This window comes from Panthera uncia, chromosome A2 (genome assembly GCF_023721935.1).
Source record: "Panthera uncia isolate 11264 chromosome A2, Puncia_PCG_1.0, whole genome shotgun sequence".
NCBI classification, from domain to species: domain Eukaryota; kingdom Metazoa; phylum Chordata; class Mammalia; order Carnivora; family Felidae; genus Panthera; species Panthera uncia.
The window spans coordinates 90,115,897-90,178,322 of record NC_064816.1 but is presented as its reverse complement, the minus strand read 5'-3'; the positions used below and the strand labels follow the sequence as shown (position 1 = coordinate 90,178,322).

Here is a 62,426-nt window from a genome sequence, read left to right as displayed (position 1 = left end):
CACACACACACACACACACACACACACACACACACACACACACACACACAATGCCATGTAGATGATGGCAGAAATTGGGTTGTTGCTTCTATAAGCCAAGGAACACGGAAGTTGACTAGCAAACCACTAGAAGCTAGGCAGGTAACACAAAAGAGATTCTCTCCCAACAGATCTCAGAAAGAACCACCTTGATCTCCAATTTTTAGTTTCCAGAATTGTGGCACAATATATTTCTGTTAAGTCCTTCAGTTTATGGTACTTTGTTACAGTATCCTTAGCAAACGAATACAGGAAATAAGGGAAGAACGTTCTGGATAATCAAGCAGTGAGCTGTCATTTTAAAAATGGTTAGAACTTTGTAATCTACTATAAAAGAGGTAGGATGAACGCCCATGTTTTTAGTCTTAATAAAGTTACTGGTGAATAGGGGAGGGAAGGAAATTGAACAAAAGAATTGGTTTAAAGTGGCATAACTGAAGGCGTCTTTGTGTAATTGAATTCAGGTGCTAAGTCTTTGTCATTTACCATGCCCAGAACCCCCTCCTTTCATCACCACTGTTTTTAACCCAGTTTTTACAGATAAACCTGTATAAACTTTTGATGAACGTGTTACAAATTTGGCAGTATGACATTAGTGGTTCTTTAAAGCAGGTGACTTTTTCTGGTTTCTATTTTTATAGGAAAGGCCATGTGTACACATTACATTGTTCTTATAATTTCTGTTGACCTCGAAGTAGTACCAGTCATGGAAAGATTTGTTTTTGAAACTGGGGCTTATTACAGAGTACTCTTCTTTTGCCTCATTAGGATTTGGTTGACCAGAGACTTTTATTTACTGTCATCTAATGATGTTCCAAATCCATTCAAAGCCATAAGCTTTTACTCAGCACCTGCTCTTGAAGTACCATTTTCAACCTCCCTCAATTTGTAGCAAACCATATACAATAAAACTGAAGGAATATTTTAGCTTTATAATTATATCCTTTTTCTTATTATAAGAGAATTACACCATGGTCTTCTTAAAGCCTTTTATATTGGAATAATAACAGTAATAATGTTTGATAACAAATAAGAAAATGAAGCCACTGGTGAGAAGATATTGGCAATTTCAGAAAAATATATTGAAATATGTGCCATGAACAAAGGAAGCTTTTGTCCTTCATTTTCGACTTTCAATGCATTTGGAGTTTATAAAATAAATAGAAAAGAAAAACCAACTTTGCCATATATTGCTCCAAAATTAGTTATAATATAAACCATATAGGCTGATCTTCAAATTTTAAGTATTTCAGAGGACAAGGACATGATTCAAATAATAGCTACGCTTCACATAGCCTAGTATCTGGGCAACCCAATGAATTTAATTTCTATTACAAATACATTAACTACTAACTAAGCAACAGTCATATAATGAGAAACAGAATAAGTACAAAATTTAGAACTGCCTAAAATTAATGATTAGTGATGGCTAGAAATGGTAGTGGATATTGTCCCTGACTTTTTCATTCTTTTGATAGCCAAGTAAGGTAATAACCCCACCTGTTACTCCTGAATACTCACAGGGAAATACTACAACTTTCCAACATATATGCTTTTCTCTCTCCTATTCTCATTTCTTTTACCTACCTGACTTTGCTTTTCCTTCAGCTGGCTTGTGACACCCAACTTAAGGCTAGAGAGACTCCTGATACTTTCCCTCTATTTGCCAAGCTCCAATCACAGAACAAAACAAAATGCTACCCTTAAGTAGCTGTTTAAAAAAATAAAATTTTCATTATTGTTTAACTTTGCAGTAAATATTACAGCATGTTGTCTGCCAACATTTATTAACTATGTTTATTTAAATGACTTAATTACAAGGTATAAACTCTTGTAAGGCAAAGACTTGTTTTAAATTATAAAATACATTAGTCTCTCAAAAAGGTTAAAAACCCCCCAAACTCTCATGTACCCACCACCAAACTTAATAAATGACCCAAAGGCAATATAGTGTAGTGTTTAAAAGAGACAATATATGTGAAAATCTCAGCACAGTGTCCAGCATATGGAAACATTACTGTGTTAGATATTATGAATACCAGCACAGATCATGTACTCAAACACAATTTCTGGATTTGTTTCACTTGTCTATTCCATAAGGAGACAGATTTAAACTGAATCTGATACTCAAGGGTTTAAAAATATACATTAAATTCATTTCACAATTTGGTCTTCAAACAAAATGTTACCATGTTTTTGAAATAAGATGTCCTCTGTGCAAGGTTTACAATTTAGACTACTGCTTTCACTGCTGCTTTGAAACATTTTTTTTTAAATAGTATTCTGTATGCTTCATTTTTTAATAGCTGTTATCTATAGATTTAAAGTAATCTCAATGCCCAATGTGAGGCTTGAACTCACGACCCTGAGATCAAGAGTTGCATGCTCCACTGACAGAACAGCCAGACACCTGAAACATTATTTTAAATGTAACTAAATGATATTACAAATTTCTAGAGAGAATCTACCTTTATTAAGTTTTTTTTTTTTTATCTGAACTTTGCAAACCCTGTGAAACTACTTGGAAAATACTCCATGTATTTATGTACATTTTTGGAAAGAAAAAAAAATCTTTAGCTTTCATTAACTTTCTCAAAGAAATCTCTGTACTCCCTCCTCCCAAAGCAAATGAATACTGAGCAAAGATATGTAACTTTACAATAAAACTAACTAGATAAAAGCTTAAATAACTTTGACCTGAATTTTCCCATTATGACTTTTTTCACAATTATATACATGTTTACCACTTAAAAGAAAACATTAATTTTCCATAAAGTTCATGTTGGTATGATAATAATATGGATATATATTGCAAAAATAATGTTATAGGTTTCTGGAATATTCTTGTTCACAGGTGACATCTTCAAAGCACAGATCCAACTTCACAGTATGATCTGCTTAATACTTGACAGTGCTGATGCTACAAACTTGTAATTCATGACGGTAAATGAATCTGACACAAGCTCTTCAAGAACTACTGGGACGTGGTAAAAATTTACTATACATAGCACATTGATAGTCTGGCTATTCAGTAATATAAAAATTAAGTCTTCCAGGGGCGCCTGGGTAGCTTATTTGGTTAAATGTCTGACTTAAGCTCAGGTCATGTTTTTACAGTTTGTGAGTTCGAGCCCCTGGTTGGGCCCTATGTGGACAGCTCAGAGCCTGGAGCCTGCTTCAGATTCTGTGTCTCCCTCGCTCTTTCTGCCCCTCCCCCACTCATGCTCTGTCTCTGTCTTCTCTCTCTAAAACTAAAAAAATAAATAAATAAATCTTCCAAAAAGTATATATATTTTGAAAGGTAAAAATGACAAAAAATCTTAAGGACAAAATAAATGGCATCTGAGATGTTAGTGTATTTATTTCAAGATAAATCTTTACTTTTTAAAATGTATGTTTGATAAAATAAAAAGGGATCCAGATTTTCTCCTTCTGTTTAGAATAAAAATTAACCATCAACTTTTCAGTAACTAGAAGATATAAATAATGGAACATTATAGTGAGTTACATAACACAGTGCTTCAGTTAGTTGTGGAGTAGTAACCTTGGCATTGCTGACAGAGCAAATAAGAGATAGTTCCTCTTAATCCTCAGCACACATCTACTATCCTTTGCCACAGCAGAAAATAAGATTATGGTGTCAGAACTTCAGAAATTTACCTGATGAAACTGTCCTCACATTACTACTTGTTTATATTTAGGAAATAATAAGAGTAAAATAGAAAAATGACACTAAAGTTATAAATGTAAAACATGCCCATATGAAAGAAACATGGTCCTAACGATCAGTACAGATGTTCAACTTCTGCATGTTCTCCTCACTCTTAATTCTTTGTTGTAAAGTGGAACCAGACTATTCTAATTTCCCAGTTTCTGCTACTGAATGTAAGTAAGATCCATAGGGAAGCAGATCCGGTCTGCTTTCTTCAACCCTATACACGCTGTGCCTTGCATAGTGCCTAACATAGCAGAAACAATAAATACCTGTGCCATGAAGAAAAAAGAAATAAAAAAGAAAGCCAGTGATCTGGGGCTTAGAATGAGAGGTGGGAGTGGGGAACAAAAAGTAGAACAAATAAAAGTGAATAATGCTTGTAAAAACTCACAGTGTCATATCAGAAGAAATTTAAGTAGAATATTGACATATTTATTTAATACTTATTGCTATATGTAAAGGCTTCACTAAGCCTTAAATTCCAAAATAATTTGTAATAATTTAAAAGCGGCTTTGAAGAATTTTTTTTTTTGCACTTTGGGTTATAATATTTATGTATGTATGTATGTATGTATGTATTTAATTTTAAATTTATTCTTTTTAATTTACATCCAAGTTAGTTAGCATATAGTGCAACAATGATTTCAGGAGTAGATTCCCTTAATGCCCCTTACCCATTTGGCCCATCTCCCTTCCCTCCACCCCTCCAGTAACCCTATGTTTGTTCTCTATATTTAAGAGTCTTTTATGTTTTGTCTCCCTCCCTGTTTTCATATTATTTTTGCTTCCCTTCCCTTATGTTCATCTGTTTTGTATCTTGAAGTCCTCATATGAGGGAAGTCATATTTGTCTTTTTCTAATTTCACTTAGCATAATACCCTCTAGTTCCATCCACATAGTTGCAAATGGCAAGATTTCATTCTTTTTGATTGCCGAGTAATACCACATCTTCTTTATCCATTTATCCATCAATGGACATTTGGGCTCTTTCTATACTTTGGCTATTGTTGATAGTACTGCTATAAACAATGGGGTGAATGTGCCCTTTGAAACAGCATACCTGTATCCCTTGGATAAATGCCTAGTAGTGTAATTGCTGGGTCGTAGGGTAGTTCTATTTTTAATTTTTTGAGGAATCTCCATCCTTTTTTCCAGAGTGGCTGCACCAGTTTGCATTCCCACCAGCCGTGCAAAAGAGATCCTCTTTCTCCACATCTTTGCCAACATCTGTTGCTGCCTGAGTTGTTAATGTTAGCCATTGCGACGGGTGTGAAGTGGTATCTCATTGTGGTTCTGATTTGTATTTCCCTGATGATTAGTGACGTGGAGCATTTTTTCATGTCATTTGGCCATGTGTGTATCTTCCTTGGAGAAGTGTCCATTCATGTCTTTTGCCCATTTCTTCACTGGATTATTTGTTTTTTGGGTGTTGAGTTGGTAAGTTCTTTATAGATTTTGGATACTAACCCTTTATCTGATGTGTCATTTGCAAATATCTTCTCCCATTCTGTCGGTTGCCTTTTAGTTTTGCTGATTGTTTCCTTTGCTGTATAGCTTTTTATTTTGATGAAGTCCCAATAGTTCATTTTGCTTTTGTTCCCCTTGCCTCCAGAGACATGCTAAGAAGTTGCTGCAGGGGTGCCTGGGTGGCTCAGTTGGTTAAGCGTCCAATTTCGGCTCAGGTCATGATCTATTGGTTTGTGAGTTCGAGCGCCACATCGGGCTCTGTGCTGACAGTTCAGAGCCTGGAACCTGCTTCAGATTCTATGTCTCCCTCTCTCTCTGCCCCTCCCCTGCTCATGCTCTGTCAATAAATAAACGTTAAAAAAAAAAATTAAAAAGAAATGGGGCACCTGGGTGGCTCAGTTGGTTAAGTATCCGACTTTGGCTCAGTTCATGATCTTGCAGTTCATGAGTTCAAGCCCCACGTCGGGCTCTGTGCTGGCGGCTGGGAGCCTGGAGCCTGCTTCGGATTCTGTGTGTCCCTTTCTCTCTGCCCCTCCCCTGCTCATGCTCTGTCTCTCAAAAATAAATGATGAAAAAAAAATTTAAGAAGCTGCTGCGGCCAAAGTCAAAGAGGTTTTGCCTGCTTTCTCTTCAAGCATTTTAATGGCTCCCTGTTTTACATTTAGGTATTCCATCCATTTTGAGTTTATTTTTGTGTATGGTGCAAGAAATTGGTCCCAGTTCATTTTTCTGCATGTCGCTGTCCAGTTTTCCCAGCACTACCTGCTGAAGAGACTGTCTTTATTCCATTGGATATTCTTTCCTGCTTTGTCAAAGATGAGTTGGCCATACGTTTGTGGGTCTATTTCTGGGTTCTCTATTCTGTTCCATTGATCTGAGTGTTTGTTTTATGTTAGTACCATACTGTCTTGATGATTACAGCTTAGTAAATACAGCTTGAAGTCCATGAAGAATAATTTTTGAAAGCTAATTAACTTGCCACTGTATACACTGTATGTTAGCCAATTTGACAATAAGTTATGTTTTAAAAAAAGCTAATTAACTTGCTACTATTTAAAAAAAAACCTTAGGTTTACATAATTAACTCATTTGGGTAAAAAGATAAATGAATAAAAAATTCTGCCAGAATATAAGAAACTATTAACAGTGGTTTTCTCTGGGAAGGACCGGATGGCCGTACACAGAAAGATGGGAACTTTTCTTTTTCCCTTTATATGCTTTGCACTGTTTAAATTTTGTTTTTTTTTTACAATGAATATATATATATATATATATATATATATATATATATAATAAAACTAATTAAGATATATATGCTTTGCACTGTTCAAATTTTTTTTACAATGAACATATATATTATAATGAAACTAATTAAGAAAAAATATCCAATTTGAATTTTTGAAACTACAACAGAAATTTAGAAATTTTAATCTCTTTAGAATATATTGATGATTGATAATACTGTTTAAAGTTTACACTTCTTATTACTTCTCTTTACTAAAATATGAGAATAGACAACAAAACAGATATGGGCACAACAAAATGAGATACACCAGTCTGATCCAAAGCAGGAAAAAATACTTACACTTAAGAAACAAAAGTGTCTAAAGGGTGAAATTACAAACATCTACCTGCTAGTTTCTGTTAAACATTATCAGTGATCTTCACTACAACTGAACATAAGTTGAAATTTAGGGTTCTGAGGTATTCCAATTAAACGAACTATCACATATTTAGTAGAATCAGGTACAAGACAGACTCAAAAACAAAACCTAGTTGCTCATTCTAATAATATCCTAGGATAAAACAATTTCTCTCTCTCTCTCTCTCTCTCTCTCTCTCTCTCTCTCTCTCTATATATATATATATATATATATATATATAAATGACCTCACTAGAGACATCATAATACAGGAATATCAGGATTTTGTTTTAGGTGAATTGGCCATAAAATTACAAATTGTCATTTTTAGCTTTAAGTTACTTTTTTTACTATCAATGCACTTAACTACAAAACAAGAAAGTATGGTTCTTGAATGATGGCATATATATCAGAAGGTTAATAATAACTAACTTAAAAAAACAGGTCTTTGAAATGAACACAATTTCTATATCTTATTTATTTATTTTACTTATTTATTTTTTTGAGAGAGTGTGTGTGCGTGTGCATGCGTGCGTGTGAGCAAGGGAGGAACAGAGAGAATGAGAGAGAGAATCCCAAGTAGGCTCCATGCTGTCAGTGCAGAACCTGACACAGAGCTCAATCTCACGAACCGCGAGATCATGATCTGAGCCTAAACCAAGAGTCAGACACTTAACCGAATGAGCCACACAGGGGCCCCTTGATATCATTTTTAATAGATTTAAATTACATCTATCTGGGACTAGTAACACCATTCTTTGGTGGTGGCTCATTATAAGATATTGTATTAGAAGTCTGTAAATTAAGCAACTGTTTCTTATGATATGCACCATTTTCCTGGTTGGCATGTTCATCCAGAGATTTTCTTATATAGTTCTTTAATTCTTCAATTCCTTCTCCCGTAATTGCAGAGATGGGGATGATGTGTTGGAACTCCACAGTCCTCTCTGGAATCATGTTTTTCTTAAATAAATGCAAAAAATCTGAAACAGAGAAACTCAAAACTAAGCTGATTTTCATGGTCTTTGAAAAGAAGTTAAAATTATGTTAGAGGTTTGATTTATGAACCAAAAACTTGGCATTTTTAATTCTTTTTTTCCTTCCCTCATTAATAAGCTCTCAGAATCTTTTGTTTTTACAAATGACAATGATAAGATTCTTTGCACATGATAGGTGCTTAGCAAATATTTGTTGGATGAATATGTTTTAAACCAAATTAAGAATAAATTAAAGATAAATCATATATGATTTACTTACAGAAGCAATAAATTTGGTTTTCTTGGAGAGTTCAATGAAGTCAGACAACATATGTCTGAAAGACATTATGTATAAAAATAACATCATTCACGAGTGGGACATTCTAGCTTGCCTCAGTATATTAGTGGCCTTTAGCTTCCCTAAAATACAGACTTATCACTAGTGGTAGGAGCCATACTAAAATTGAAAAGGGTGTGGGGACAGTTCAATGGTAGATGATTTCATATGAGTCTGGTTTATCACCCCAAAGGGACTGACATATTACTTTTTGTCCACTTCCCTGCCTCCAAGACAATGGGCGGGGGAATGGCACCCTGATGGGATGGGTTAACATGGGTTAACAGAAAGGCTAGACTGGGAGAGACTGGACAAGCTAACCTGGAGCTTGGTTTCTGAGATTCATATGCCCCCAAAGAAATCTAAAGAAGCTAACTCAGGAATTATCACTGAGGGGACTATGTTTTGTTTTATGACAGTCCAAAATAGGCACAAACCCTTGAGTTACCCTCCCTTCTGATACCGCCTCTAAAAATTCCCTTTTCTGCAAGAACAATTAGCAAACAGATCTAATGACTTCATAAAGCAAGTGACATTAAGGAATGAAGATTATTGAGTAGTTCCAAGGGTATTTATATCCTAAGAGTAATTTATTAACTTAAGGTCATCTCCAATACATAAATGACACAGTGGAAAGATTTTTGAGAGGAGAGAAAGGATCTTCTGGTGCTTTCTGCTAGTCCTAGTACACTAGAGTTTATTTTCCCCAATTTTTGTGCCAAGGATAAAAACAGAAAAGTTAGTACCATTTACAAACATATTAGCCACCTTCCGTCCACCCTACTTTTCCTTATTTGTGAAGAGGTCCTCTACTAGCTTCAGAAAAGTGAAAGCATCATCACTGTAGGATACGAGGTGTTCTGCAAAGGTCAATATTCAAAACTGTAGAGAGTCTCTTTAAGTTCCTTTACACAAAGTGGTCCATTTAGGAACAAATTTTCAAACAAATAAATCCTTTTGCAGTAACAGCTTCTATTATTCTATGTAACACATACACAGGTATTCAAGTTCTTTTTAGAAGATTAGTACCCTTCAGAGACCTATAGAGCTAGCATTGCAAAGATACATACCTCTTTAAAACTATCTGCTCTGGTTTTAAATTTGTGGTGTATTAGGGTAATGAAGTTCTAGAACTTGTTAAGTACATTAAAGTAAAAGAATTTACAGGTAAGATGTTGACTTTTTCCTCTTCTGATCCAAATCCCATTAATTCTTTAAGGGCCCAATTTAAGTTTTACTTCTTCATGAAGCCTGACCTTTTCTTTCGTCTCTTCTAATTTACTGTCCACATCACAAGTCTGAAACTTGATTATATTACAGTGTTAAAGTTTCATATGGTATGCATTCTTTCTTCAGACATACTTTTTTTAAGAGTAGAAGTGGCAGTTTTCTTATCCATTGATTATACCATTTAGCAATCTCTGCACACAGGAGGTAATCATTAAATTGACATTAAATGAACAAATGTATTTACCTTTAGGATTCTGGAGTTGATTCATCAGTACATGGAACATATCTTGGGCACCTGGCAAGTCCATTTTATTAACTGCCAGGAGTACAGGTTTTGTCTGAAGTTCCTCTTTGTACAACTCCAACTCCTTTAAATAAAAAAAGAAAAACCAAACAATTGTATTAAAATATCTGTATAGATCACCTATTTGGTAATATCTTTACTATGCAGGCCTGGGTAATCAATCTACAGCCCACTCACATTCCTGAAATGCAATAAACCCCAACAGCCACAAAACTAAATGACAAAGTTCATAAAATGCTTACTGGTTAGGTCATGTGTTAATATATTTTAATTCAAATAATTCAATATATTTAAATTCAAATTGAATTTAATTTAATTCCAATATTTTAATTCAAAATCACAGTTGTGATTTTGTGCCAAGGTCCAAATACAGATATCCAGACATCTATTAAGCACACTGATAAAATTCAGAAGTAAATAATGACAACTTAATGTTACACTTGTATTATTCTTGGAAAAAGTAAGTGTACTTAGGAGTAAATCTTCATAACCATGGAGTAGGCAAAGGTTTCTTAGCTATGACACCAATACACAAGCAAAAGAAAAAACAGACAAACGGAACTTCATTAAAATGTAAAATTCTGTGCTTCAAAAAAATATAAAGAAAATGAAGACAACTGATGGAGTAATGGGTTGGGGTGCCTGGGTGGCTTAGTCGGTTAAGTGTCTGACTCTTGGTTTTGGCTCAGGTCACGATTTCACAGTTTTTGAGTTCAAGCCCGCATCAGGCTCTGTGCTGACGTGCAGAGCCTGCTGGGGATTCTCTCTGTCTCCTTCTTTCCCTGCCCCTCCCCTGCATGTGCTTGCTCTCACACGCTTTCTCTCTCAAAATAAATAAATAAAAACTTAAAAAAAAAAAAAAAGTGGAGAAAACTGACAGAATGGGAGAAAATATTTGTGAATCATATATCTGGTAGGGATTTATTTCCAAAATATAAAGAACTGTTACAACTCAGCATAAAAAGACAAGTAACCCAATTAAAAATTGGGCAAAGTATTCTGAATAGACATTACTCCAAAGACATACAAATGGCTAATAAGCACATGAAAAGATGTTCAACATCATTAATCATTAGAGAAATGCAGATCAAAACCATAATGAAATACCACTTCGCACCCACTAAGATAACTAAAATAAAAAAGACAGACAATAACAAATGTTGGCATTCACGTGGAAAAAATGGAATGCCTCACATAACATTGCTAGTCCGATTATAAAATAGTACGATGATACAGCCACTCTGTTAAAGACTGGCAGTTCCTCAAAGTGTTAAACATTGATTTCCCATATTATCTAGCGACTCTAGTCCTAGGTATATACCCAAGAGAAATGAAAACATGTCTGTACAATAACCTGTATTCAAATGCTCACAGAAGCATTATTCATAATAGACAAAAATTAACAAGGATATAAGATATAAAAAGTCCTGGAAGTAAGAGACATCATGCTGTGGTAAAGAGAAATCATACGGCTGATAATAGAAAGTAAGGCAGGAAGGGCACAGATGAACTGCTAGGTAGGAACCAACTCTTGCCAGACCTCAAAAACCATGTTCAGGGTAAGATGTTAACCTAACAGCAGTGGGGGACCATTGAAGCATTTTAAACAAGGAAAAAACATCAGCTTGATTCTTTCACAAAGATCACTCCAGTTGCCAAATAAAAAATGGACTAGAGAATGGTATAATAATAGCCATTATATGGTGACAGATGGAGGCTACACTTGTGGTGAGCACAGCATATTATATAGAGTTGTTCAATCACTATGTTGTACACCTGAAAATAATATAACTTTGTGTGTCAACTAAATTTCAATTAAAAAAAAATGGACTGGAGAGAGGTGAGACTGGAAACAAGGAGATTACATTCTAGTGAAGGGGGGATTGATTGTAACAGTGTGGATGAAGATAAGTAGATGAATTTCAGAGAGATTTAAGATATAGAACTGACAGGGCTTAATGCAGGTGGTGAGAAAGATAGAATCAAGACCAACACGCAGGTTTCTGGTTTATATACCCAGTAAAGTTCTTGGGGAGGATGAAGAGTTAAAAAAAAAAAAAAAAAGTTAGTTCTATACTAACTAAAATAACTAAGTTATTTTATAAGTCTGATAACTTAATGGGGCATCCAATCAAAGATATCTATTAGGCAGCTGATCGAAAGCACAACCGAAAGATCTAAGCATCAGAAACAGATTTGGCAGTCATCAGTATATTAACTGTAACCAAATGCTACTTAAACAATGAACAGGAAAGAGCACAAAAAATAGACGAAGAAACAATCTAAAAAGTAGGAATAAAAGTTCAAGCAAAATAAAGTCTGAGAAATATGTAACAAGGATTTGGAACCAAACAAGATTTTATTGGTTGTAACAGTTTGAAGAGTGGGTTAATACAGAAGAACTGGAGAAAGTAGGTTTAGATAATTCTTTGACATCAAAGCTTCAAGAAGTAGAGGTGGAACATATATTTATTCTAATTATCTGTTATTTAATACAGTCCTATATGCCTACATATTAGACCAAATGCAGAACACAGTAAAACAGAAAACCTACTTTTGTAAGAAGTATTATGGTTTCAAAGGCAGTTCTGTATTGAGTTTGGGAAGAAAGCTGAAATCCAGAAATATCGACCTAAAAAAAGATGGAAAGAGACAGTCTCTAACATAAAAACAACATAAAAATAGTTATAAATTTGTTTTGAAATGTTTTACTCTCTCAAGTTAAAAACAATTTCTCAACCTATACACTGTTGGTAATTTAGTAATTCAAAATAAGTAAGAGAAACTGTGGTGTTAGGATAGCTATAATTATTCTGATAAAATTACAATCATTAATGAAATGAGAAAATAGTATAGATAAGGCAATTTGTATGTACTTATACAGATAATCTAATGTATGGCTTTAGCACCACAAATGAAGTAGGAGAGAGATACTATACAACATAGCAGAATGTTGACAATCTTAAGGAATTAAACCTTGAAAAGTAGAGCTAAATTTACATCTGATACAGTAATGTCATTTCCACCCCTACAATATAATTGAATTATTTACTGTATTTGACCCCCATTTAAACACTTAGTGGAATAACATATGATACTACCTTATCTTTACAACTTATTGCCATAAACAATTTCTAGGAAAACAAAACTCATTGATTTTCACATTCATTTGTATATTACATTGGTATGCATATGACTTACAACAAAAAGTAGTTGTCTAGTTCTTTCTATATGCTTGAGGAATTTGTGGCCCATTCCTTTGTTCATATGTGCTCCTTCTATTAAACCAGGAAGATCAGCTACTGATATCTAATACAAAGTTAAATAGTTTGATGAAAAAGAAAACACTTATATCCATAGATTTTCATATTTCAAATATAAATAGTTTCTAATTTGTGATTACCACTGACTCTTTATAAAGCCAAGATACCTTTATAACAAAATAAATGTTCTAAGAATCAAAATACTTTGTTATCAAAAATTAGAGTCCCAGTTTTACTTGTTAATCTAATAATCTAAGAATCCTAGGGATTAGTTTAACATTAATAACATAAATCCTTTTTAGAATTACATTAATTATATTGTTCAATATGAACCTGTCATAGAATTTCAACTTTGTAAATTCTTAAAAGTACAGAAGGATATTAATTCAGCATTTACTTAGTATAGCTCTGTCATTTCAAGTTTTAAATTCTATATGTAATTGATTATTTGGCACCATTGTTCCTTTTTTGTTCATGTTCTACCAGGAGGACTACTGAAGATTCTTGATAAGTAAAGGACATAATGTTCCTATAACTCCTTTTTGAAATGTTAACCATTAATTTACATTTGTGGTTTTCAAAACTCACTGCACATTATAAACACCCAGGGATCTTTGACAAAGTAGAGATGCCCAAGCCCTACCACTAAGGAATTTGGTTTCAAATCTCTGGAGCTCAGGCTTCATTTATCATTGTTCTCCTGAAGCCATCCAGTTAATTCTGATATGCAGTAATTGATGAGAAGCACTGCTCTACACAAACTGCCCATGTGGATAGGATTTCAGAATTTTAAAGGCAATTGTGGCTAAGTGACAAAGTAGTTACCTAGACAAAATACAACAGAGGTCTCATGTCCTAAATTTTTTTTTCATGTCCTAAAATTTTGTTTGGAGGTTCTCCACTGAGAATTTTGTTATTGAGAATTAAGTTTCCCTTAAAATTTACAATGTACTTTTTTCCTCTAAATATTGCTCTCCATATTCATATTATCCTGTATTTGTAACTTTATTATTTAATATTCTGTATAATTGTTGGAAGCATTTCATTTTTTACTGTTATATCACCATTAAAAATGAATATAAATCTTAATGTCTTTTAATTAGGTCAGTGGATTATATAAAACTACACTGATACATCATCACCTTAAGTCCATACTTTACATTAGAGTTCACTTTTGGTGTTGTACACTGTATGGGCTTTGACAAACATATAACATGCATCCACCAGCACAGTATCATACACAATAGTCTCACTGCCCTATAAATCGTCTGTGCTCTTCTATTCATTCTTTCTTTCCCCTTAATTCTTGGTAACCAGTGATTTTTTTGTTATGTCCATAGTTTTGCCTTTTACCAGAATGTCACATAGTTAGAACCATACTGTATGCAGTCTTTTCAGATTGGCTTTTTTCAGTTAGTAATATGCATTTAAGGTTCTTCCATGTCTTTTCATGGCTTGATAGCTCAATTCTTTTTAATGTTAAATAATATTCCATTATTACCACAATTTATTTATCCATTCATCTGCTGAAGCATATCATGACTACTTCCAAGTTTTGGCACTTATGAATATGACTGGTACAAACATCCATGTGCAGGTTTTTGTGTGTATGTTAAGTTTTCAATTCACTTGGGTAAATACTAAGGAGCACAATTACTGATCATACATTATATATTTTAAAAGTTTTGTTACTTCCATTTTTTATTTATTTACTCTAATTATTCAAACTATCTACAGTTCTTCCTTATCAAGGAAAAATAACTTAATAGCTAGACCAGAATCCTCTTCAATTAAAACATTTTTTTTTTTTTAGAAAGAGAAAGTTGGAATAAAATCAATTCCATGAACTTTAGAAAATGCTTTTAGGAAACAAAAATCAATAACCAAATATGGCAGTAAAATATGGAATTGCAATGAGAACAAACAGAGATCAAAGAGATAAAGAAGATAGGATGCTGTAATGATAAACTGGACCTAAAATTTGGAAGGAGAAGGAAGTTATATTCTTATACAATATTTTACTATCATTGCAGTCAATAGAATTGATTTGTTAATGGTTCCATTTACCAAAAACAAAATCCTGGTAATTTTTCTCCCCCTAACACCACAGAAACAATAAAATATTACAAAGTCCAAGTGTCGAAAGCAAGTACTTTCCCTTCTAACCAACTGTGTTACTTTAAAAATACTCACCTGTCTGAAATCATTATACACGATCTTTCCAAGTTCAGGCTGTAATGTTGTAACTGAAAGAAAAAACAATAAATTAAGGCTAGAATAAAGGCTGGTACTCTCAAACTTGTCTTAGCCTTATGTATAAAATAAATAATATTTCTTTTTTGTGAACAATTTAATTCAGATTATGTTCTCATTTGTTGTTATGGAAAATATAATTATAATCTGCATAGCCATAGATCTAATATAATTAGAGGGCTTCGAAGTTCTTTTATTGTACTTTAAAGATGTGGTAAAGGTGTTGGTGGGTAGAGGAGAATTTAGGTTTCTATCACTGGGTCTATGGATGAAACTTATCTAGTCCTTTTCTCATTCAGTTATCCTCAAGCCTCATCAGTTTAGAAACTAGCCTCCTTCCTACAACTCTGAGCTTTTCTTCCTCTTTCCTTCTCAAGAGTCCTTGTATCATAACAATAAATATTGGTTATGTAATTTATAGCAATTAGTCCAAAATTAATTCTACTCCCTCAGAGTCTAATTTTAGAATGGCTTTTATTTTCCAGGTTAATGTATGTTTTGTATCTTTTTGTTTAATTATGGCAAAGATTCTATCACATTCATTCATTAGTCTAAACCTTCATTATATTTCATCTAACTACTGCAATAGCATATTTTTCCCAGACCAATTTTCTGACCCATGCCATTCCATTCTCTATATATTATATTCAGAGAGATGTTTTTGAAAAGCAAATCTAATCATTTTATCCTTTGATTAAAAGGCTATAGATGTAAAGATCAAATACAGCCTACTCCGTCTATGTGATATGGTCTCTACCTACATCTCCAGCCTTATCCTGATTCCTTCTTTCCCTTACTACATGCTCTCTAGACACACAAATCTCCCTGCTACTACAGAGCTTTTCTGTACATGCTATTTCCTCTAGCTGAAACACCTTTCACATCCACTGTGTGTCACTGATTCACTCATGTATTCTTTACACCTCAGCCCTAGCATCACACTTTCCCAAAGGAGTTTTAAGCAGCCACCTACACTCTTTCATAGAATATTATATTCCCTCATAGTCATGTGTGATATATGTGCCTTCCCCTACTAGTCTGTAAGCTCAGTAAGTCAGAACGGTATCTGTTTCTGCTTACCAATCTTTGTAACTCCAGTACCTACTGTAGTTCACAGAAATAAATACTTGCTAAATGAAAGTACAGTGCTTAATAAAGGGTAGATGCTCATAAAATCATAATTAAATTAAATAAATGATTATGCAACAGAGAAATAAATGCAACAAAGCAAGTGCCTAACAAGTGCTAGGAACTTTGCTGAGGGCTACAGAGGTTTCAAGGATTAATGGGAAATGCATGTATTGTATCAGCCAAGAGTTTTCAAACTAAAGCGACGTCAGAGTTGTCATTTTATTCATACTCAAAGGAAGTGCAGTCTTTAAAAGTTAACCTACACACATTAAAATATACAACAAATTATACTTACATGCATAATCTGCGATTGCAGGTTTTGCATGAGAAACCTGACTTAGCAAAGAGGATTTTCCTGCATTTGGGAATCTGAAATGGAAAAATAAAATAATGTATTAAAACAAGTATTATTAATACTTGCTTATCTCTGAATTTTTAACACCTCAGGAAGTAGATTTCTTGGATATTTTCTGAGAATAAAAGTAGAATATAAATTAAAAATAATCTTGAAAAACTTGAGCAACAAAATATACATATGAAAAAAGTAAAAACAAATTCATGCTGGACACTAGAGATGTTTTAGTATCTCTGAGAGTAAATAATTCAATTATCTTTAAAAAACCTGCAAATCATAGGAAAACAAAAAGAAACTAATAAAAATATCTGTAATCCACTAATTGTAGCCAAATAATGACAAAATATTGCTTATACTGCTTTGTAGATTTTTTAAACATTTTATATGAACATTTCCAAATACATACAAAAGTGGAGAGAAGTAATGTATCCCATTTAGCCATCACCTAGCTTCAACAAATAACACATTCCCAAAACTTTTTTAAAGTTGGCTTGTTTGAACAGGGACCCACACAAGGTCGGTGCATTACAACTGGTTGATATATCTGTTAAATTTCTTATGGTAAAGGTCCTCCATCTTGTTTCCCCTCTGCAATTTTATTTTTAAGGAAACTGGGTCATTTGTCCTATAGCAGCATTTCTTTCCCATAGTCTGGATTTTTTTTGTTGTTGTTGGCACCCCCATGATGTCCTTTAGCATGCTCCTTGTGCCCCAGATTTTCTATAAATTGTTAGTTTGATATAAAGCCTTGTTCAGGTTTAGTTTTGATTTTTTTTTCGTGAGACTACTTTCATAGTTAGTTGGCCTGCTTTTTAAACTGAATAATACATGATGAACACCTTTCAAGGCCCACTGTAATTTCCTATTGTTAAGCATTTAGGTTATCTCCAATTTTTTATTAGGAATAACACACAAAAAAATATGTATAGCTAGAAAGACATATATCAACAGTACAGTCACCTGCATGTGCTAGAATTAATAAACAACTATTTTTGGCAAATTTTCTTTCAGCATTTACTTATCTATTCATTATCTAGCTTTTTTCTTAAAACTTTAAATACTACAGTTATTTTTGTTGAACTTTTACACACAGTTTAACCTCCTTCTTGAGATACATTTCTTGATGAGAAAATGCTGAATTAAAATAGCTGTTTATTGTAGGGGCACCTGGGTGCTCAGTCAGTTAACTGTCCAACTCTTGATCTTGGCTCAGGTCATGATCTCATGGTTGGTGAGATCACACCTCGCATTGGGCTCTGTGTTAACAGTAAAGAGCCTGCTTGGGATTCTCTCTCTCCCTTGCTCTCTGCCCCTTCCCTGCTCATGTGTACTCTAAGTAAATGAATAAACTTTACAAAATAAATAAATAAAATAAAATAAAAAATAGATGTTTGTTTTAAAGGCTTTTATTTTATTGCTAAATTTACCTTAAGAAAGGCCCACCATATAAGGAAGAAAGTACTAGGAACAGGCATCACTTAAGAGAGGATTCCTCAGTTCCATTCAGATATTTTCATTATATTTATCCAAAAAATATTTATTAAGCATTAACTTATATCAAGCAATATACTAGGCATCAAAAATAAAGCAATCAAGGAGATAAATGTGATCCCTGCTTTTATGCTTTTCACTGAAATTGGAAAAAGTTCTTCTTTCAAAACCTGCCAAACTTGCACTTGGAATAATGGTGTAATACTTTGGAAATATTAATATGAAATCCTACATAAATTCTATAAAAAATTATTCTATAAGAATTCAATAAAAATTCTACCTCTTAGTAGAACTCTTTTAACTTTAAAAATAAATCTAATTAAAATATCTTATTAAATAGATCTTCCTACAATGAATTTAGAATAAAATGTGAGATTTTTTAATGACTCATTTTCCTGTGGAAATACAGTCATCTTTTATCTTATTATACTCACTCAGACTCTTATAAATTTTTTAAAAAGTTTATTTATTTATTTAAAATAATCTCTACACCCAACGTGGGGCTCAAATGCATGACCCTAAGATCAAGAGTTGCATGCTCTTCCAAATGAGCCAGCCAGGTGCCCCTCGTGTAACTTTTTGAAAAGCAAATTGAAAAAAAAAAAAGGAAAGCAAATTGCAATCATTTTTATCCATGATTATCACTAACTGAACTTATTTCTTTCCATTATCTTCATATTTTCATAATAGTATTAAACATAGAAAAATGCCAGCAACTATTTCCAAAGAGATCAAAATAAGAGAAGAGAAAGAACGCTAATGATTGAAGAACTGATACTTGAGAGTTCCTGGGAAGTACTTAACAAAACCTTTAGAAGCTGAAATCTAACCTATGCAAAGATCAGATTTGACAACAGCCATACAAGTATGTTAGTTATGACACCTTTCTTCTAAGGTTCAGTTCATTCCTGAAACCAGCAAACAGGTATCTGTTTATGCTGGTATTCACAGCAATAACTTTTTAATAATAGGTGCCTAATTTAAAAGTACTAAAATACATTTGTTAAGTATTGTATGTAAGAAACATGATGCTTTAAAAAAAAAAAAAGATGATTGCCTGGGTGGCTTAGTTAAGCATCCGACTTTGGCTCAGGTCATGATCTCACAGTTTGTGACTTCGAGCCCCATATGGAGTTCTGTGCTGACAGCTCAGAACCTGGAATCTGCTTCAGAGTCTGTGTCTCCCTCTCTCTCTTTGCCCCTCTCCTGCTCTCTCTCGCTCTCGCTCTCTCTCAAAACACTAAAAAAAAATTTAAAAAAAGAAACTTGATGCTTTGTATTGACTAATACATCTCTGAAAAGCTTAATATTTCACTATATGTACTCCCAATAAGTTGACAATATAATGATGATAATGATAGCAACTACCAATTGTTCATTCAGCATTCATAAATCTAAGGCATATATTATGTCGCAAATGTGTTATCTTACTCACCAGCAATATTTTACCAACATCTAAATCCACTATTAAAAATGAGAAAGGCTTAGAGATGTTCTACAATCTATCCGACACCATCCAGGTGGCCTCCAAAGAATATGAGATTCTAACCCAAACAGTCTCTCACTTGAGTCTCCCATCCTCATTCCAACTTTACTACTCAGCCTTGTGAGGCTATTCTTAGTTTGTAGAGGTGTCTCTATGGAACTTGAAACACATTTTTGTGTCAAATGAGACTGTAAATGGCTATATTCTCAGTCCACAAAACCCTACTAAACCCACAACATTGTGAAATATATACAGTAATATAAAACCTATGGCTCATAACTAAGGTTTATGGAAAAGACTAAATGTGAACACCAGGATCACATCTTTCCCTGTTACAATGTGAACAGGAATGGGGCCTTTATGAACTTTCAGCCATTGCTGTTAAGACCTAGTAGCTAGACAGGCATGGCAAGGGGTAAGGGATTCAGACTGAGGAGTCTGGTAAAGAAGCAGTGAAATCGCTGGAGTGGAAAATAAAAAGAGCTTAGAAAGAAGCTATGCAAGGTGAGGAATGGAATTGGCAGTTTCAAGTAAAGCCAGCAATAAGGCAGTCTTCCCTACCATTTTCTTAGGTATTCTATCTGTCTACTGTGTAATGCTAAAGTGGGGCCAGGGAGAAAGGGACAGGAGAAATGTAATGTTAAAATTTTCCCTTCATTTTTTTCCTTTCTATCTTGCTATCCATCCCCCTCTGGTCAGGTGTCAGCACTGCAAACCCTACAGCTAAACAGCACTGCTTGATGAAAGAATGGAAGCTGGTGAAGGAGGACAACATTGTGGGGGCTGCAGTACTGAGAATGGACAGATCCTAAGTAGAACAAGAAGGACAGGGAAACAGTCATAGCAAGATCCAACTTGGTGCACAATAGGATCTAAATCTGATGGTTGAGATGGTCTGGATTGGCCTTTAGCCACCTGATTAATAAAATATCAGTACCTCTATTAAGATTTGTAAGAGTATCTCAATCATTTTATTCTTTTCTTTTTACTTTCTCCTATACATTTCTTAAAATGTGGTTTGGATTTGTAATTTTATTCCTTAATATCTGGTAACATTTTTTACCTTCTTATACTATTGCATTTGATTTTTTTCTGTGTTGATTCATCCTCTAAGATTCCCACTAGCCTACTTAATTGCTATGATCTTCCTTTCTTTTTAAAAATAAATATTAACTATGAAACTCTATTTTTGCAATATAAAAGTGACTATATTTAGCAGCATTTCTCAAGTATACATACAATGCACAAAGTCCATAAATATATTCCATAAGTAACACTGGTCCCAAATTACCATTTATATTTAATTCCTACTCATGAACTCTCGCTCTCAAATTATAAAAATAAAAATATAAATGATACTTACCCTACTAGGCCTATATCAGCTATAAGTTTTAGATCAAGGTGAATGACTCGTTTCTGGCCTTTCAATGGTAAGAAATTTGTAAGTAATTTACCACCAAGACCTCCTTCAGCTACCAAAATTCTGTCCTTCTCTTTATTGAGTTCTCCTTAAAAACACAGAGAAAGATACTTAGAGAAAAGATTACTAAGTGGAGCTAATCAGTAATGACATTTTTTTGTTTATAAACAGATGCCAGAAAATTCCAGTTTATAAATCTACAGGACTAAACCACTGGGTTAAGATTCTATTAAAAGTTTGATCCCAGAAAACATTTTGTAAGCAGTTGATTAGAGACTAGTTATATATTTTAAAACTGAGTAAATACTCTTCTATATTTATAATAATTTTAAATTTAGCAGTTAATTTTGATAATGTTTATATTAAGTTTTAAAAATCTTTTATAAATTAGCAGTTGAAATAGTTTTGTTTTGTTTTTTTTAAATGTTTATTTATTTTTGAAAGAGCACAAACAGGGGAGGAGGAGAGAGAGGGGGACAAAGGATCCGAAGCAGGCTTGGGGCTGACACCAGCAAACTCAATGTGGGGCTTGAATTCATGAACTGGAAGATCATGACCTTAGCCAAAGTTGGACACTCAACTGACAGACTCTTGATTTTGGCGGCTCAGGTCATGATCACATAGTTGTGATACTGAGCCTCACTCAACGCTGAGTATGCAGCCTGAGTGGGATTCTCTCTCTCCCTCTCCCTAGCTCATGGGCTATAAATAAATAAATAAATAAATAAATAAATAAGCAAGTAAGCTGAAAAAAAATTCTGAAATTCAAGAGAAGCTATGCCCCACAGCTCCCAAACAATTTTAGAAAATATGCATTTTTCTCAACCTTAGAATCTATAATACACTTACCTATAATTTTACCATTTTCATCAGTTACTGAAATACCCACAGGTACAGGAATTTCATAGTCTTTTCCTCTGGAGCCTTTCAGTGCATTAACACTACAAAAAAATAAAGCTAAATCAAAACAGAGAAAACCCACTATATCAAATGGTCTATGCCCAACCAAATATAATGGTTTACAAAGACTAGCAACAAAGTTTTCTTGTTAATGCAGATGTTAAGTGGCCAAATACCTGTGGAAGAGAAAACTGTCCCTAATTGTTTACTTGCATTTTAGACTATCACATAAATTTAACAAAAATAAAATAATAAAAACAAATAATACATAATACATAATGATTTAAGTTACCAAGCTAATCACCAAAAGTCATTTTAACCCATAATGAACTAAAATACTGTATATCTGAAGAGATCATTGCTACAACACAAATAAGCTAGAAATAAAAGGAAAACCCATTGAATAAGAAAGCTTTTAACTCTGATCTCAAATAAAGAGTACACTAATTATAGGAGGCTCATCTGACTAGTCTCATACTGTTCATGAAAAAATTAATTGGTATAAACTTTTAACTAGCAATTCTATTTCTGGAAATTTATCCTAAAAAAAAAAATGAACCATATAAAATACTATATACACAAGGATATATATTACATTGTGACTATAACAGTAAAAATATCTATAATTACCTCAATAAGTGAATGACAAATGTTATGTTATTTCCAGTACTATATTAGTATGCAGCTATTTTGAACAATTGTCCGGTGCGGAAAAAAAACGTTAAGTGAAAAGAAAAGGTCGGAAAATACTGTGCTTTCACTTTTGTACCCCAAAATTTCAAATACATCCATATAATTACAAGCTGTCACAAGTCAATTTGCATAAATGTACATAAAAGTCTTAGAAAAGTCAAGAAATGATTAATAGTGGTTACCTATGGGTGGAAGAATTATAGGTGACTGACTTCTTTTTTCACATCTTTTTACTTTATCTGATATTTTTACAATGAGCTTGAATTATACAGAGACAAAATGAACAAAAATATACAAAGAGATTAGACTATACAGTTACATAATAACTATACTAAGGCTATTACATAATCATCTACTACTTTTTCAGCCAATAATATGTCCCAGGCACTATTAACAGCTTTATTTTTTTAATGTTTATTTGGAGAGAGAGCGTGAGCAAAAGCACATACAAACGAGCACAAACTGAGGAAGGGCAGAGAGAGTCCCAGGAGATATTGTAATGGAATCACGAGTAACTTGTATCACCTGCAGGAAATTACTTTCCATCTGGCACCAATGAATAAATTCCACCTACACCCCTCCCCCCACTTTGCTTACACACACGTTAATGATTACTATCTGATTTGTTTTCTTCACGTTCACCACATGTGTAAGATCTTGTTTTCTCCACGTTCATGTGTGTAAGCTCTTGTTTTCCTCATGTTCACCGGGTGAGTAATATCTTATGAGCTCAATAAAAACAGAGATAAAACTCCTGTTCCAGGCCCTTGTCTTCTCCTGGACATTAACTTCTCTCATATTCAATTCTGCATCCGTTCGCTTACTGGACAAGAGAGAACTCCAGACTCATAGTCTGCAGCACAGAAATTTTAACATTTGTTCTTCCAATCTATGAGTACGGAATGTTTTTCCATTTCTTTGTGTCATCTTCAATTTCTTTCATCAGTGTTCTATAGTTCTCAGAATATAGATATTTTACCTCTTTAGCTAAATTTATTACTAGATATCTTATGGGTTTTGGTGCAATTTTAAGTGGGATTGGTTCCTTGATTTCTTTTCCTGCTGCTTAATTACTAATGTATACAAATGCAACAGATTTCTGTAGGTTGATTTTGTTTCCTACAACTTTCTGAATTCGTGTATCCATTCTAGAAATTTTTTGGTGGTCTTTTTGGTTTTATATGTACAGTATCATGTCATCTGCAAACAGTGAAAGGTTGACTTCTTCCTTGCCTATCTGAATGCCTTTTCTTTTTGTTTTCTGATTGCTGTGGCTAGGACTTCCAGTGCTATGTTAAATAAGTGGAAGTGGACATTCCTGTCTTTTGCCTGATTGTAGAGGAAAATCTCTCAGTTGTTCCCCACTGAGGATAATAGCTGTGAGTTTTTTGTATATGGCCTTTATTATGTTGAGGTATGTTCCCTCTAACTCTACTTTGTTGAGAGTTTTTACTATGAATGGATGTTGTACTTTGTCAAATACTTTTACTGCATCTATTGAAAGGATAATATGCTTATCTTTTTTTATTGTTATTATTGTGGTCCATCACATTTGAGTGATTTGTGAATATTGAACCACCTGTGCAGCCCAGGAATAAATCCCACTTGTGATGAATGATTCTTTTAATAGAATGTTGGACTGGATTTGCTAGTATTTTCTTGAGAATTTTTGCATCCATGTTCATCAGGGATATTGGCCTATAGCTCTCTTTTTTAGTGGGGTCTTTGATTTTGTTATTCAGGTTACGCTGGCCCATAGAATGAATTTGGAAGTTTCCCTTCCATTACTATTTTTTGGAATAGTTTGAGAAGAATACGTATTAACTCTTCTTTAAGGGTTTGGCAGGATTCACTTGTGAAGCCATCTGGCCCTGGACTTTAGTTTGTTGGGAGATTTTTTATTGCTGATTCAATTTCTTTGCTGGTTATGGGTCTGTTTTCTACTTCTTCCTATTTCAGTTTTGGTAGGAATGTTTCTAGGAATTTATTTATTTCATCCAGGTTGCCCAACTTGTTAGTATATAGTTTTTCATAATATTTTAAAAGATTCCATGCTCCTGGATAGGAAGAACAAATATTGCCAAAATGTCAATACTACCCAAAGCAATCAATGCAATCAATTCAATGCAATCCCTATCAAAATAACACCAGCATTCTTCACAGAGCGAGAACAAACAATCCTAAAATTTGTATGGAACCAGAAAAAACCCCGAATAGCCAAAGCAATTTTGAAAAAGAAAACCAAAGCAAGAGGCATCACAATCCTGGACTTTAAGCTATACTACAAAGCTGTAATCATCAAGACAGTACGGTACTGGCCCAAGAACAGACACTCATATCAATGGAACAGAATAGAGAAGCCAGAAATGGCCCCACAAACGTATGGCCAACTAATCTTTGACAAAGCAGGAAAAGATATCCAATGGAATAAAGGCAGTCTCTTCAGCAAGTGGTGCTAGGAAAACTGGACAATAACATGCAGAAGAATGAACCTGGACCACTTTCTTACATCATACACAAAAATAAACTCAAAATGGAGGAAAGATTTCAATGTAAGACAGGAAGCCATCAAAATCCTCGAGGAGAGGGGCGCCTGGGTGGCTCAGTCGGTTAAGCGTCCAACTTCAGCTCAGGTCACGATCTCGCGGTCCGCGAGTTCGAGCCCCGCGTCGGGCTCTGGGCTGATGGCTCAGAGCCTGGAGCTTGCTTCCGATTCTGTGTTTCCCTCTCTCTCTGTCCCTCCCCCGTTCATGCTGCGTCTCTGTTTCAAAAATAAATAAATGTTAAAAAAAAAAAAATTAAAAAAAAAAATCCTCAAGGAGAAAGCAGGCAAAAACCTCTTTGACCTTGGCTGCAGCGACTTCTTAACATGCCTCCGGAGGCAAGGGAAACAAAAGCAAAAATGAACTACTGGGACCCCATCAAAACAAAAAGCTTCTGCACAGCGCAGGAAATAATCAGCAAAACTAATAGGCAACAGATGGAATGGGAGAAGATATTTGCAAATGACATATCAGATAAAGGGTTAGTATCCAAAATCTATAAAGAACTTAACACCCCAAAACCAAATAATCCAGTGAAGAGATGGGCAAAAGACATGAATAGACAGTTCTCCAAAGACATCCAGATGGCTGACACATGAAAAAATGCTCAACATCACTCATCATCAGAGAAATACAAATCAAAACCATAATGAGATACCACCTGTCAGAATGGCTAACACTAACAACTCAGGCAATGATAGATGTTGGCGAGGATGCAAAGAAAGAGGATCTCTTTTGCATCGTTGGTGGGAATGCAAGCTGGTGCAGCCACTCTGGAAAACAGTATGGAGGTTCCTCAAAAAATTAAAAATAGAACTACCCTATGACCCAACAATTGCACTACTAGGTATTTATCCAAGTAGCTGTCAATTTTCAATTGCAACTCAATAAGAAATAATATAGATACTCACACACAAATTCACAGTCATGTGTGTGTGTGTGTGTGTGTGTGTGTGTGTGTGACTTTAAAGTTTTGTGAAACTGTATTTAATAGGTGATACATGATACTGTTTCCTATTCTTTTTATTTGAAATCTAATGAATTGATTTTAAAATCCTAATGCAATGTTTTTCAAACATTCACAGAATGTGTGACATCCATACAGTCACAACCAGCATTTAAAACAAGATATGTGATCACTTCAACAATATGAATGTAGAACAATGCCACAGAACTGTACATTCAAAAATGGTTAAGGGGCGCTTGGATGGCTCAGTTAAGCATCCAACTTTGGCTCAAGTCATGATCTCATGGTCCGTGAGTTCGAGCCCTGCATCGGGCTCTGTGCTGACAGCTCAGAGCCTGGAGCCTGCTTTGGATTCTGTGTCTCCCCCTTTCTCTGCTCACCCTCACTCACTCTGTCTTCTCTCTCTCTCAAAACATAAACATTGAAAAAAAATTTTTTTAATGGTTAAAACAAATTTCATGTTATAATGTATATTTTCCCACAAGAAAACAACAATGTACAATATGCCACAGAATAGAACAGAAAATAGACATAACATACATGGTCAGGTAAAGTCTAAAATGTTTCTCACTATGGATGGCAGTAAAACTCATTTGAAAGTAGTACAATACAGAACCGAGAGACACAGTCTGAAAACACTGACTTAGAGCACTTAAAAGGAAGTCTAATAATCGAGATCTTCTTCCCAGGACTAACTTTTTCACCTCCCCAAAATTAAAGCACATGAACAATTTTTAAAGGAAAAGAAGGGAGTTAAGATTTATATTCAATAGGGAACAAATCTCTTCAGATGGAATTGAGTTTTGTCTGAAAAACAGAAAATGAGGAGGTGAAGGTAGGTGGGTGGGGGGAAAATTGGCAACAAAATACTGATAAAACTTAGTTGTTTGGGGTAAGGACATAGACTGGTTGGAAAGTACTATATTCTTGAGGTAAAACGGGGGATAAATGAAGCAATGTGTAGATATTAGTGCATAAAAAAAATTCTCTGTAGTAAATATTAAACTCCAAAAAATATTTCAAAAAGTTAAAATACCAATCTATTCTCAAATCAATCATTCATGATTTTAACTGATTTATACAAAGTTTTTGAACTGAAATTTACAAAGCGATACCTTAAAATCAGAGCATGATACACGATACCCCATTGTAGGAGTTCATCTTTGAGTCTACTACATGTAAGGCATTAGTTTATTCTTGATTCTCAAAAAGTGTGTTATCCCTGTTAGCACTGCAAAATGAAAACAAATGAGAGCTCAATTTCATCAATTCAAGAGTCTCATCTTTTGGTTCTATAACCAGAAACCAAATGTCAGATAAGGTAACTTGAAAATCGCTTGTAGATTTCTGAGTTGACAAAAACAACACTGAACAATTGATTACAAAAACACTGAACACTGTGTAACATAGTGGGCCATAAAAATGCATCTCCTAGACCTGACTGCAGGGAACATAACTGACCTATGGTCCAGCTGCTGTGCTCTGAAATCTTAAAGAGATGATGCTTCTTGCAGTCTACTTCCAGCCAATGACTGGGTACAGCAGGGTTACTAAGGCAACCCCTTTGTAGGAAACTAAGATTCCTCTGATGGGCAACTTTTGATTAAGGAATCACCATCAGCTGTGCCTAAACTTTCTTAGAACTACAGAGCAGACTAAAACTTTGCCCTTCCTACTCTCCTCCATAAGGCATTAGACCTGCAAAGTGGTCAGACAGCTTTCCCAACTACCCCTCAGATCCCTCCCCAATTTGCCTTTACAGGTGTTTAAGTGTTTTCCCCAAAAAATCTCTCATTCATCTCATCCTACCTTGGTACCTACTTCTTGTAGGACCCAAATTTAGACACATGAAGACATAATTCACAGAGCTATAAAATAAATTCTGGCATTCAGTAAGTTTATTCAACTTCGTGACTTAATTTACCTGAACTCTACAAGATAAACAAGACTGTCACCTCCTCCTTAGCTTCTATGACACTAAATCTCTCCTGACTATTTTAGATCACATCTGCTTTTTTCCCTTAAATGTTGGTGAATAATAGAATTTGATCCTCAATCCTTTCCTCTTCTGTAATACACTTACCCTGGTCCATGCCTATGATCAACAAATTTATCGCTAGACCTGACCATATTCCTGAATGACAGACCTATATTTTAAGTGCTTGCTTATATCTTTATAGACCCTTCAAACCCCCTTCCTCTACATCTCAGTTGCCACTTTCTACCATAATCCTTCTCAAAGAATGGTACTACTATCTATCTACCTACTACTCAAGTCAAAACCAGGAAGTTATCCTTGATTTATTATTCTCCTTCAGTACTCTCATCAATCACGAAGTCTAACTTATTTCACTTTTTTAACCTAGCTCTAATCCATCCATCTGTCAATCCAATCCATCATTCAGCTAATGTTAACTGAATATCTACTATGTACCAATCACTGTACTATACATCTGGGGAGAAATGATGATCTAAACTCTTCTCTGCTCTCATGGACCTCAACAGTAGACTGGTAAGAGAGCAGACAGTAATCATTATGTGAAAAATGGAAAATTATAACTGTGACAAGTTTTATGAATTAGAACTTACACATGTGAGTAGGTATGGGAATTATGACTTAATCAGAGAAATCAGGAAAGACTTGAGCTTAAATCTAAAGGATTCATAGGAAGCAACCAGATGAAGGTGAGGAAAAAGTATTACAGGAGAGATAACACAAACAAAGGACCAGTGATAGAAGACAAATACCACTATAAGATACTAAAAGAAAGCCAACATGGCTGGAATGCAGAAAACATAGAATGTAGAAGGGAATGTAGAGGGCCTGTACCTAGAAAGATAGGTACAGGCCAGACCTTGAGAACTTTGTCACTTACAAAATATTGCGATATTCTGTAAATTGGCCTCAGTCAACATGTCCAATCCATTCTTTAACCAATTATCCCTAGAGTGATCTTCCTAAACACTAATGTATTGTCACTTGCCTATTTAAAATCCTTCAATGGCTTCCCGTCACTCTAAGATAATATTCAAACTGTAACACAGTATATCAGATCCTTCATAATCTGGACTACAATGTCTTTATTTTAAAACAAGCTGCCCCACTTGTACCACAGTTATGCTAGAAATATTTATTATGTCACCAAACAGCTTGTTCCCTCCTAACCACTGCCTTTATAAATGTTGTACACTTGCCAACACACCTTTTCCTGCCTTGATTGTCTGGCAACATCCTATTCCCCTTTCAAGACTTGGTTCAAGCACCACTTCCAAAATCTAGGTAACCGAGTAAGATTTTTCTTCAATTTCTTTATAATAGAAGAAAAAGTTTTTTTCCCCATATTTTGAGAGCAACATATATTCCGTAAAAAAAATTACAAAAATTTGCAAAAAAAAAAAAAATAAAGGGAATATTTTGATGTCACAGAGAAAAGACCAAAACAAGCCAAAGGAAAATACACAAGAGACAGATCAGTGAAACAGGCTCTAAACCTTAAGATCCTGGTAGAACTACTGGTGACGGTGGAGTGCGTAGCACAGTTGAGATTTGAAGAAGTTTTCCCAAAGACTGTCAATGACAATTTAATTTTAGAAGAAAATGGTGGGGATTCAGATCATTTTCTGTTTCTACAGAGAAGTGCAAAAGAATATAAACAGACATTGCGAGAAGAAAATAAAAATGTTTAAGAGTCTCAAAACATTGCATAGTCTCTACCTTTTATCCTCACTAGAGCTGAGATAATTATTGTAGATCTTTGCTCAGTTATGAATAGAGGATATAATTTATTTCAAATTACCAATTCAATTTTTATCTTCTAACTTTTTTTTTCCCCTGGGAAAAATTTTCAAAAATCAAAGTCATTCAGGCAATACTTACCGACTATTTGCTCCTTCTCCAGCCACAAACCGTTTCTGAGGATATTTGTCTTTAAGTTGTTTTAAAGTCATTTTCTTATGGGCTACAACCCAGACGTCACCACCTTTTCCACCTTCTCCACCTAAACGAGGGTAACCCATTCCACCACTTCCTCCCCTGGTGAAGAGTCTTAGGTTATCAATGAAGTTTCCATACTTTAAAGACAGAGAGAGAGCATTAAGATACCAAACGTGCTTACCAACTTAGAACTCCTTTCTAGTCCTTTGCTGCCACTAAAGCTCCTAAAAAAAATCAATACCACTTTGTGAATTCCAAATCCATAATCTTTTCTTAGTTCATCTCTGGTCTGACCTCCCTTTCCCTTCTGATTAACTCCTCTAATACCTCTTTTTTTCAATGATCAATTATTGTTCCACTTTTTGTCTGAAGGTTTATGACATTGTCCCACTTTTCAATCTAGACTTTTTCCTCTGGGTGACCTCAGACTATACCAGCTAACTATCACCTAGGTGAGATATTCTCTATGCCTAGTCTGTTGAACATTTCCACCAGGAGGTAAGCTTAATAGTCTAAAGCAACTAAGGGCAAAACCCACTACTTAATTTATATTTGAAACCCCTTAAATAATCCACCTTTTCCTAGATATTAGTTGAAAAGATAATAGTCACATCAGATACAACCATGATAATATGAAAACACAAACTTTTCCTTAGGTAAATTCTGTTCCCCCAGTGTTCTTCCAAATAATGGAACCACAGTTTATCTAGTCATTGAGACTACGTAGGGGAATCTCTGACTATACCTGCTTCTTTCTCCAAAGCTCTATTTTCCCTTTCTGGTACAACTTAGTATCTTGACCATCATATTAGCTCCTAAAATGCTCTTGCTGTGTTTAGTCATTCCTTCCTCAACCCATTCTTTGTCTTGCTGCCTCAGCTATTTTTCTGAAAATGGGTCTGATCTCTAATTATGTTTCTCCCGAGTAAAAAACCATTTTTTTTTTTTAGTTTTTGCTCTTTACAGTTTCATTTTTGTTCCTTCAACCCCTCCTATCTCTCCTTCCTCACTCTGCTCTGTACATGACCTACTGTCACATCTCCATGCCACTGTTCATTTTTTTTTCCTTCAAAGTCATTTGTTGTTTTCTGTCATAAACCTACCTACATGTCCTACTTTCTGATATCTTTGTTAATGCTGCTAACTAACACCACTAACTTTGCTGGGATTTCTCAGCAATTAGATCTTATCTCTTATTACACCCTTTGAAAACTTACACTGCATTTACTGTTTACTTGTTTCCCTCACTAAACTTCTTGTAGGTAAAGATCCTATGTATTAACCTCTCAATTATCAAAATTCCTTACAGAGTAATTTCTTAAACTCATGGCCCTTAGTCATTTAGCATAGTTTAAATATCAAAAACATCTGGGAACTTTTTTTTAAACTACACAGTCCACTGACCATTCTGCTATACTCTGGAGGAGGGGATGAAGCTAGGTCTCACCAGGATTATTTAGAAAAAACTCCCTTGGTGATTCTGATGCAGTTTAGATCTCAGATTGCAGTGGATAGGTACATAACAAAGATTCATATATTAGTCTTTGAGTATGCAAATATAGTCATGAAATAGGATGTTGTAAGGAAACAAGGTAGAAGGAATATGGAAAAGAAGAACTTGAGGAATAGACAAAATATTTTTCTCTGAGGGTGAAGAACTTATGCTTTGATTCTTCCAGGCTATGCCAGAAATGCATCACATATAAGTGAATAGATTCCCCTTGCAAACAACATGGAGAGGAAGTGACTGTTCATGGCAACCATGCCCTTCGTGACTTACCCACCCCCCCCCCAAAATGTAGCAGTTTCTTTTTAGTTGAAGAATTAGTTCCCTCATATGCCCAAGTACTACCTTTCACAAGTCTCTTTTCTTTTGACTACCTATTTTTTGAAAAGTAGAGGGTTGGATAAAGTATAATTCAGAGATATTACTCATACCTCTACCTCCAATAAAAAGAAAGTTTCTGTTTTTAAAGTTCCGTTCAACAGTGCCACATTTTTTACTCCTCCAGATTCATCAGACTCAGAGGTTTAGAAAGCAAACTTAGGAGTATCTGACTCTCTTTGTTGTTTAATAATGCCGGTTAAGTTTCAAAAAAACATTACTAGTAAAGCTCTTAAAGAGATTTTTTTTTTTATTTGAAGCAACTAAATTTTTACAGAAATGATTCTACAACAGGCACTGCATACAAAGAGAAATTTCTTGCAAGAAGGAAGCCAATTACATTATTTTCGTTTTCTGATGAAAAGTCTTTAGAAAGCTCTTAAAAACCCTGAACTTGAGGAACTTTTATAAGAAAAGGCTATGTATATTACTACCTAAAAGAAAGAAGACACGCTATTTGAGCCAAAAGAAAAAGTCAGCCTTACACGGTACGTATACTATATTGCATATCTAAAACCTAATTTCCTTAGCTCCCCATTCCACGTGCACACAATTCCCTTGAAGAACCTCCACACCTGGGCCCCCAAACAACAGTTCTAACCGTTCCAGGTAGATATATTCTTCACACTTCTCAAAAGCCAAGTCTGACTCCGAAGGACTGAGAGGAGAAAACTACAGTAGAACAAGCAGTTAAAAGGCCCCCAGAAAGAAAAAGGGGAGGGAGGAAAGGGGAACCAAAGGTGGGGCTACAGGCACCAATCTGTCGAGCTTCAGGCTGAGAGGCACCAGTCACGGACCTTTCTGAACCACACGCTACCGCACCGCACCATGACTGCGACGTTCTAGGGCTGACTCCCTCGAAAGTATACACACGGACTCACCGCGCAGGAGTTTTACGTCACCATTGGCCGCCAACGCGATATTTCCTCCGCACGCGTCGGCGGAGACGGTGCACGCGCTGTATGATGGACTCCCACCGACTGGCACAGGCGCAGGCGCAGGCGCTGAGGGGCTTGCCTTACTGGTAGGTGGGAAAGAGTGACTTCTGTTTAGGCGTAAAGCAACGAAAAACACTGAGAAAATGTCGAGGGGCACTGTGGCAAAGGACAATCGGGTGCACAGTGGATACCTCAGGAATGAATACTTTGCATGGGAAGGGACTGGAGACTGAAAGGCCATGAAGGAATTTTTCCGCTAATTGAGGAAACCAAAGGTACCAGTCTTCACTCGGTGAAGCGGAGTGGAAAAAACAAAACACACGCACACGAGAAGAACCACCAACAGACAATGAAACCAAACGCGTAAAAGACAGAAATTGAGCGGCGAAAGAAGAGGCCGAAAGGCTGTTCGTTCATTGACGAGTTGAGTAATCTCTAGTAAAAGCCCGGAGACAATGCATTTAAAACTTGGGACACAAGTGTCAGGACCTGAGGTCTGTAACAATTTCATTGTGTGTAGTGGGGAAGGGAATTTGTCTTCAACCGTTTGTGAGACAGTAGCTTCTTGGAGGTGTGTAGACAGGGGGCTTTCTCCACCTCATGTCTGAAGCGTGCCGTTGGGAGAATTAGCATACTTTTTCTCTGCCGGGACAGGACCTGCAGAGAGTGGCCAGATCTCAGCCGCTTCACTCACCTCCTCTTCCCATGGCCTTCTGTAATTTAAAAAAAAAAAAAAAAAAAAAAAAAATCTACAGCCAAGTTAGGCGACCCTGCACCACGCTGCTAGTCGTACAGTAATCTTTCTTAACCACTCCGGCTCTTTATTTCTGAAATCCTTTTCATACTTCTACCCCTCATTTATGAAAGTGATTATTTGGAAATACAAAATGTGAAGAAAGAAAAAAGCCCTCTCTGTTGCTCTTTTGCTATTGAACCTTACTCTGCCCCACTAGTCAATAAAGTTGGGATTGTTGTTTCACCTGTGATTAATTAATCAGAACATTAGGTTGTTAGTATGTAGAAACTTAATCTTGATAATTTTTGCTGCCATTTGGATTACTGTCTTCACTGGGTCTTTCTGTTCTGTCAGACCAGTGTGAAGCCCAATCTATTTATTTTCTAAATTTTTTTTTCTTGTTAATGGACACAAGCCAAAATGATTTTCTTTCCCATAATATATACACAGGAAAATGATAACAGCAAATAAAAACAAATGAGAAAATGATATTAAAACATCCTAAAATACAGAGGAACATTCTGTACTATAAGCAAAGGAGAAAGCGTATTTTGTTTGAACAAAACATGGTCAGAGCCTGAGATATTTATTACAGCTCTGGTTATCAGATAGTAAAAGAAACATGAAACTAGAAACTGCCTCCTTAAAAATGTGCAGATAAAATGAACATGAGGTGAAATGATCCAAGGCATTATCCAGACCTGATGCAGAAGTCATTATTGGACAAAAATATTACTACCTCTGCAATTGAGAAGACAAAACACCTTACCCATTGCTGCTAGGAAGATAAAAGTATAGGAAAAACATTAAACTTAGTGGCATTAGAGAATTTGGCATAATAGGCATGATAGTCCCAAATGAGCCATTGGCATAACTCACAATTTGATTTCAAAAAAATCTTTAAGCTAGAGTTATTCTAACAAAAAATTTTAATAAGCATTTCATTTTGAAATAAATTTAAATTTGCAAAAAGTTATAAAATAGCCCAAAGACCTTTCATATTACCATTTACTCAGCTTGCCCTAATGTTAACCATTTGTCAAAACTATGGAATTTATGTTGGTACAATATGATAGACTTTACTTGATCTCTTTACTTTTTCAACTACAACCTTTTTCTGTTCCAGAATATAATCTTGGACACCACATTACATTTAATCTGATAAATATTTTAGTGTAGCTATTATTTTAAGTGTAAAATGAACAAATATGTAATTAACAAATCTAACATTTTATGATTTTGTACTGTTTAATTTTGTCAGCAGACTAAAATGAGAACTAACTTGATTATTTGCTTTATAGTTTATCTAAATTGATCTTTTGCCCTCTCACCTTCTATTAATTAGATTCCTACCTTTTGTCTATCATGCTTTTGGTTCTTTCCAAGAGAAGTCAACATAGCTAAGTTAAAGGGTCTATATGTGAAACTGCAAAGATAGAGTCTGTCATCGATTTTATACCACTCTCTAGGGTATTCACTAATTTCCTGGAAATGCCAGCCTCTTCTCTATACCAAAAACTAATTTCCCAGGATACATAAGGGAACTCCTAATGTGGTGTTTTCTCCTCCAACAGGCCTCTTTATTTCCCTCTTTTTTTCCTCTCATATCCAAACTTAGCAAGCCTACAGCTTATTTCCTGAGGATATTTCCAAGGACAGCCTAGCCATTCTGACAAAATAATTGTGTCAAGATGTTTCTAGGTGAAATTGGCATAAAGTTACTCCTACTAAAGATATGTACTCAATGGCTTCCGGTTACTTCATTGAGGAGAAATAACTCCATTGCTGGAATTTTCAGGTACCATGGCAAGTCGATGGAAGAGGTTTTTGGTGGATGGGCAGGTCTTCCAGATCTACTTAAGGCAGATGCTTCCTGTGATATCAATCACAGACCTAAACCAGGATGGACTTGGAGCTAGATGGGAAAGAAGGAGGCTAGGCATGTAAATAAATAAATCTGTTTCTTATTTTTTTTTAATTAAAAAATTCTTTTTCATGTTTATTTTTGAGAGAGAGAGAGAGAGACAGAGCATGAGCAGGCAAGGGGCAAAGAGAGAGGAAGACACAGAATCCAAAGCAGGCTCCAGACTCTGAGCTGTCAGCACAGATTCTGACATGGAGCTCGAACTCCCAAACCGTGAGATCATGATCTGAGCTGAAATCAGACGCTTAACTGACTGAGCTACCCAGGCGCCTCAAGCCTGTTTCTTTTTATAATAACTACTCAGATTTGCAGGAAATTTCATATATAACACATAATTGAAAATATAGTTCTATATTATACTATAGTACTACAAAAATAAACAATTTTACATTATTCATCTCATTTCTCTCTATTAATAATAGTTACTCAGGAGGTGAATAGCTTATCCCAGAATTTGCTATGAATTAACTTTCTGATACTCCATCATCTACAGTTTTTTTTTTAGCATCTACAGTTTTTATGAATATTATGCTAGCAAGAAGTAATCATTAGATTAGATTTACTAGTACTTACTAATAAAATGTTTTCTCTCTGCATTTCCTTTTCCAGAGTCACCCCAAGGACAAAGTGTTGAAATAATAGTTTGTTTTTAGTATTCTTAACCTTCCCTTTTTGCACTCCTCCCCCCCCCCCTCCACTGCCGACACTATAATTACTTTTTACTACAGGTACTAAGTACCCTTCTGCTATCCTCTCGCAGTACCCGTGAAAACTGGATCTCAGACATGAATATGATACCTGCATTTTACAACCTGACATGATTTTAACCCAATGTGTTAATTCTCTCAGGGCATCTGCTTTTAGTTTTTTATCTCTATTTGTGGAATGAACAAAAGGTCCTAACTTCTACTAAAACAATTTAAAGCTTTACTGTGGGAGATCCTCCAGTGGGGGAATATATGGAAAGAGTAAGGCTTCAGTATAACAGAAGGTGGCAGCTTATATTGCTTCTATAAGATTCATTATAAACTTAATTATTTTATTGATTCTATAGTGAAATTGTTATCAGGCTTCACTAGTTTTCATGTACAGAGGAAATAATTTAACCCAAAGGTCTTTTTCACTGTAATCCTTTATCCATATGATCTCCAGAGGTGTTTTATTCCCTCTTAAACACAATGCATTTGATCATATCACTGTTTTCAAGATCCCCTTATGATCTTAGAATGACTGCTATTGTTCCAGACATCATATCCATGTTCCAGGTGGGAACATTTATAAAATTTCTTTCTTGGAAGTTCCATGCTTATGTCTCATTGCTACCTCTATCTTGAAAAGCCTTTTTTTAAATTTTTTTTTTATTTTTAATAAGGTGGTTACTTTGTCATCTCCAGCTGTTTAGATGTATATGTCTTATTCTTTTTAGTATTTCCTAACAGGGTCCATTTGGCCCAGGCCTCAGACTCAATATATGCACCCTGCATTTGTTAATTTATTCTTAAGAAATATGGTGGCTATATTGCTAACTCCTATGACATATGAATCACCTGAAGTGGGGCACAGAGTTATTCTTGTTATCCTCATAACATAAATTATTTTAGTTTCATGCCATTAAAAATATTGTTACTCTGAGAACAATTATTAATTGGGGTCTGAAACTCAGTGATTAAATCAAGTTCTCCTAGGTAATAAGGGCAAATATATTGAACAAATGAGAGCCATATACCAGTTAAGGTTCATCTTTCTAGATTAAAATGTAGTATTGTCAAACTGAGGGCCTCTGGCCATGTAATTATTGCCCTGAAACAAAACCCATGTGAAGAAAAATAGATTTATTGCCTTTCTTCCTAGGGATTTATAGTTTGTTCCTTCTTTCATTCACATAACAATTACTGAATTCCAAATTTATCCCACATACTCATCTGTGGGCTGGAACACTGCCATGGTTACTGGAATAACTGAGCAAGAATAAGCAGAGTAGTTGTATTAATGAAAGCAAGAAGTAAATACTAATATTTCTGATACCTGAATTCATAGTGAATGGAGAAACTTACTCCTATTGAACATGATTTTGCTTTGTTCTTAATGCACCCTGTTTTTAATTTGAAGAATGTTATTGAAAGGTTATTTTCTTAGAAATATTTATAGAAATCCTAAGAAATGGTTGAATCATGTTTTTAAGACCCCCAGTGTCAACCACCTGTACTAGAAGGATAAAAGTATTTTAAGAGGCTTCCACTATACTATGAGTCATTGATTGCTCTCTTTTTAATACTTTCTTGTAATCATCTACATGTATAAGAATGGCCGTGGAATTATCAGAAGGACCTTTGATAATACTGCTTCCTGCTTATCCAAAACAAGAGCACTCATACAGCAGGAAATTCAGTAATATATTCGAGATTCTCATTTATCTAACACATTTTATTTGTTGCTTGTTACTGATACTTGCTGAACAATATACACTTAATAGTAAAATAGAATTCTTAGATAATTTGGATAATAATACAAAATAAGGAAACAAATATTTATATTAACATACTCATGTATTATTTTAAGTCTTTATTACTACCTCATCATAAATTAATCATCTAGAATATTCTCTTGTAGGAGGAAGTATTGTAAGAACATGTAAGTCATTGTCCTATTGTTACCAAAACCTAAGTTCAGCTGCCCATCAGTTGAAAGGCCAATACTCAAGATATGAGTTTTGATTGGAAAGGAATATGAGTTTCATTCAGGAGGCCAGCCACCTGGGAAGAAGGTGGACTCTTGTCCAAAGGCCAGCTCCTAGGTTTCTACCTGGCCCAGAGTTTTAAATGGGTTTAATCAGTTAAGGGAGTATAGTGGTCTGTGACACTTCTTGATTACATGCAGACTCGATGATGCCAGCTACAGAGTTATCTTGGTACTCGGAAATTTTGCAGGAAATTCTGGTTTTTTGGTGTCCAGGACTGATTGTGCAAGAAGGTCTGGTTCCTAGGTACCAGACGGTGGTTGGGCAAGAGCACTCTTATTTTTACAAAGGAGGGGAAGGTCTATAGATTCACAGAGGTCAGTAAAGTCATTTGTGTGACTTTAAGCAGAAAAAAACATTTTGCTAAAAGATTGCTGGGCTAAACACAAAGCCAAGGTGGCTTCAAGCAGACATGCTGGCCTCAGTGGCCTGGGAAAGTTTTGGCTCCTTATTCCCCGAGGCCAGTGGTCTGCAAATATCAAAGAAAGCAAATTAGTTCTGTTACAGATGAAGGGCCATAAGTCAGCAGGCAAGGAGTGTGTTAACTTGAAGCAAGTTAGCCCTTAAGACCAGCTGGAGTGCTGTTACACTATACGTGTGTGTTAGACTATCACTCCACACGTGGTAAGCTACAGCTTTGAAATGGAATAGCATTTGTGCACATTGCACCCATTCTATAGCCTACATAAACACATGGCAGAGACTGTACTCTGAGAAGGTGAACAACACATAACTTATTAGAGGACATGGTTGTGTGTGTAGAAATGAAGTGTATTAAGAACGTATTTTGTTCAAGAGTTGTATAGAACATAAAAAATATATAGTTTTTTAATCTTTCTAAAGGGCCATAGACACCTCTAAAGAGACAATTTTAAAACATTAAGTCCAATAGTTCTGGTTGGACTTTAAATTCATTCATCTAATTCATTCATTTAACTAAATTCATTCATTTAAATTCATTGATTCATTTAATCTGTCTTTTCCAACAGCGCTAAATTTCTCATTTGATTACTGCAGAGCTCCCAGAAATTTCAGTATTCATTTCTGATACCTATTTCCCTATCTCCCTTTCACTCTTCAACCTACTAGAACTTTATTTATGTTCTTAGTATTTCAGTAAAATTGCACTCACTGGGCCCTTTTCTCAGTTCATATTTTATGTGATCTGGAAATGGCTATTAGTGAGGCAATTACAGTTATTGGATATTTTCCCAATTTTAATGACCAAACTGACAAGAGAGAAAAAAATGAAGATATCAAAAGGTAATATAGAACTTTTGATTTTATATAATTATTTTATGTAATTATTAGTAAGAAAAATTAGGCTCAAACCCCAATGTGTAACAAAACTGAGTGGAAAGCAACCCACTTTGGCAATTATACCTAAGCATTGGCCCCCCTGACCTAACAGAATGCTAAAAAAGTTTCTGATGAGTCAAAATGAGGTGGCAATAGTTGAACAATGGAAAGGATGAGTCTGTATCTAGGGCAAGTACAAGTTCTTGGGAGCCTTTTAGGGTAGAATTGGTTTAAGACTTATATGTGAGTGTTTTTTTTTGCTTCCCATTATCTCTTTAAATCTTTCCAGTAGTGGGAGTTTTCCTCCACTATTAAATTAGAGTTCCAGGATTCATTTTCTACTCACTCTTAGATAATAAACATTCCTTAAAAACATTTTCAGGGCCCAAACAGTCTGGATTCAGAAATTAGAGTGTTGGTTCTTGTATAATAATCAAAACTCTGCATTTAATTCAAAGTTACAGTTTTCCTCCTTCTTTCAGCTAGTGCTGATCTTAGGTGCCATTTTGCTGACCTTGACTTCAGGCCATTCTAAATTTGGATCATGAGACAGAGGAAGAAAAGATAATAAGAATATATTTACTTGAACTTGGCATTGGTGGGCTAGATTTGAGTTCCTGGGTTTGGCAGGTATTTAAAGCTAACTCTTTCATGGATGCTTTTATGAAGATGGTAGAAGAGTCCTACCACTGAGGTCTCTCACCTCTTGTTCCCTAGTAGATAAATCTGTGTTTGAACATTTCTTTGATATTCTTTCCTATGAGAATCCTATTCTAGATCCTATCCTTGTGGATGGGCCCCTTGATCCCTTTCAGTAGGTCTATTGAACTGAATCCAGGGTGAGCTCTTCTTCATATATGGCCCACCTCCAGTCATGGGAAACCCTCACATAGACTTTACCTTGGCAAATTAGAGTGCAGGCCAATATCCAAACAATAGAAACTCTTCTCCTTTAGCACCATAGCAATTGGTGAGCCAATTTCTTGACTTCTTGATTTCTCTGGACAGGAATCAGACTACTCATTATGCCTCACCACTGTAGGAGTAAAGTAGTGTGCTCTCTCAGTAGGCTTCTTGGAGGCCTCTGCACATCCAAATGAAAGTGAGGAAAGTGAACAGGCATTCCCTGTTCTCTGCAATCCATTGGGGATGGAAGACCTCAGAGGTCCAAGAGTTTTGTGACCATTTTCTTCAAAATATGAATTTGTTCACTATATTGTACACTTGAAACTAATATACCATTGTGCATTAATTATACTGGAATTAATAATAAAGGAAAAGAAATCTGAATTTGAGTCTGACACCTTACTTTAGTATGAAGTGTCCGACTTCTTACTACTTCTTGATGTGTCAGCTATAACTTGTCAATGTCCTCAGATATTTCTTTTTTGGGAAATAATAAATTTAATATGAATTGAATCAACCAAAACACGAACACATTATTTTCTTTTTTCTCTACATGAACTTTTGTCATTATTTTATTTTATTTTATTTTATTTTATTTTATGTATGTATTTATTTTTAATTTATATCCAAGTTAGTTAGCATATAGTGCAACAATGATTTCAGGAATAGATTCCAGTGATTCATCCCCTATGTATAACCCCAGTGCTCATCCTTACAAGTGTCTTCCCTAATGCCCTTTATCCATTTAGGCCATCCCCTCACCCACAACCCTTCAGGCAACCCTCAGTTTGTTCTCTGTATTTAAGAGTCTCTTATGTTTTGTCCCCCTCCCTGTTTTTATATTGTTTTGCTTCCCTTCCCTTATGTTCATCTGTTTTGTATCTTAAAGTCCTCATAGGAGTGAAGTCATAAGATATTTGTATTTCTCTGACTTATTTTGCTTAGCATAATACCCTATAGTTCCATCCGTGTAGTTGCAAATGGCAAGATTTCATTCTTTCTGATTGCCAAGTAATACTCCTGTATACCACCTCTTCTTTATCCATTCATCCATTGATGGACATTTGGGCTCTTTCCATACTTTGGCTATTGTTGATAGTGCTGCTATAAACATTGGGGTGCATGTGTCCCTTCGAAACAGCATACATACACCAAACATAACAGCATTATCCCTTGGATTAATACCTAGTAGCGCAATTGCTGGATCATAGGGCAGTTCTATTTTTAACCTTTTGAGGAACCTCCATACTGTTTTCCAGAGTGGCTGTGCCAGTTTGAATACCCACCGTTTCTCTGCATCCTTGCCAACATCTGTTGTTGTCTGAGTTGTTCATGTTAGCCATTCGGATAGGTGTCAGGTGGTATCTCACTGTGATAATGATTTGTATTTCCCTGATGATGAGTGATGTTGAGCATTTTTTCATGTGTGGGTTAGCCATCTGGATGTCTTTGGAGAACTGTCTGTTCATGTCTTTTGCCCATTTCTTCACTGGATTGTTTGTTTTTTGGGTTTGAGTTTGATAAGTTCTCTATAGATTTTGGATGCTACCCCTTTATCTGATATGTCATTTGCAAATATCTTCTGCCATTCTGTTGGTTGCCTTTTAGTTTTGCTGATTGCTTCCTTTGCTGAGCAGAAGCTTTTTATTTTGATGAGGTCCCAATAGTTTATTTTTGGTTTTGTTTCCCTTGCCTCCAGAGATATGTTGAGTAAGAAGTTGCTGCGGCCAAGGTCAAACAGGTTTTTACCTGCTTTCTCCTCTAGGATTTTGATGGCTTCCTGTCTTAGGTTTATGTGGTCTTTCATCCATTTTGAGTTTATTTTTGTGTATGGTGTAAGAAAGCGGTCCAGGTTCATTCTTCTGCATGTCACTGTCCAGTTTTCCCAGCACCACTTGCTGAGGAGACTGTCCTTATTCCACTGGATATTCTTTCCTGCTTTGTCAAAGATTAGTTGGCCATACATTTGTGGGGCCATTTCTGGCTTCTCTATTCTGTTCCATTGATCTGAGAGTTTGTTTTTGTACCAGTACCATACTGTCTTGATGATTACTGCTTTGTAATACAGCTTGAAGTCTGGGATTGTGATGCCTCCAGTTTTGTTTTTCTTTTTCAGGATCGCTTTGGCTTTTTGGGGTCTTTTATGGTTCCATACAAATTTTAGGATTGTTTGTTCTAGCTCTGTGAAGAATGCTGGTGTTATTTTGATAGGGATTGCACTGAATATGTAGAGTGCTTTGGGTAGTATTAACATTTTAACAACATTTGTTCTTCCAATCTGTGAGCATGGGATTTTTTCCATTTTTGTGTCTTCTTCAATTTCTTTCATAAGCTTTCTATAGTTTTCAGTGTATAGATTTTTCACCTCTTTGGTTAGGTTTATTCCTAGATATTTTATGGGTTTTGGTGCAATTGTAAATGGGATCGATTCTTGGACTTCTCTTTCTGTTGCTTCATTACTGGTGTATAGAAATGCAACTGATTTCTTTGCATTGGTTTTATATCCTGTCATTTCTCTTCTTAATAATATCTTCATTAATAATATAGTTGTGGGGAACTAAAGAATGTGTTAATATGAATTTTTTTCTCTTTACAACTTTTCTGTTACAATACCATATTTATTTGTGGATGAAATTTCCTCCCTTGTTATCATTTTTCCCCTTCTGAAATGTGAAGGAATTAATAATCCTTCAAGTAAACCTCTATGGGCTGATGTTGGACTATAAGAACTGCTCTCTTGTATGCCATTAATTTCAAATTTGGACTTCTCTTTGCCTACTGTGTCGGGAATGATCACATCTCTTCATTAAGGAAATTATCTCTCATATGAAATGTCATCTTAGAAAAAAATGTTAATATTGGCATTTGTCTTGCCATGTAAGACTTCTGACAGAATATTCTCCAATAGATGAAAGGTGTTTTCTTTTATCATAGAAAAATGGTGTCTTATAACTAATGAATGCATTTTGTTAAAAGAAGGTGAGATCTGTCATGTATGGAAATTACAGCTCAAAGAGGAGAGAAAACAACTGCATCACTTTTGTATTACTTCCTTCTAAGATACTAAAGTGTTGCAACAAGAAAACAAAGATTACTACTTATAAAACGTTACTCTGAAGCTAGATATAAAAGGCTGTAACAGAATTAAAGAGGACATAAAATTGAATAATCTTGATCCATTTTATTTGCATAGGCAGATAGGAATTGCGACTGAGTCAAAGCTATGATCCGCCCAGGTCAACATTTTACTAACAACAGTAGCCAAGTTGATAAAAACTGTTATGCAAGTGCTAGTCATAATATCTGAGAATTTCAGATGAAATTGTAGGGTGGTTGGAATCAGAAAGTTGAATTCATTGAGTTGTTTTGTCCCATCACATTTTGTAAGTCTTAAATACATCCAACTTCACTTCATGTCTTTTTAAATAGGGCCATGATTGGGGTTGAGGTGAATCACTGTCTTCTTTCTCACGGTATTTTCGTGAAGGGCATGACTGGTAATTTCATACCATGTCTATTCAGCTGTAACTATGGTTTCTAGAATTTCTTTCCCTTTAGTAGTTTCAATTTAGAGTTGGCCATTAAAGATATTGCATGAGGGGCACCTGGGTGGCTCAGTCGGTTGGGTGTCTGACTGGCTCAGGTCATGATCTCACGGTTCGTGAGTTTGAGCCCCGCGTTGGGCTCTGTGCTGACAGCTTGGAGCCTGGAGCGTGCTTCGGATTCTGTGTCTCCCTCTCTCTGCTCCTCCCCCATTCACGCTCTGCCTCTCTCTCTCTCCCAAAAATAAATAAAGCATAAAAAAAAATTTGCATGAGATTTGGAAGGGGGCAGCAACAGCCATTATACTCAGAAGGTTGATGCAGGGCTCCAGGCAACATTGCTCGATACATGCTTGCATACTTGCACATTTGTGAACTTGTGTGTGTGTGTGTGTGTGTGTGTGTGTGTGGGGCTACTGATGTGCTGGTTCACCATGTTCACATGGATTAGCACCCAGTCCCATGGTTTCTCTAGCTCCCATGAGATCTCCTTCAGCTTTTCCAGTTCCTGGGCATGGATAGCAAGATGGTCAAAGACAGCAACTTCTTCTGCAGGTCCAAGGAGCTTCCTTGGAGTTTGACATAAGTGACCAGCATAGGTTCCAGTTTGTACTTATGGAAGAAAAATGCATTCTTACTTCACCCTACTGTCTGTCCAGCTTTTATTCCTGACTCTCTGACCTACTGACTCACAATGACTTTAGAACCTCCCCCTCACCTCCCCCAGACACAAAGGCAATTACCTTCCACAGAGTTTTTCACACCTCTTTTTGTGGTCCATTGTAATTGCCTTTTCTCTAATCTTGCAACTATTTGCATTCTGATCTTTCATTCCTCACCTTCTCTCACAATTGTGTAAATTCTAAAACCTATAGTAAATCTCTTATTCCACAGTGTTCTGTTTTCCCAATTGAAATGCAGCTAACATATTGCCTATTTATAGAAAGGATCACAAGAGATACCCTTAGTTATATACCTCAGTGGGAGAGCTCAAAAAACCCAAGGTAAAAGATGTCCCTTGGACATGGCAAATAAGATGTCTGTTTAGCTTGGCAAGAGAGACCAGGAAGGCCACTGCATAGCCTACACCAAGGAATGCCAAAATATCTTAAATATAACAAGGAAATTAAAAAGGAATCCAGAAGTTTTTAGACCTACCTTATATGTATTTATGTTCTCAATGAAATAAAGTTAAAAAGACTAACTCTTAAATGTGCCCTTTTCTTTACATATGTTTTAAATTCTCTAATAACTTAATCTCTATTCTCTGCTTTCACGTAATTGTAGATGCAAAAGAAAGGAAAAAGAAAAGCCAGAAGGCAAGATGCTAAGAAGTGCCTAACTTTATTTTCCAAAGTTCTAAACTTGTGCATGCTCCCACTTAAAGTCTGTGTGAACATATACACTAAGTTTTCATTCCATTTAAGGCCATTCAAGGATCCCTGTCTTGGTTATTAGCATCATCATTCATGTAACTGATAAAGCCAAAACCCTCAGTCAATCTTGTTTCCAACTCTTCCTGGCTTCTCACATCCAAACCATCAGTGAATCTGACCAAACTTAAATATTTCCAAGTTCCAATAACCTCTCACCACCTTTACTCTTACACTTACTTACCTTCTTCTTGTACTGTAGTAAAAGCCTCTTAGTTGATAACCCTGCTTCTACTCTTGACCCCTTTGGTCCATGCTCTACAGAGTGGTCTGTGGGAGCCTTTGAACATATAAATCAGATAATTTTCTTTTCTATCTTAAAATTTGCCAGCATCTGCCAATTGCAACTAGGATAAAATCCACAGTTTTAAGGTCCCACATGTCCTGGCCTCTGGCAATTTGTCTATGATGCTCTCTTGAACACATTAAGTGTGTACCCATTTTGCTAGCTATTCCCTCTGCTTGGCATGTTCTAACACATGCCAAGTGTCTTATCTTGTCTTATCTTCTTGGCCAACTGTTACCACTTCAGCCCCAACATAAAATGTCATCTTTTCAGAGATCTCTTCTGGAACCCCTATGTCTAAGATAGTGACCTATAAGTCACTTTGTATTTTAAATTTTTATAAATCTTGCCACTGTCTGCAATAATCCCTATTATTTGTATAGTTGTTAATTTATTGTCTGTCTCTCTCCCCTAGGGCCTTGTCTACTTGTTTGCCAGTGCAACCCCATAACCTAGCTCAGTACCTGGCAAGAAGTGCTTATCAAGTATTTTTGAATGAAGTGGTGATTTTCCTTTATAAAAAAAAAATATGAAATTTGTTTATATTGTTATAATTACATTCCTAGTTTTTAGAACATGTTCTTATAGAAACTTACAGAAACCTGTACATATTTACTGTGAAGACTTATATTGCCTGCCTGTAATGAGAATCTGGATTGTTTAGAATCACAGTGATTAGAAATAACAAGAATATGTAGTTCCCTTTTCCAACTGCTGTCTAAATGCCTCCTGTACCAGCATATCATTCTTCCTATAACTGTCCCCTTCAGGAAGCTGGTCCATCATTATGGGAAACATGTAAACCCCTGAACCCTAAAACTGTCCTTTGGCTTTTCTGCCCTTAAATTTACCATGGTGTTGCCTGGCCCACAATTATCCCCAATTAGTCATACTTTGTTTTTTATTGGCTGTGTTTTTGATGATGTCCAATCCACTTTAGGTCTTTTAAATGGTAACTCCCCCCCAAAAAACGAAATCTAGGGGGCTGAATGTGCTATGTTACTCAGGGATTCTAGCAAAAAATTAACATCAGATATGAATTTGAAAACATTATTTCCTCTAATCTCAAAAAGACTAAGCATCAAATCGTTCTCTATCTCTACCCAGCATAGTTTAGAGGAACCCAATAGTCATAGTCTGTAAAATAGTTCCAGGAAGCTTCTCTGTATCTATTATTTCAGAATTCACAGATAGATCTAGATCTAGATCCCAATCACCTCTAACAAAATCCACCACATCTAATAGGGAAACTCTAAAATACAGTGCTCTATTCTTATTAGTATAATACAGATAAACATTTTAATTAATTACTTAATTGTATAGGGAAGTCATAATTACTAGATTTGTGAACATTTGTAGTCTATCTCTTCTTGAAAATTGGCCTACACATAAGAGAAAGGATTCTTTTTTTTTTTCTTTCTTTTTTTTTTTTTGTCACTTGGGGCTATCATTTGGTCTCCTAAATTCAAGTGTAGGTCTAAACAAACACACTTTCTGAAACCAGAAAGGCTATGTGCAGCTACATAATAAAAAGCTACAGAAGCAAGAAAGAGAAAAGGTGGTAAGAAAGGGCATACAGGGAAACTGTCAGAGAAGTTTTGGGAGGCTGGGAGCTCAGAGTGGAGAAGAATTAGAGTTTCTGGGAATAGCTATGGTTTTAGGGAATATTAAGAGGAATGGTGATAGACTAAGAAGGTTTTAAGAAAGCACTCTGTCCCTTTGACATTTTCTGTCAGTGAGAAGACCTACACTACTGGGCACTGAATGTGTATCTAGTCTGGGTCATGTGGAGTACCAGGTGACCTGATCTGAATAAAGATTGTATTCGTGTTATATTAGTTTGCCATTTGACTTTGCAGAACAGTTCTTCTTTATGCCTGGTATCTTTTTCTGTTGCTGGACGTTGTTCTTTACTCTTTTGCATTCTTCATTCTCTGTCTGGTTCCTGGTGTACAGCCTTTCCTTGTGCCTGCACTGTGGACCTATAGAGAAGGCGCACAAAGGGAGCTGCAACCCTCTGGGTGCAGAAGCTTCACTTCCTAGAGTGTTGGTTAATGCATTCTGTTTTCAACTCTTATCATTGTAAAGAGATTTAGCAGCAAAGTGTGGCTCTAGAAGATTATTTTATTCTTATACAATATTTATACTTAGACACTTTGCCAGATAATCCCATCTGCTTCTTAATAGGTCTCTCATTTTTAGTTAAAATAATTGTTTCAACTACTTTTCATAAATAGGGCCCAGAATTCTATACCCTATCATGGTGGTAGATAACCCAGATTTCCAATTTTCCTTAAATTTGGGTATAATTTTACTTGTTTCATACTGAACCTAGCATTTAGTTGAAACTTCCAATAGAAAGGAAATTTCACAATTGAGATAAATGTGGAGATGTAGCACCCAGATCTCTTCAAGGAAGAACATGTTGCCTCACCCTCTGAGAGTGATATTAACAAATAGCCTTTGGCTGTAGGCCCCTTCAAGAATTGTCTCAGCTGCAAAAGCCATTTTGCCCAAGGTTGTATCCATCCAGATATGGTCTTCCAATAACTAACAGAGGAAGGGATAAAAGGGATGACCCATTTGACAACATGGCTAACCAATGGGCCATTTCAGCTTCAGCACTTCCCATGGAGTTCACTGAGAACTTCACTGGGAATTTATCACAGCTCAGCTTTTCCTTCTGCCCAGTCCTGCTTCCTTTCCCTCCATCCTACAGGTATTGATCCCAAGATCACTCCCTAACAAACATTCTGCCCCGCAAATGCTATCACAGAACCTGCTTCCTGGAGAAGTCAACCTGTGACAGTGATTCTTAAGGTTCAAAAAATATTCTGCTTATTGAGAAGAGATGTAAAGCCTAATTTTTTCTTCAAAACTAGGAAATCATTGCTAATTTTTAAGTACAAGTAAAGGTTAAAAGGTTACTACTAATGTAGATCTTTGCTTTCAAAATATCTGCTTACTTTTCTTATATGTAACATTTTTTTCCTTTAAAAATTAAGCATTTTAATCCTTTCACCACTTAAAGATTTTTATGGTATAAGGACATAAGTTTATGAGGAAATTAATTGCGAATAGTTAGATTATTTGCTTTCATTTTAGTAGTATTTTCAATGGAGCCCATAACAATTTAGAATTTCTAGTGATTTGGATGGAGCATTAATTGCTGTCTATGAAAAAATCATGAATAGAATTTTAAAATGCTTTAATATGAATAAAATGTCCTTAGAATGTATTCCATTTTAAAATCACTCTTTTTTTATTACAAAGTAATACAACTCAAAATATTATAAATAAAAGAAAAAAAAACCTTAAATTCTATCATCCAGAGAAGTAACAATTACTTATTTTTGTATATGTTATTTTAGCTTTTGGAATAGACATTAATATTAGATGATCTTTTTGTATGTGTGTATGCTAATTTCAGTTTTAAGATACTTAATAAAATATATCTTTTCTGAAGCTCTGTTTTTAGCACTTTGCTAGCAAAGTCCTTAAAAAGTAATGAAAAGTTATAACATTTCTTTGGCAGTATTTTATAATATAGAATTTTGACTAACACTGGGTGTCACTCCAATGAATTCAAACTAGTGATATTTATTACACTTAAGAAAATTCCCTGGGGCGCCTGGGTGGCTCAGTCGGTCAGGTGTCCGACTTCAGCTCAGGTCATGATCTCACGGTCCGTGAGTTCGAGAGCCCCGCGTTGGGCTCTGTGCTGATGGCTTGGAGCCTGAAGCCTGCTTTGGATTCTGTGACTCCTTCTCTCTCTGCCCCTCCCCTCTCACTGTCTCTCTTTCAAAAAAAATAAACATCAAAAAAAAATTAAAAAAAAAAGAAAATTCCCTTAGTTGTTGTGTTGGGCTCTGTGCTGAGACTGCTTATGATTCTTTGTCTCCTTTTGTCCCTCTCCCTGCTTGCACTCAATCTCTCTCTCTCTGTCTCAAACAACAAATTTTTTTTAAGAAGTCACCAGATGAATTTAACAACGGAATGTAGATGACAAAACAGAGCCAGCAATATTGAAAATAAGTCAATAGAAATTATCTAACCTGAAGAACACAAAAAATGTTGAAATAAAAATAAACAGTAAACACATATCAAAAAGTCTAAGATGCATGTAATTGGGGGTCTCAGAAGAAGATGAGAGAGAGGAAAAATGGGCAGAAACAATATCTAAGGAAAACATGCTGAATATTTTCCAAATTTGGTGAAAGATATAAGTTTACACATTCAAGAAGTACAACAAACCCAATAGTATAAATACAAAGAAAACTGCACCTATCATAAAGAATTGGCTGGCCTTTGTCCCTGGTTCCTAGGAGGTAACCTCTAAGTCTTTGGAATTTCTTTGAATGACAGGAATGTCTTTATTATTTATTATGGTCCCCTGGGACCTTACTTGAGTTTATGCTAATGAGATGACTCAGGATGGGGGCTGGCCACACCAGAGAGATTAACTATGTAATTTACTTGTAACCATGTAATTCTGAAAGATGTCAGAGAACCATAGTACATTGCATACAAGGGAGCCCACTGTCAGCATATACTTTCAGTTTTCTTTATCTGAAAATATATTTTATTTCACCCTTATTCTTGGAAGATCATTTTCACAAGATGTAGAAATTCTGAGTTGATATGGTTTTGTTCCCCTCTCCCCTCCAGCACTTTAAAGACGATGTTCCACCTGTTTTCTAGTCTGCATTACTTTTATGATGAGAAGTTGCCAATCATTCAGTTCATAATTCCCTTGTATGTAATGTACCATTGTTCTCTACCATCTTTTAGAATATGTTACTTTTCTAAAATTGAATGATAATATGCCTACTTGTGTGTACTACAACTACAACTGTAATGCTCAGTACCCAGATTTAGGTCAAATTTCACAAGTTAAGGGCACAATCCTCCCCTCACTTCAGAAATTATCTGAAATTCCAGGCTTCCTAGACCACCTGTGCTTTTGACCCACTAACTATATATTTAAGGGCTCCCACTACCCTTAAAGTTCTGCAATTCACTAGGATGACTCATGGAACTCAGGAAAGCCCTATATTTATAACTACAGTTCTTTCTACAAGAAATATTAGGGAGGCTCTTCAGGCTAAAGAGAAATAAAAACATGTAAATTTAGGTCTTGGCAGAGGGGGAATGAAGAGCACTGGAAATTATAACATTGTATCATGAGGTTTATAATGTACATAGATGTAGTACATTTGACAACTTTAGCAAAAAGGATGCAAGGGTGAGTAAATGAACTACTTTGTAAGATTTCTACATGTTACATGAATCAATTCAATATTAATCCTAAATACCCTGTGAAAAGTGAAGGACACATATTGTGATCCTTAACCACTACAAAATAATGCAGAGGTAAAATTAGGATCCTGGAATACATAATATTTGTATACTTTCTATATTGCAGCTAAAGATAAAGATAAAGTAAACCTAAAATACACTTTTATTTCTTTTTCTTCTTAAACAATGTCAACAATATTTTCTACTAATTTTTTGGCAAGAGTAAGGATTAGTGATTTTTTTCAACTTTTCTCCTGAACTTTTTCTCTTATTTCCAGAGACAGTATTCAGTTCATCTTTGTCTCTGTGTTCCTGAAAAAATTATGCCTTCTAATTTCCCTTCAATTAGTCACAGTCAAGGAGTGCTTGTTTTCTCTGCAGGGTACTTATTGGTTTCAACTTCATTTCCTGCTCTTTCTCCCTAAGGTCATTGAATCACATTTTGATAAATACATCATTATTAAGGTTTACTAGAGGCAATTGCAATTGTAGATGTTTTAAATTAATGTCTTTCATTATAATGAGTCAGAAGATCAATGAATTGGAAAATTATTCTTTTTGTAGGTATTCAGCATTAGTCAGTCAACATGTCCCTGCTGTGTGTGTGGAGTGCTCTTCTAAATTCTGTGGGGTGTGATGATGGCAGTATTTCCTGGAGAAGCATGCTGTATAAAGGAGAACTGGAATAAACACAAGTGTGACAGAACTGCAACTAAGTGATTGGAAGGTAGGAAGAATGGTGGGTTGGGGGGGAATGACTAGGCTACTACTGGCCTGACTAAACCAGGCAGTCTTCACAGGCAACACTAGAGTTCTGCAAGACTTGGGTTTGACAGATCTTCCTACATGGAGGGAATATTATGGATATGAAGTAGAAATGAGCTAAAAATATTTATTGAGTGCCTATTATATGCCAGTAACTAGAAAAATATGAAATAAACATAGTATTTTTTATAAACTAGTAGGAAAGATGACATGTTTTCATAGAAAAAAGACAACATAGGTAGTATAGATGCCAAATACAAATAGGAATAGATGCCAAGGAATGTAATGAAAATGAACACCTAGTTGCAGAAGTAAGACTGAATTAAGTAGAAGGGACTTTGAAGTAGGTTAGGGCCTAATGTGACAGAAAATGAGAGATGCTCTATCATATACAACTCAGAGATGGAGTCTCTGGATGGCCAGGGTTGTGCTGTGAACAGATGATCATGATAGGATGGTGATGAATATACTGCTGCTGGTGACGGTGATTTTAATAAAAATAATGCATGTCTTTGAAAACATATCTGGTTAGTTAAAGGTTTTGCTTTGGATATAATGATAAATTAGTTGGATTAGTTAACTTGGCTTTACAGATACTGACTGTTAAATCTAAACTTCTGCATGAATTTTTCATAGCTATTTTAAAATGTATTGTGTATTTTTGAATTTCACTACTGCGCCTTCTTTTTGCCAAATGAAAACTCTTATTTCAAGACCAGTCTCCTAACCTTCTCTAAAGTGTTTGACTAACTGCTGTCTTCTGGTCCTCCCCCTCCTTCTCCTCCTCCTCCTCCTCCTCCTCCTCCTCCTCCTCCACTTCCTCCTCCTCCTCCAATTCCTCCTCCTCCTCCCTCTCCTCTTCCTTCTTCTCCTTCTCCTTTCTCCTTTCTTCTTCTTTCTCTTCCTCCTCCTCCTCTTCCTCCTCCTCCTGCTCTTCCTCTTTCTGCCTTCTCCTTTTTTTTTTTCCCTATTATTAAGTAGGCTCCATGACCAGTGTTAGACTTGAACTCATGACCCTGAGATCAATAGGTATATACGTACTCTACCAGGCACCCCTGCTTCTTGAATTATATCTTCTGTTTTAGTCTGTTTGGGCTGCTATAACAAAATACCAAAGACTGGGTAATTACTGTGTCCTCACATGTTAGAAGGCACTAAGGATCTCTCTGGAGCCCATTTTATAAAACACTAATCTCATTCATGAGGGTTCAATCCTCATGACTTAAGTCTCTCCAAGGCCTAGTGCCATCACCTTTATGGGTTAGGACCTCAACATATGAATTTTGGGGGGACACAAACATTCAGACCATAGCATCCTCCCTTTGGTTCTGTGATATTATACTATCCTAGAGCTTATATAGACTGAGTGCTCTTTCTGTCCTTCCTTCATTGATTCCATTTGCAGTTCATAGATTCCCTAAATTTGGGCATAGTCCTCCATCTTCTCAACTGTATCTTACCAATGTATATTCTCAAAGCAGCAATTTTCTATCAAAATAGAGACCTTTCAACTTAATTATATTTCTAGCTAAATTTTAGATATTCCAGAAAATCCAAAATCAATTCTAATGCAACAAATACTAAATCAAATTTATCCTCCCCACTAATCACCTCCCTTTCCATCTTTCATATTTGTTATTGTCACCCCCATAAGCAGGTATGCTAAAAACATTAGTTTTCTTCTCTTTCCATTTCAAATCATTGTGACCAGTCAGCAAGTTTTGTCTTTCTGTATTTGAAATATATTAGGCTCTCATTATCCTAACACTTTTATTATACTGTATTCAATAATAGAAAGGAATATACAAAACATACATATGTTGGAAACCATAGTCATAATGACTAATCAATCCACCATTCATTGAAGCTCTTTATACATTCTTCTAGATCTTTTTTTTTTTAAATGTCTATTTATTTTTGAGAGAGAGCAAGCAAGTGCACATGGGAGGGGCAGAGAGAGAGAGAGATAGAGACAGAGGATCAGAATCGGGCCCTGTGATGACAGTAGAGAGCCTGAGGCAGAGCTCAAACTCCCAAACCGTGAGGTCATGACCTGAGCCAAAGTTGGACTCTTAACTGACTGAGCCATCCAGGTGCCCCCACTCTTTCTAGATCTCATTCCCTTGTATACCCAAACTTAACCATTCTCTTGAATTTCATGTTAATCATGTTCTTACTATTAAAATTATTTTATAATATACATGTATTTGTAAAGAAAATATGGTTTCATTTTGTTTATCTTTGAAATTTATAAAAATGGTATTTTCTGAAAATTATTTTTTCATCTATAATGAGTATAGCTGGAGTCTATTCATTTTCACTACACAGTAACATCCTAGTGTGAGAACATATCATAGTTAATTTATCCTTTCTCCTGTTAATGGTCATTTTGACTGTTTCTAAGTTTTTTTGCTTTTATGAACAGTGTTGCTAAGAATATTCCATTCTAGTGTATGTCTCTTGGTACCCACATGCAAGAATTTCTTCAAGATATATTCCTGAAGGGGTGTCTAGGTGGCTCAGTAAGTTGAGCATCCAACTTCAGCCCAGGTCATAATCTTACAGTTTGTGGGTTTAAGCCCCATATTGGGCTCTGTGCTGACAGCTCAGAGCCTAGAGCCTGCTTTGGATTCTGTGTCTCTGTCTCTCTCTGACCTTCCCTGCATGTGCTTTGCCTTTCTCTGTCTCTCAAAAATAAATAAATATTAAAAAATTAAATACACACACACACACACACACACACACACACACTCACTCACTCCTGGAGTGAAAAGACATCTTGCACGTTATGTGCTTGTTCAAATTACAAGATAGTGCCAACTTGTGTTCTAGACCAATCAAATCAATTCATGCTTTCTTAGCTGTGTGACAGTGCCTGTTGCTTCATGTGATGGTTAATTATATGAGTAAATTTGACTGGGACACTGGGTACCCAGATATTTGGTTACATGGAATTTCTGTGTGAATCTATTAGAGTGTTCTTGGATGAGATGAGCTTTTGAATTGGTAAACTGAGCAAAGAAGGTTGGTTGCCTTCTTCCATGTGGGTGGGCATCATCCAATCTCTTGGGGGTCTAAATAGAACAAAAAGGCAGAGGGAGAGAGAATTGCCTGACTTATTGAGGTGGGACATTGGTTTTTTTTCTTTCCCTTGGATTGGGACTTAGTCCTGTTGACTCTCCTGGTTCTCAGGTCTTTGGACTTGGACTGAAACTACACCATCAGATTTCCTGGATCATCAGCTTATAGAAGGCAGATCATGAGATGTCTGAGCCTCCATAATCACATAAGCTAATTCCTTGTAATAAATCTCTTTAAATATATAAAGTCATATATATATTTTTTCTATGTTTCTCTGGAGGACCCTGACTAATATACTTTACATGCTTACCAATACTTGGATATTGCTAGACTTCTTTATTTTTGCAGCCTGAAAGGTATTAGTTCATATCTGATTGTGGTCTTAATTTACACTTTCTGCTTGTAGTAAGGTTATGAATATGTTTATGTATTCATTCATTATGCTTTATTTATAAAATGGCTCTTTAAGCCTTTTGCTGAGTTTTCTATTATGGTATCTGTGCTTTTCTTGTTGATTCCATGGAAAACTCTTGGATCCTAATTGTAATCTGTTTGTGGTTTTGTGTACTGTAATTATTGTCTCCCAGATTACAGTTATTTTTTATTTTTACTTATGATGTCTTGTGATTAACAGAACACTAATTTAAATGTAGTTAAATATAGTAATTTTTATGGTTGGCACTACTTGTATTTTGTGTAAGAAATTCTTACCAAACTCAAGATCAGAAAGATAGTCTGCTGAATTTCTTCTTAAAGTTGCAATGCTTTGTTTTCACATTTAAAAAAAATTTTTTTTCAACGTTTTTTATTTATTTTTGGGACAGAGAGAGACAGAGCATGAACAGGGGAGGGGCAGAGAGAGAGGGAGACACAGAATCGGAAACAGGCTCCAGGCTCCGAGCCATCAGCCCAGAGCCTGACGCGGGGCTCAAACTCACGGACCGCGAGATCGTGACCTGGCTGAAGTCGGACGCTTAACCGACTGCGCCACCCAGGCGCCCCTGTTTTCACATTTAAATTCTTAATTTACCTGTGATTGATTTTTGTGATAGTATGAGGTAGAAATCCACTTTTATTTTCTCCAAATGGATAACCAATTGTCCTAGCCTTATTTATTGAAGAAACCACTGTTTTCCTACAGATCTACTATATTGATTTTATCACATACACAGTCTCCATAAATGTGTAGGTCTGTCTCCAGGCTCTTTAACCTATTCCATTGTCGATTTATCTATTTCTGAGGCAATAGCACCCTATTTAATTACCTGTGAGTCCCTCTTTTTTTTTCAATGTTTTTTTATTTATTTTTGACAGAGAGAGAGAGAGAGACAGAGCATGAGCGAGGGAGGCGCAGAGAGAGAGGGAGAAACAGAATCTGAAGAGACAGAATCAGGCTCCAGGCTCTGAGCTGTCAGCACAGAGCCCGACGCGGGGATTGAACTCACAAACTGCGAGATCATGACCTGAGTCGAAGTCAGACGCTCAACCGACTGAACCACCCAGGCACCCCACATCTTCCCTCTTTTAATCAACAAATTCAGACCATATATGTTTATTGTGATTATTGATTTAGTTCTTCCATTTTAAATGTACTTTCTACTTGTCATTTTTTCTATGCTTTCTTTCACCTCTATTCTTGCTTTCTTGAGTTCCTATTTGTTAACCTGTTTTTCTTTCTTTTTAAAAAATATATATTCAACTTTATTTCATTAGAAAATTTCATTTAAGCTACATGGTGGCCATAATGCTATGTCCTGAGCTGGCTTAACCATCCCACTGTCCCCTTCAGACCAATGTATGAACATACACACTATGTTGAAGAAGGGACTTTAACATGTGAAACAATGAGACTTGGACACTGACTACTCCCTCATCCCCCTCCCTATAGCCAACCCACCCACTGCTTCAACTGTTATCTGCACATAGACAAGCTCTCATGGAAGAGAGGCTGAACACCAAATAAGATGACCATAAGTTACCCAAGTCCAAAGGAACTCTTGGCAGATGTTGAGGAAACGATGATGAAAATGACACCATCTCCCAAAAGCTGAATGTGAAGCACAAACCGCCGTCTAAGAGATGTCAGAGCCATGTTGGCAAGGGCAGCAAATCTTACAGCAGAACCCAGGGAGAAGAGTGACATCACTCCATCCCACAGTTATAGGCAACACACTCACACCTATGTATTAAACAGGCTCTTTATCCCGGACAAGGAGCATCCAGAGAGAGAGGCCCTTCAAGGATCCATTAATAATTCTGATAACACTGATACTCTCATCTTGCCTTTCCAGCCATTTGACACCTGGATGGATATGCTTAGGTCAGTGTTACAAGGTTATAGCTGGTGGAGGGAGGTCTTATCCACACCCCACACCTCTGGAAGGCGCTTGGGGCTGTGTGCTAGCTAGTTGACCTCTGGTGGTCCAGGAGCTCCTAGGAAATAGGTTCTCTAGTAAGCCCCCAGGGACTCCCTCAGTCTAATAAAGATGGAGAGCAGAGTCAGCACCACACCTAAGAGGTAGAGGTTCAATAATAGGCTTCATGGCTGAGGTGATACTACTCCTTTGTAGACTAGCAGAGCTGTCTTCTGCTTCTGGAACTTCTCTGGATTCTCCAAGAGGAAGGGCCTGCAGTGGCCTGCTCACTGTAACAGTGGGTCATGTTAGAGTTGGGAGAAAAGTCAGTCAACCCTAGATGACTCAAAGGACAAAAATGTAGCCTACAGCAAAGCACAGAGGAAGACTGCCTATACTGCTCACAAATCAATATTTTTTCATATTCAGTTTTTACTTTCCACCTGTTCAAAAGCTTTGTTCTTTATTTCTGTCATTTAGAAACTACCAAAGAAATTTTACATACATATTTAACAACTTTACAAAGTGTAATTCAATATCTATATCTTACCTTTCACCATACATATTTATTGACAAATTCCAAATTTACTATGTCTCACTTTTCTAATCCTCCTCTTTTTTTTTCTCCTCTGCTTTCTTTTCCTTACCCTTTGATTCTTCTTTCTCTTCTATTCCCTTCTTCTTTCCTTGGAGATTTCACTTTCTTGATTACTCAACAATAATTTAAAAAGTACATTTATCATCATTTAGGCATTTTCTATTTATAATGTAGCAGTGGACCCTGGAGAGAAATCAGTCACATTGTAGATATGTTTTTTCATTGACTTGAGGGTAGAACCAAGAGCAGAATTTCTGGATCATTTTCAGGTTAAAGAAATTATGCCAGTTTTCTTCTATGGTGCTTATACTTACTAGCTGATACTCTTCTCAAAAGTATATGAAAATATTCATTTGCTCAAACATTTGCTAACATTGTATAATATCAAATGCTTCAATTTTTGTTAAACTTTAATGAGAGAAAACAATGCATTATCTCCTTGAATGTGAGCATCTTTTCTCATATATGCTGGATTTGGGGTATTACTCTTCTGTGAATTGATGGTTTATATACTTAGTATATAGGAGTGGAATGCCCAAGGCCCAGTCAAATTGGACAACAGCTTTGGTGGGTGAAGAATTCTTTGGGAGAGTGCAGGGTTTAAACTTCAGATAGAATGCTGAATGTTGGATTAGGTAACTTTTAATGTCTCTGCTAACTTTAAGAGGCCATGGTTAATAGTGGACTGAAATGCCTGGAAACCTAGAGCTGAAGAAAATCTGGTATGAGATGGATTTGTGTGTGTTCTACCTAATCAGAGTAAATGACTCACTTTGCAGTTCTGTTTTGTACAGGAGCTAGTCCTAGAGATGGAAGGGACATGGAAGGGTATTGCCAGGGCAAGACTAATAATGATGGCTGCACTCATATAATGAGGAAGGCAGAGTGCAGCTTTTTGTATAATGGTAGAGTTGGGAGAAGTGAGCTTTAGGGAAGACAACTGCTGGGAAATTGGCTGTTGAGTTTGGCCCATAATCTTAACCATCCCAGCTCAAGAACCAGTGAGGAAAGGGTGACCTGCTTAAGGGTAAGTTGGGTTAAGACAACTAGCTTTGGGTTGGTTTCCCTTACAGCTCCATGTGATGATTGCTTTTGCGATTTGGGGATAGAAGTCAGACTTAAACATATAGTCCAAACGATGTGTCAAGGCTGAGATTGATGCACAATATACAGATATTTAAGGGACTTGCCCAAAGTCTTCATTCTACCAAAGACTAAAGAAAACTATCTTCTCAAAATTAAACACTGTGTATTTAGGTAGAGGGGAAGATACGTTGCAATGTGTATGTGTTACTATTAATAATTTAAATGGTGCTTCGCTAGAAGTTAGAACTCATCAAGGAGGTTCATTTCAATAGGGTCCATAGCCTTATGAAAGTTTTTCTCTGGATAGGAGAATAGGGTGAGAAGGCTGGGTGGGTGCAGGGAGGAGACAGCTGGAATATATAGTGGACTGACTGCTGTGATGGATTTTCTCAAAGGCAGAAAGGTAGAAGGGAGGGGGGAGGGCGAGGAAGACCTGAGCAACTGTAATTTCAAAATTGGGAGGAGGGTATGACAGGAGCACCAACAGAGGGCAGGGAGTGGCGGGTCCAGTGGGTGCCCAGTGTGGGAAGGTGGGCAAGATGAGAGCTGGGTCTCGGCAGCGTGACCACCCACTCTCTGCCCCCTCACTCTTTCCCTAGAAAAGGAGCGTGGTTTTGGGCTGCGCGCTGACTAGGGCGCCACTCGCGAGGCCGCAACAGAGCCCGCAGCGCCGCCATCGGCGAGCCAGAGCCTTCCAGCCCCGGAGCATCGAACTGCGGACACACTTCAGCTGGGCGAGTTTGAGGTGCTCGCGGCGCGCGTAGAGGATCGCGTGGAGGGCAGCTTCCCGCCTTTCGCCTGCCACTGGGGTGGGCCCTGGTTGGGCAGGGGGTGGGAGCCGGGAGGGCCGGGGGTCGTCTGGAGCCTTCTGAGTCCTCTTGTCCCTACCTGGCAGGAGCCGCCTGCAACCTTCGAGTGAGCTCGGCGCGCACAGAGCACCGCGCTGGACGCGCGCCTCGGCGCAGACAAGAGGTACTCCATTTCCGCTCGGGCTCCCTCTTCCGAGCGAGTCCAGATGACCCTACCTGGAGGAGGGCACTGGTCGGGAGTGTAACCTGAAATTCTCGTGAAGAAAATTCTCAGGCCCCAGCCAGTCATTTCCTTTTAGAACTTCTATCATACATTTGACACTGCCAGCTCAGTTTGGGAATCTGCAAAGATTTTGACGATGTGAAAAGACCTGAATAAGCAAAGTTTTTTGTTTTGTTTTTTTCTTTTGTCTCTTTACCCTAAATTATTTTGGAGGAGATGTCAGACGGTGGTATATGGGTAAGGAGGCGGTGAGTCTTCTGGATTTGTCCCCCCTCTCCACTCCTCGGCCATGGCTGTCAAGGTTGTGTCAGGGACTTTTCCAATGCCAGCTCTGTAGCAGTTCAAAGCCAATTTAGTCCTTGATGTCCACTCATGTAGCCAGTTTACTGAGTGATGATTTGGCAGGGAAACTTGGGCAAAGACCATTAGAAAATGGCAAGATTTTGCTGAATGTCATTGGCCCTACACTATGTCATATTAGCTCATATCACCTTTATTGTCTTCCTGCTCCTAAAGGTATGTCTGTTTAATCTTCTGCAAACAGATCCTGAACAACCTGAGAGTAGCCAGGGACCCACCAGACATCAGTGCATAACAAATATTTTTCAATGAATAGAAATGGAAGAAGTGTCAGTAACTTTGAAACTTTAAATGGTGCTCGAACATCCAACACCACTTGGGTTAATAGATTGGTTACATCTAAAATTTAGGGGAAAAAACACCTTTTTCTCATGGTTACACATGGAATAGCCTGTTCTGATTCACTTAGTTGGAATGTGTTGTGGTAGGAGTCTTAGATACGGACACAGGAGACCTGAGAATGTGCATAGCCATATCAGTTGAGAATTTTTCTAATTTGTAAAGGTTGGAGCATATGTTTTTAAAGATTTCTTTCAGGGGTGTCTGGGTGGCTTACTCAGTTAAGCATCCAGCTTCAACTCAGGTCATGATCTCACGGCTCGTGAGTTCGAGCCCCACATCGGGCTCTGTGCTGACAGCTCTGAGCCTGGAGCCTACTTAAGATTCTGTGTCTCCCTCTCTCTCTGCCTCTCCCCTGCTTGTGCTGTGTCTCTTTCTAAAATAAATAAACATTAAAAAAATTTAAAACAAAGATTTCTTTCAGCTCTAAAAGTCTGTGATGAAATGAATCCATCACATCTTCAAAAACAAGTATTGCATTTCAGTGGCTGCTGAAGACTTTATCAGAACATTGGTAAACAGATTGTAACTGTATCTTTTCAAAACAAGGTTTGAGAGTCAGCAACTTAGAGGAAAATCAACAAATACACAGTAGACAAATTTGGCTTGATCAAAAACACATATGTCTTTGTAAAATTTTAGGTTTAAATAGATCATTGAATAATTGAATAATTGAGTAATTGTCTTTTTAACTTAAAAATATATTCCCTCATTTTTTTTTCTCTATAGAATATGGGTTTTGCCACAAGAGGACGGTTCTACCTACCACTGGGCTGCATGATGCTGATCAATCTGATTAATGCTGACTTTGAATTTCAAAAGGGGGTGCTTGCCAGTATCAGCCCAGGCATCACAGAAGATATTGATTTCCAATGCTGGAATTCTTGCTCTTTGACATTGATAGATCTCAAGGAACTCAAGATACAGCACAATGTGGACGCTTTCTGGAATTTCATGTTGTTTTTGCAAAAATCCCAGCGGCCTAGACATTATAATGTCTTCTTAAGCATAGCTCAGGATTTTTGGGACATGTATATAGACTGCTTGCTCTCACGATCTCATGGAATGGGCAGAAGACAGGTGATGCCTCCCAAGTATAATTTTCCGCAGAACAGGAGGTAATTTAAATGTATACTTAAGAGAATAGAAGTTTAGTTTTCTTTATTTTTTTGAGTTTTTATTTTGAGAGAGAGAGAGAGAGAAAGAGACAGAGGGAGAGAGAGAATCCTAAGCAGGCTCCATGCTGTCAGCACAGAGCCCCACATGGGGCTCTAACTCACCTACCATATCATGACCTGAGCCGAAGTTGGACACTTAACCGACTGAGCCACCCAGGTGCCCCCAGCAGTTCAGCCTTCTTAAAAATTCAACATTTAATCATTTTTGCCAATAAGCTAGCAAATTTGCCTTTTTTCCTAATGATTGATTTTCATTTTTACTGATTTTATATTATTTAGAAACCGCAGGAGCTCTGATGTACAGACACATGATCTAAATGATCTTGAGATATAATACATTTGGTAGATCATTAAAATTATTACCTTATTTTTTCCCACAAATAGTTCATGAGAAATCTGTTTAACATCATAGTTATTCATATTGCATTTATTGAAGAAATTTTAAAGATAGGACATATAATTAGGCTTTTTAAATTAAGTTTTTCAATAGGGTTATTTAAAA

General features: G+C 36.2%; 2 protein-coding genes across 3 annotated transcripts; one reads left to right on the top strand and one right to left on the bottom strand.

Annotated features, from left to right (window-relative positions):
* Nucleotides 1-2,870: 2,870 nt before the first annotated feature.
* On the bottom strand, nucleotides 2,871-32,929 carry GTPBP10 (GTP binding protein 10). Of its 2 annotated transcripts, none has more exons than XM_049641416.1 (10): nucleotides 32,830-32,929; nucleotides 30,091-30,284; nucleotides 21,960-22,051; nucleotides 21,054-21,198; nucleotides 16,654-16,727; nucleotides 15,168-15,220; nucleotides 12,913-13,020; nucleotides 12,266-12,343; nucleotides 9,652-9,775; nucleotides 2,871-7,846 (listed from the first exon to the last, which is right to left on the bottom strand). In XM_049641416.1, the coding sequence occupies exons 1-10, from the start codon at nucleotides 32,860-32,862 to the stop codon at nucleotides 7,596-7,598; spliced, it is 1,152 nt and encodes a 383-aa protein (XP_049497373.1). In that variant the 5' UTR covers nucleotides 32,863-32,929; the 3' UTR covers nucleotides 2,871-7,595. The 2 variants fall into 2 exon arrangements, with proteins under 2 accessions (XP_049497373.1, XP_049497374.1); XM_049641417.1 differs by having other exon boundaries at nucleotides 30,091-30,371; nucleotides 32,830-32,890.
* Nucleotides 32,930-32,984: 55 nt separating this feature from the next.
* On the top strand, nucleotides 32,985-61,868 carry FAM237B (family with sequence similarity 237 member B). The gene is made up of 3 exons (XM_049641418.1): nucleotides 32,985-33,464; nucleotides 51,696-51,858; nucleotides 61,476-61,868. Exon 3 carries the CDS (start codon nucleotides 61,479-61,481, stop codon nucleotides 61,866-61,868), a length of 390 nt encoding a protein of 129 aa, XP_049497375.1. The 5' UTR covers nucleotides 32,985-33,464; nucleotides 51,696-51,858; nucleotides 61,476-61,478.
* Nucleotides 61,869-62,426: the final 558 nt, after the last annotated feature.

Coding starts and splice junctions, on each gene's coding strand:
- GTPBP10 (XM_049641416.1), bottom strand. CDS start 32,862: ATGGTGCGGTGCGGTAGCGTGTGGTTCAGAAAG. Junction 16,728..21,053: donor GCTGATATAGGCCTAGTAGG/GTAAGTATCATT, acceptor TTTCCATTTCAG/ATTCCCAAATGCAGGAAAAT. Junction 9,776..12,265: donor CCATAATACTTCTTACAAAA/GTAGGTTTTCTG, acceptor TTTTATTTAAAG/GAGTTGGAGTTGTACAAAGA.
- FAM237B (XM_049641418.1), top strand. CDS start 61,479: ATGGGTTTTGCCACAAGAGGACGGTTCTACCTACCACTGGGCTGCATG.